A 72,089-nucleotide genomic window follows, 5' to 3' on the forward strand; every position below is an offset into this window, starting at 1 on the left:
CCTGGCGGGGGCCGTGGTGCAGACCGAGCATTATTTTTAGCACATGTCATGCACCATTCACTCATTGCTCGGCATAGTGCCGGCAGCCGACTGATGTAGTAGTGCTTCTTGAGAAGGACCTGTAATGCAGTTTTTCCCAGATGAGTGAGTTGGTGGTATTCCTTGACTAGATGTCCTCCAGTTGCTGTTGGAACAAAGATGTGCCCATCTGGCATCATCCACCATCCCTTTTCAGTCAGGGTGGCTCCCTCAGCCATGGCCCATTCCTTCTCCTTTTTAGTGTAACTGGGTGGAGGGACTTCTTCCAGGGGTGTTAGGGCCATGGTGAGGGGAAGGGGCTCTGTCCATGTCCTCACCCCACCGCTGCGGTCTTGGCTGCCTCATCTGCCAGATGATTTCTCCACGCTATGGGGTCATCTCCTTTCTGGTGTCCCTTACAGTGCAGGATTGCTACTTCCTTTGGAAGCCAGATGGCTTCAAGGAGTCTCAGTATCTCCTCCTTATTCTTGATAACTTTTCCTGCTGCGGTTAGGAGGTCCCTTTCCTTGTAGAAGGCGCCACGTATATGTACTTAGTCAGTATAGACATTGACTCGTTTGTCTTCACCAAGGGCGAGGGCTCGGACTAAGGCATATAATTCAGCCCATTGAGCTGACCATCCAGCTGGTAATGCCTTAGCTTCTAGGACTTCATTGGTTGTGGTTACTGCATAACCCGCTTTCTGGGCACCCTCTTGTTGGTAACTGCTGCCATCACTTAACAGCATGAACTCTGGATTCTTTATGGCTTGATCCTGCAGATCTGGACGGCTTGCGTACACTTCATCAGTCACCTCGGAGGAGTCATGGTCTGGTTTCCCCTCTTCCGTGGGGAGAAGAGTTGCTGGATTTAATGTCCTTACTGTTTTGAGGATGACCTGCGGGTTTCCGCAGAGGAGCCCTTGGTATTGTGCTAGCCAAGAGTTGGAAAGCAAGCTCTGTCCCTGTGCGTTCATGAGGGACACAGCTGCATGAGGGACCTTGACATTAAGTTCTTGCCCCAGGGTAAGTTTGTCCACCTCCTTGATGAGTAGGACTGTGGCTGCCAGCGCCCTGAGGCACGGCAGCCATCCTGCTGCCACGGGGTCCAGCTTCTTTGACAGGTAAGCAACTGGCCATTGCCAGGGTCCAACAGTCTGGGTGAGTACCCGAGCACTATTTTTTCCTTTTCATGCACAAAGAGATTAAGGGTTTTTCTACATCTGGTAGGCCCAGGGCTGGTGCCGCCCCAGGATAATCTTTATCTCTGTGAAAGCAGCTTCTGCTTCCTCAGTCCAGGCAGGGGGTTCTTGATCTGGTCCCCCTAAGAGATCATAAAGGGGTCTTGCTATTGCCGAGAACCCAGGGATCCAGATGTGGCAGAATCCTGCAGCCCCCAGGAATTCTCGTAGGCCCCTTTTTGTCTGGGGCTGTGGCAGAGATGATGACCCTTTTCCTCTCTGGCCCTAGTTCTCTTTTCCCTTCGGTGAGGAGGAAACCAAGGTATCAGACCTGTTGTTGGCAGATTTGTGCCTTCTTCCATGAGGTTCGGTATCCCGAGTCTGACAGGAGCTGTAGGAGGGCCTTTGTGCCTTTTGTGTAGTCTTCTTGTGTGTCACTGGCGAGGAGGAGGTCATCCACATACTGAGGAGGGTGCATTATGTAGCCTCTCTTGGGAAGCTGGCGAGGTCTGCAGCCAGCACTTCCCCAAAGAGGGTTGGTGAGTTTTTAAACCCCTGTGGGAGGCGCGTCCAAGTCAGTTGTATCTGGCGCCCTGTATCAGGATTAGTCCATTCAAAGGCAGACAGTGGCTGGCTCTGGGGAGCTAAGCAGAGGCAGAAGAAGGCATCCTTCAAATCTAGGCAAGTGAACAATCTGGCCAACCCTGGGATTTGGCCAAGGAAGGTGTATGGATTCGGGATCACTGGGTGCAGAGAGATGGTCACCTTGTTGATGGTCCGCAGGTCTTGAACTGGTCGGTATCCCCCTCCTGGCTTCTTCTTCTTTTTTTTTTTATACTTATGTTAATCCCCATACATTACATCATTAGTTTTAGATGAAGTGTTCCATGATTCATTGTTTGTGCACAACACCCAGTGCTCCATGCAGAATGTGCCCTCCTCAATACCCACCACCAGGCTAACCCATCCTCTCACCCCCCCCCCCCAGAACCCTGTTTGTTTTTCAGAGTCCATCGTCTCTCATGGTTCGTCTACCCCTCCGATTTCCCCCGCTTCATTCTTCCCCTCCCGCTACCTTCTTCTTCTTCTTCTTCTTTTTTTTTTTTCTTAACATATATTGCATTACTTGTTTCAGAGGTACAGATCTGAGATTCAACAGTCTTGCACAATTCACAGCGCTGACCAGAGCACATACCCTCCCCAGTGTCTATCACCCAGTCACCCCATCCCTCCCACCCCACCTCCCACTCCAACAACACTCAGTTTGTTTCCTGCGATTAAGAATTCCTCATATCAGTGAGATCATATGATACACGTCTTTTTCTTTTTGACTTATTTCACTCAACATATTACCCTCCAGTTCCATCTACGTCGTTGCAAATGGCAAGATCTCATTCCTTTTGATGGCTGCATAATATTCCATTGTATATATATACCACCTCTTCTTTATCCATTCATCTGTCGATGGACATCTTGGCTCTTTCCACAGTTTGGCTATTGTGGACATTGCTGCTATAAACATTGGGGTGCACGTACCCCTTCGGATCCCTACTTTTGTATCTTTGGGGTAAATACCCAGTAGTGCAATTGCTGGATCATATGGTAGCTCTATTTTCAACTTTTTGAGGAACCTCCATACAGTTTTCCAGAGTGGCTGCACCAGCTTGCATTCCCACCAACAGTGTAGGAGGGTTCCTCTTTCTCCGCATCCCCGCCAACATCTGTCGTTTCCTGACTTGTTAATTTTAGCCATTCTGACTGGTGTGAGGTGGTATCTCATTGAGCTTTTGATTTGGATTTCCCTGATACTGAGCAATATTGAGCACTTTTTCATGTGTCTGTTGGCCATTTGGATGTCTTCTTTGGAAAAATGTCTGTTCATGTCTTCTGCCCATTTCTTGATTGGATTCTTTGTTCTTTGGGTGTTGAGTTTGATGAGTTCTTTATAGATTTTGGATACTAGCCCTTTATCTGATATGTCATTTGCAAATATCTTCTCCCAATCTGTCGGTTGTCTTTTGGTTTTGTTGACTGTTTCCTTTGCTTTGCAAAAGCTTTTTATCTTGATGAAGTCCCAATAGTTCATTTTTGCCCTTGCTTCCCTTGTCTTTGGCGATGTTTCTAGGAAGAAGTTGCTTCGGCTGAGGTCAAAGAGGTTGCTGCCTGTGTTCTCCTTTAGGATTTGGATGGACTCCTGTCTCACATTGAGGTCTTTCAACCATTTGGAGTCTATTTTTGTGTGTGGTGTAAGGAAATGGTCCAGTTTCATTCTTCTGCATGTGGCTATCCAATTTTCCCAGCACCATTTGTTGAAGAGAGTGTCTTTGTTCCACTGGACATTCTTTCCTGCTTTGTCGAAGATTAGTTGACCATAGAGTTGAGGGTCCATTTCTGGGCTCTCTATTCTGTTCCATTGATCTATGTGTCTGTTTTTGTGCCAGTACCATGCTGTCTTGATGATGACAGCTTTGTAATAGAGCTTGAAGTCCGGAATTGTGATGCCGCTGGCTTTGCTTTTCTTTTTCAATATTCCTCTGGCTATGCGGGGTCTTTTCTGGTTCCATACAAATTTTAGGATTATTTGTTCCATTTCTTTGAAAAAAGTGGATGGTATTTTGATGGGGATTGCATTGAATGTGTAGATTGCTCTAGGTAGCATTGACATCTTCACAATATTTGTTCTTCCAATCCATGAGCATGGAACGTTTTTCCATTTCTTTGTGTCTTCCTCAATTTCTTTCATGAGTATTTTAGAGTTTTCTGAGTACAGATCCTTTCTCTCTTTGGTTAGATTTATTCCTAGGTATCTTATGGTTTTGGGTGCAATTGTAAATGGGATCGACTCCTTAATGTCTCTTTCTTCTGTCTTGTTGTTGGTGTATAGGAATGCCACTGACTTCTGTGCATTGATTTTATATCCTGCCACTTACTGAATTCCTGTATGAGTTCTAGCAGTTTTGGGGTGGAGTCTTTTGGGTTTTCCACATAAAGTATCATATCATCTGCAAAGAGTGAGAGTTCGACTTCTTCTTTGCCAATTTGGATGCCTTTGATTTCTTTTTGTTGTCTGATTGCTGTGGCAAGAACTTCCAATACTATGTTGAATAGCAGTGGTGATAGTGGACATCCCTGCCACGTTCCTGACCTTAGGGGGAAAGCTCTCAGTTTTTCCCCGTTGAGAATGATATTCGCTGTAGGTTTTTCATAGATGGCTTTTATGATATTGAGGTATGTACCCTCTATGCCTATACTCTGAAGAGTTTTGATCAAGAAAGGATGCTGTACTTTGTCAAAAGCTTTTTCTGCATCTATTGAGAGAATCATATGATTCTTGTTCTTTCTTTTGTTAATGTATTGTATCACATTGATTGATTTGCAGATGTTGAACCAACCTTGCAGCCCAGGGATAAATCCCACTTGGTCATGGTGAATAATCCTTTTAATGTACTGTTGGATCCTATTGGCTAGTATTTTGGTGAGAATTTTTGCATCCATGTTCATCAGGGATAGTGGTCTTTAATTCTCCTTTTTGATGGGGTCTTTGTCTGGTTTTGGGATCAAGGTAATGCTGGCCTCATAAAACGAGTTTGGAAGTTTTCCTTCCGTTTCTATTTTTTGGAACAGTTTCAGAAGAATAGGTATTAATTCTTCTTGAAATGTTTGGTAGAATTCCCCTGGGAAGCCATCTGGCCCTGGGCTTTTGTTTTTTGGGAGATTTTTGATGACTGCTTCAATTTCCTTAGTGGTTATAGGTCTGTTCAGGTTTTCTATTTCATCCTGGTTCAGTTTTGGTAGTTGATACATCTCTAGGAATGCATCCATCTCTTCCAGGTTATCTAATTTGGTGGCATAGAGTTGCTCATAATATGTTCTTATAATTGTTTGTATTTCTTTGGTGTTGGTTGTGATCTCTCCTCTTTCATTCATGATTTTGTTGATTTGGGTCATTTCTCTTCTCTTTTTGATAAGTCTGGCCAGGGGTTTATCAATCTTGTTAATTCTTTCAAAGAACCAGCTCCTAGTTTCGTTGATCTGTTCTACTGTTCTTTTAGTTTCTATTTCATTGATTTCTGCTCTGATCTTTATTATTTCTCTTCTCCTGCTGGGTTTAGGCTTTATTTGCTGTTCTTTCTCCAGCTCCTTTAGGTGTAGGGTTAGGTTGTGTACTTGAGACCTCTCTTGTTTCTTGAGAAAGGCTTGTATTGCTATATACTTTCCTCTTAGGACTGCCTTTGCTGCATCCCAAAGATTTTGAACAGTTGTGTTTTCATTTTCATTGGTTTCCATGTATTTTTTTAATTCTTCTTTAATTTCCTGGTTGACCCATTCATTCTTCAGTAGGATGCTCTTTAGCCTCCATGTACTTGAGTTCTTTCCGACTTTCCTCTTGTGATTGAGTTCTAGTTTCAAAGCATTGTGGTCTGAAAATAGGCAGGGAATGATCCCAATCTTTTGGTACCGGTTGAGACCTGATTTATGACCTAGGATGTGATCTATTCTGGAGAATGTTCCATGGGCACTAGAGAAGAATGTGTACTCCGTTGCTTTGGGGTGGAATGTTCTGAATATATCTGTGAAGTCCATTTGGTCCAGTGTGTCATTTAAAGTCTTTATTTCCTTGTTGATCTTTTGCTTAGATGATCTGTCCATTTCAGTGAGTGGGGTGTTAAAGTCCCCCACTATTATTGTATTGTTGTCGATGTGTTTCTTTGCTTTTGTTATTAATTGCCTTATATAATTGGCTGCTCCCATGTTAGGGGCATAGATATTTACAATTGTTAGATCTTCTTGTTGGATAGATCCTTTAAGTAGGATATAGTGTCCTTCCTCATCTCTTATTACAGTCTTTGGTTTAAAATCTAATTTGTCTGATATAAGGATTGCCACCCCAGCTTTCTTTTGGTGCCCATTAGCATGGTAAATGTTTTTCCACCCCCTCACTTTCAACCTGGGGGTGTCTTTGGTTCTAAAATGAGTCTCTTGCAGACAGCATATCGATGGGTCTTGTTTTTTAATCCAGTCTGTTAGCCTGTGTCTTTTGATTGGGGCTTTCAGCCCATTTACATTCAGGGTAACTATTGAAAGATATGAATTTAGTGCCATTGTATTGCCTGTAAGGTGACTGTTACCGTATATTGTCTGTGTTCCTTTCTGGTCTATGTTGCTTTTAGGGTCTCTCTTTGCTTAGAGGACCCCTTTCAAGATTTCCGGTAGGGCTGGTTTTGTGTTTGCAAATTCCTTTAGTTTTTGTTTGTCCTGGAAGCTTTTTATCTCTCCTTCAATTTTCAATGACAGCCTAGCTGGATAGAGTATTCTTGGCTGCATATTTTTCTCATTTAGTGCTCTGAATATATCCTGCCAGTCCTTTCTGGCCTGCCAGGTCTCTGTGGATAGGTCTGTTGCCAATCTAATGTTTCTACCCTTGTAGGTTACATATCTCTTCTCCCGAGCTGCTTTCAGGATTTTCTCTTTGTCTATGAGACTCGTAAGTTTTACTATTAGATGTCGGGGAGTTGACCTATTTTTATTGATTTTGAGAGGGGTTCTCTGTGCTTCCTGGATTTTCATGCCTGTTTCTTTCCCCAAATTAGGGACGTTCTCTGCTATAATTTGCTCCATTATACCTTCTGGCCCTCTCTCTCTTTCTTCTTCTTCTGGGATCCCAATTATTCTAATGTTGTTTCGTCTTATGGTATCGCTTATCTCTCGAATTCTGCCCTCGTGATCCAGTAGTTGTTTATCTCTCTTTTTCTCAGCTTCTTTATTTTCCATCATTTCATCTTCTATATTACTGATTCTCTCTTCTGCCTCATTTATTCTAGCAGTTAGCGCCCCCATTTTTGATTGCACCTCATTAATAGCCTTTTTGATTTCTACTTGGTTGGATTTTAGCTCTTACTTCTCCAGAAAGGGTTTCTCTAATAACTTCCATATTTTTTTCAAGCCCAGCTAGTATCTTTAAAGTGATGATTCTGAACTCTAGATCTGACATCGTACTAATGTCCATATTGAGTAGGTCCCTGGCAGTCGGTACTACCTCTTGTTCTTTTAGTTGAGGTGATTTTTTCCGTCTTGTCATTTTGTGCAGAGGAGAATAGATTAATGAGAGAACAAAATGCTAGCAGAGTAACCACGTCTCCAGAAAATATACTCTAAACAAATCAGAAAAGACCTGAAGCAGTGGGATAAGAAAGGAAAAGAGAGAAAAAAGAAAAAGAAAAAAAAAGAAAAAGATAAAGATAAAAACAAAAACAAACAAAACAAAACAACAACAACAAAAGAAAACCAGAATGTGATCAAATATGATCTATATGGTATATAGATCAGTGCCACACTGATGGCACTGATGCCCCACTAGATGTGGGGTGTATTTTGGTCTTTTAGAAGAAAATGCTTCCCAAAATTTTAAAGAAAGAAAAACTTATATATGTACAAAAATAAGGGTTGATATGATGAAGAGATGGAATATGACTGTAAAAATGGAAATTATAAAAAATTTTATAAAAGGAATTGATAAGAAGTTGTTTGAAAAAAGAAAGAGGATTTAAAAAAAGAAAAAAGAAAAAGAAGGAAAAAAAAAGGGAGAGGATGTGATCAGGCAGGGGAATAGAAAACACCATATACTAGAGATTTAGGGTATATTTTAATCTGTTAGAAGAAACTATCTCAAAAATTTAAAGAGAGAACAACTTATATATATAAGCCCAAAATATGGGTAACTACTATGAAGGGATAGAATATGACTCTAAAAATGAAAAATAAAAATGTTTTTTTTTTAACAAAAGGGATAAGATGTTGGTTGAAAAAGGGAAAAAGAAAAATTCAAAAAGAAATAAAAAGACAAAAAGACAGTTAAAAACAATTAACTTTAAAAGACTAAAGAATCATGGTAAAAAAAGCCGTGAATTCTATGTGCAGTAGTCCCCTGGCGCTGGAGTTCTGCCGTTCTCATTGATCGGTAAACTTGGTCTTGGCCGGCTGTTCTCGCTGATCTTCTGGGGAGGGGCCTGTTGCCGTGGTTTCCAAATGTCTCTGCCGGAGGCGGAAGTGCCCCGCCCTTGCCCCCTCCCGGCTGAGTCATCTGCTCGGGTTTGCTCTCCGGGGCTTTTGTTCCCTGCGAGCTTTCCGTACAGCTTTGGAGGCGGAGAGTGAAAATGGCAGCCTCCCTATCTCCGCCCCGGAGGAGCCGAGAACTCGGGGCCCCGCTCCTCAGGGAGCCCCCAGAGAAAAGCCGCCAGTCACTCCCGTCTCCCCGGTCTCCGGCCGCACTCCGTGCTCGCCCGGCCTGTGACCGCGCGTTTCTATCTCTGGCACTGACCCCGGGTGGAGTCTCCAAACCCAGCAGATCCCTGCGCAACTCCCGCGTGGCTCCTCCCGGGGAAGAAGGTGAGTCTCCCCGGATCTGCCGCTTGTTGGGTCCCTGCTAGAGGAGCAGGGGCCCGACTGGGCTGCGGATCACGGTCAATGGCAACCCCGAGCTGAGAGCCCGCGCCTGGGCTCCGCCTCTGCAGCCGGCTTCCCTGCTCCATTACCTGGGAGCTCTGCCGCCCTCAGGCACCCCCGGTCTTTCTGTGACCCCGAGGGTCCTGAGACCACACTGTCCCGGAGGTTTCCACCCCACGCTGAGCCACCAGAGTGACGTCCCTCGGCGGAGCAGACTTTTAAAAGTTCCGATTTTGTGCTCCGCGGCTCTATCACTTGCCAGAAGCGCCGATGGAGGCCACTCCCCCGCCATCTATCCTCCCGAATATCGCCTCGGATTCACTTCTCCGCACGTCCTACCTTCCAGAAAGTGGTCGCTTTTCTGTTCAGAGAGTTGTTGCTATTCCTTTCTTCGATCTCCTGATGGGTTTGTCGGTGTTCAGAATGGTTTGATCCCTATCCAGCTGGATTCCTGAGAGGAGACGATATCCAGGCCTCCTACTCCTCCGCCATCTTGCTCCGCCCCCCTCCCCCTCCCAGCTTCTTGACTGGCAGGAGTGGGGTATTCCAGGCTGACTGGCACTTGACTAGAATACCTGCTTCTTTGAGTTTGGTCAGATGTTCTTGGATGCCAATCTTAGCTTCTTGTAGAAGGGAGTATTGCCTTTGCCTCTGAGGTTGGGCTCCTGGGATCAGTTCAACAATGTTAGGGGCCCGATTCTGGGCTAGTCCAGATGGGTTGTTCTCAGCCCATACTGAAGGTAAGGCGAGTCTGAACTCCGGCGGGCTGCTCGGTTAGGCCTGGGCACAGAATAGCCTCCATTCTTCTTCCCTTGGTGTGGTAATTGCTAGTCTCCTCTTGCCTTGGGTTCAATCAGAGGCTAGTGTGTCCTGTGGGCTCAATGGTTATTTGAGTCCCAAGCTTGGAGAGTATGTCTTGGCCCAGGAGAGAGCTGGAGCAATCAGGCAGATAAAGGAATTCACGTTGGACCTTGTGGCCCCCGAGTTCGCACTGGCGAGCCTGGCAAAAGGGCTGTTTTATCACCCGCATCCCGGTGGCCCCAAGGATGGTCGCAGTCCTTTTGCTGAAAGGTGCCACTGGGGAGGTGACAAGAGTTTTCGGCCCCAGTATCAACCATAAAAGTCACTGGTTGGCCCCCTACCTTCATTTTGACTGTGGGCTTATGGGGGCAAAGGAGGAAAGAGCCCAGTCCCCCTCAGTCTGAGTCCATTCCCTCAAGGCCTATGAGGTCCTCCTCTCAGGGTTCTTCCTTATAATGTCTGAGCTTTTGAGTCTTTCCCCGGTTGGGACATTCATTTTTCCAATGCCCTTTCTCTTTACAGTAGGCACATTGATCCCTTGCCAAGGGGGTCCTGGGCTTCCCCACTTTCGGTGGTTGGGGTCTCCCCATCTTTGTGTTGTCTTTTTCTTTCAGGGCGGCGGCGAGGAGGCTGACTTTCTTTTTCATCTTTTTGTCAGCTTCCCATTCGGCTGTGACCTCCTTGTTCATGTAGACCTTATTGGCAATCTCTATTTGGGTGATGTTCATTCCGGCAAAACCCTCTAGTTTCTGAAGTTTTTTTCTGATGTCTGGGGTGGCCTGAGCCATGAAGGAGGTGTTTACCATCTGTTGGCTTTCCTGTGCCTCAGAGTCAAATTGAGTGTATATCCTGTAGGTTTCACATAGCCTTTCGTAGTAGTCCCTGGGGGATTCCCCTGGTTGTTGAGTGACTGAGTATATCTTAGTCATGTTCATGGGTTTCTAAGCTCCTGCCCAGATTTCCCAGAAGAAGACCTCCTGGAATTGGCGGATGTGGGCCTGTCCCTTGGTTGTGGTGAAGTCCCATGCTGGGCACTCCTCAGGTGCAGCTGTGTTAGCCCAGGGTCGATGACTCCCGCTTGTGCATGCTCTTCTAGGTACTGCCGTGCTCCCCTCAGTATTCTCCTCTCTTCTGTGTTAAAAAGGGTGTGGAATAACTGTTGGCAGTCTTCCCAGGTCGGCCAGTGAGTCTGGAAGAGGAATTCCATGAGGGCTACCATAACTTGTGTTTTCTCAGAGTAGGAAGGAGTGCTGGGTTTCCAGTTGAGGAGGTCCGTGGTGGAGAAAGGTTGATAATACATCATGGAATGACCTGGTTGCACTCTCCCATCTTCACTGCATCTCTTGGGTTCCCGTGTCTCTCGTACCAGCATTTGGAGGACACTTGCGTCTGGCCTGGGGCACAGCCTGGCTGCTGGTCCTGGAAAGAGTGGATCCACTGATGGCGGTGGAGTGTTTGGAACTGGGGGTGCAGAACTTTAAGGTGTGTATGGTGGAGAAGGGCTGATAATACATCATGGAACAGCCACATTGGACTGTCCCATCTTCATCATGACTCTGGGGTTCCTGCGTCTCTCATACCGGCATTTGGATGGTGCTTGCACCCGGCCTGCGGTACAGCCTGGTTGCTGGTCCTGGAGATAGTGGATCTTTTGGGCCTGGGGGTGCTGGTGGATCCTCTGGGCCTGGGGGCACCAGTGGATCTTCTGGGCCTGGGGGTACCAGTGAAACCGATGGTGGCAGAGTGTCTGGAGCTGAAGGGCCAGGTGTAGATGGTCTTGGGGGTACGTACAGTGGGGTCAGGGTTGGTTCATCCTTGGGATATCCGGCTAGGATTTGTGGATACTGGGGTTTTTGCTGATTTTCTTTAGGTTGCTTGGATGAGGTGATTAAGACTCAAGTGAATCACACCCAGTGAGGAAGGGTCTGAACAACTCCTAGCCAGGAGTTCTGGCCAGGAGTCAATGAATGGAAACTGGTCAGGGTGTCCTGGTTCTGCTGTTACAACTCGCCATACTTGACAAATCGTTGGGGCATCCAGTGTCCCCTCTGAAGGCCACCCGACATCAAAAGCGGGCCACTCCAGTTCATATAGGGTTCTCAACTTGCCGGGGTTCATCCTGACTCCATAGTCTCCCAAAAACCCCTTCTTGAAATTTCTGATCATGGTCTCTAGGACCATAAGTTTACTCTGCCCTGACCCCATGGTGATGTCCCCATGTGCGGTGGCAGAGACAGACAAAGGGGGGGTGCCTCCTGAGGTGAGGAGACCAATCAGATGCCCATCTGGCCGTGTCCCGAAAGAGCTTAGGTGAGGCTTAGCTGTAGCAGTCTCAGTGTTGTGACTTACGATCAGAAACTATTCAGATGCCACCATAGACTGTATGCCTTTCACCACGGAATCACAGATGGGCCCACATAGACTCTGTAGGCTTCTGGGGACCTTAAGGGTGCCTGCCCGTGGAGTCACAGAATCAATCTGCTGAGCAAGCCAGGTCAGACTGCACATTCACTCACACATTCATACTCCAGAAGTTATTACATTCCCTCCCTGGGAATCCCTACCTGTGAGAGCTCTAAGAGGTCTCTGGGAGGTGATCAGGCTCCCCTTCCACTGCAGTGGGGGTGGGCCTGTCTGGGTCCTGGGGCCCATGGCCTTACCGGAATCTGACATTGAGACCCGGTCCTCACCTGCCAAGTCTCCTCAAGTCCGGCGGGAAGAATGGAGCGGGGTTGTCCTGAGGCGACCGGGGCGGGAAACTGCCAAAAATTAGGCAGGGCGCACCTTCTCCATTTCAATCCCTCATTCAGTCACCGTCCCGCCATTGCCCCCAAACTGGTGGCAACAATGGGCCAGCGTTGTTGGGTTTCCCGGTCAGGGAACCAAATGTTACGGAACCTGGACTGGATCGCCCGACGGAAGAACCAAGCAGCACCCGGAGATCTCGGAGGATAGGAGGATTATTGAACGCTGGCGGGCTCAGAGGAGAGTGGTCTCCAAAGGTCTGAGCCCCGAGCATAACCAAAGGGGACAATTTATACACTTCTACTTCTGCCTACTTGGCACTTTTGGCAGAGCAAGGAGAAGAACCTGGAAGAGCCCCGGGGCAAGGACTGGGACTCTCTCGCTGGCTCGGTCGGCCATCTTAGGACACAGATTTTCCTTATCACTGAGGCCTCTCTTCCAGCTTGCAGGTAGCCACCTTCTCATTGTGCCCTCTTGTGGTCTTCATCTGTGTGTGCACATCCTTGGTCTCTGGGTATGTTAAAATCTCCTCTTTTTAGAAAAGCACCAGTCACATTGGATTAATGCCCCTCCCTTATGACATCATCTTAACTTACCTCCTTAAAGGCCCGATCTCCAACCAAATACAGTAGTCACAGTGGGGGCTGGGGCTTCAACATATGAATTCAACATATGTTGGGGTAACACAGTTCAGCCTATACCCTCCCTTTCTGCTTCTTTCTCTGAGACACAAACTTTATCACTAAGCCATTCTCCATGGGCCCAGTGTGGATTTGAGAAGGCCTGATCATGGTTTCCTGATGTGATTTTCTTTTACTTACTTCTGCTTCTCTCCTTAGATTCCCTCTGCTATCTCCTAGACTGATGGCTTAGTGTGCAAGTTGACACTTTTTTTTCTATAAAGAGCCATATAGTGAAACTTTAGGCTCTGTGGCTAGTCAGCTCCACAGTTGCATCATGAAGACAGACATAGACAATGCATAAGTAAATGAGCATATCTGTGTTCCAATAAAACTTTATTCACAAAAACAGAGAGTGTATTAGCTTTGGCCCACAGGACATTAATCGAGTGGGGACTTTTCCTGAGGATTTTGACTATGTGAATTAATACTTCAGATAATAAAGAGTCATGTAAGTGTATCCATTTTTCTCTGTATCAAGAGTTCTTGTATGTTCTACTAGTGAGTTTTTTGCATGACAGCATAAATAACCAATTGTTTGGCTACTGCCTGTAAGTTAGGAAAATGCACATTTTTTTTTTAGCATTCTGTTGTTTCATCTATTATAATTCCAACTGTACTGAATGAATTATGGAACATTGCTCTGAATTGTCCTTACTGATGACAGTTATCTGCTTGTTGTGTGCTGGAGTCACAAGGACATTATTCCACATGAACTGTTGATGAGAAAAGGAGCAGGAAAATATCCTGATATGGTCATTCCCCCCATGTGTCCTCTATCCTCTGATCTCTGGGATGGGGCCCTCTCTGACCTCCCTAATGTCCCTCTCCACCCATTACCTTAAGACCAGCTCCCTGCATCATAAAAACCTATAGCCTTAAAAAGAAGGAGGGAACACCCACAGGTATTTGTGGAGATCCCGCCAGATCCCTTTCACCTTCCCATGACTTTCCTCATGCTTTGGTGGAGTTTTCAGATGCTCCCACATCTAGACTTCAGCTATCCATTCCACTACTATAGTCTGGATTAAAATAATCAGCTTTCTTCTCTTTAGATGACCTCGGATCATCCACCAACACCAGCTATCCTTTGGGATCCTTTTCCAGCCCTGGCTTCATCCTACTTGCAGATCAGCTGGTGGGTTTCAACCATCATGTCAGCTGCTTGATGCCATTTATTTGACATGTCATGGTTTATGGTACTCTGGAATGCATCCACTGTCCTTCACAGAAAAAAACATCACAGAACAAAAGGGGATCAAGCCCCTCTCAGTCCAGAGGTTCAGTGTTCTTCCAGAAATTACAAAAGCTTATGCTGCCATGATATGAGCTTACTACCCACCTGTGTTTTTTCCATGAATAATGCAGAAAATGTGAGTGATCATTAATTTTATCAGTGAGGTAAAGTAGCCTAGACATAGTTGAGAGGGTAACTTCCTTGCTATATCTCTGAGGAAGGATTCACATATTCGTAATGACCTACTTCTGTCAAGCTCCAGGTGTGTCGATTATTAACTGGATGAATGCTTCAGGCACTATTTAAACCAAGAGTGATTTCATAGCTGACCTACCCTCTTCCTGGAGGTACAGTCAAGTATTAGTAGAGAGAGATGCCTCTTCTAACATCTCCTCCTACCACTCTGAGAACAGGAAATGAGGGATAAGCAGCCTGGTGACTCATCTTAACTTTTCTTACATTTGAGTGTCATTTACGGGAATATAGGTTTCTAATGACCCATATGTAAGTCTGCTGGAGTTCTAATGTTGGAACTCCTTCCATCTACTGACATTTGTAACAAAAACTCAATTATACTTTTGCTAAAATCTAAGTACTTACAGGAAGGAAACTGTTTATTTTCTCTGACTAATGAAATCGAAAGTTAAGAGCATCGGAGGGAGGTGTCTCAAAATTGTGTTGCAACTTCTCTCTCCAGGGGACAGCGCAGTTTGAGGAAACCAGCACCAGTGAAGTTTTCAGTGACTCTAAGCAGTGCCATCTGTGCTTGTTATCTTTCAAAATACTTCTTTTTCCTCTGCCCTTCAGGAGATTATCATATCCTGCAGTTCAGTCTCTGGAGCTTTGTTGATTTATCTTCCTCCTCAAGCAAAGTAAGCAGTGATTCCTGCATTTCTGAAGAAGACCTCAGGATCCGGACTCCTGGAGATTTTCAGCAAGGTGAGGCCCTGTGGGCTTTCTGTAGACAGCTGTGGGCCCTGGTTGGCTAAGCACAAAACAACCAGGGGGCTTCGGGTATGAAGAATTGGATGGGGCGGGGTTGGGGGGGAGGGGGGCTGGTATCAACTATAGTCAGAGACATGAAAACATTAGTAGCTTGATTCTAATCCTTTAATACTTAGACAAGGAACAGACATGTTTATCCCACCACACCTGACACCTGAACGAAGGGAGATGCATTTTGACTATAGAAGACATGAAAATTTATTATATTATCACTAAGCCATTCTCCATGGGCCCAGTGTGGATTTGAGAAGGCCTAATCATGGTTTATTGGTTATATTTAGAAAAAGCATTTGGTTTTCTTCCCTAGGTGGTGTCCAGGAAACTCTTGGTGGCCTTGGTAGAGTTCTGGGCAGAAGTCAAGTTAGGGGCATGAGGAAAGTATCAGAACATAATATTAAGTAAAAAATACATCTGGGTTTAAGGCTGCATTGTATGGTCTTATCCTGATTTTAGAAAACACTCACACACACATACATGCACAGAGTAGAAAAAGTTTCACTTCCCCAGACAGTTATGCAAAAACATGACTTCTTTACCTCTCTTAAGACAGTTTAAGTTTTTTTTTAAGATTTTATTTATTTTTTGACAGAGAGAGACAGCAAAAGTGGGAACACAAGCAGGGGGAGTGGGAGAGGGAGAAGCAGGCTTCCTGCTGATCAGGGAGCCCGATACGGGGCTTGACCCCAGGACCCTGGGATCATGACCTGAGCCGAAGGTAGACGCTTAACGACTGAGCCATCCAGGTGCCCCATGACAGTTTAATTTTTATATTATACTTCAGACTATACCGCCAGAGCTTTTATTTCAGTTCCTTTTAACATACTGTCTGCCTTCCTGAAAATTACTGATTTTTTTTTTCTAGTGGCAAAGTATAGGGGAGGGGAAGGGAGAATCAGTTACAAATAGACTTTCAGAATTGTTGAGCGATTTTCTGTATGGTCTGTATAATAATATTCTGTATGTGCTTGATTAGAGTATGAGATTTTTAATGCTGATTTCAGAGTTTTATGTATGTTACATAAACCTTGTTAATTATGTTTATTAATGTTAGTCCTATTTCCTAAATCTCTGCTGAATTTTTTTACCTTGTTTATTTAGTAATTAAGAGATATGCTAAAATCTCCTACCATAAAATTGTGAGGTTTTTGTCCTGTAGTTCTCTCAAATTTATATATACAATAATATAATATATATTATATATGTAATTATGTATATATGTACACATGTATATAAAATGTGTTTGGGTGTGTGAAGAGAAACATGCTACATAATACTACAAATATAATTTTTATATTATAATATGTAAATCATGTTATAAAATATAATATGTAATAGTATAGCATTATAAAGGAATACAAAGTAACAATAATATATATTTACTATTAGCAGGTAAATACATAATTACAACTGTTTTATTTCCCTAGGAGGTCAGCCTTTGTCATTGTGTTGCATTCTGGTGATACCTTTTATCTTCAGGTCTATTTCTTTCTTTTTTTTTTTTCTTCAGGTCTATTTCAAGCTACACTAGTACAGATAACTGGTTTTCTTTTAGTTACTCTTTGCATGATAAAATATTTTTCTTTCATTTTCCCACCTTTAAGTAATATTTTCTTAACAACTCTATTGGCAGATTTCATAAATGCAGTTTTTTTTTTTTTCCGTAAATGCAATTTGACTAAATTTGTCACTTAACTGGTTAGGCCATTTAAGTATATGTTGATGATTAACATGTATGGTTTTGTTTCTGCTATCCTCAATTACATTTATGACATTTCTATATTCTCCTTTCTTGTACTTCTGTTTTTGCTTATTTCTTTATCTTACCCTTGAAGACAAATACTTTAGTGAACTGCCTGCCCTGTTCACTGTCCTCCCTCCCTCCACCATGTTGTTGTGCTTCCTGTCTCTCGTCTTCAGTCAGAGCTGTATTTATGTGGAAGACATAGGCACACCTCATCAAGCTCAGTTCTTGCTCTTACTTACCTTTGGGCTTGCAGTATTTCTTGGCTCTATATGTTATTTTTAGTATCGAATATTTCCTCCAATAGATGTTTACATATAGGTCTTTGTCTTACAAACTACCAAGGCCTTGAATATCAGGGAATAGTTTTTGAGGCCCTCACATTTAAATATCATCTTGGCTAGATTAAAATTCACCTCTTAAAATCATTTTGCCCTCAAGATAGGGAGACAGTACCTCTTCTGATAGCCCTGGGGCTACATATGTTTTGAAATTCAGAATTGGGGCATTTTAGAAAGGCTATTTAATATGCCTACTTTAAATACTCTAATACTGGACACCGTAGTGGGATCTGGATCATTACTTTAAAATCAAACACACTAATATTTTAGCAATAAAACATATGAATGTTCACATTTGAGTGGAATGAATAAAGATTATATATAGCCTCCTGTCACCTTATATCTGGTTTTATTTTGCAAATAAATTATGTTGTCACACACACAAAACACAAAAATTTCATTTTAGAAATTATTTGGTTTTCAAATCAGTATGGAATTTGGACAAGTACTGTATGAAAATCACCCTATTTCCTGTGGTGGGCAGCTTTGCTGTTGAACATCAGTTTCAATCTGATCCTTGAATCTTTACAGGTGATCTACTCTTTATCTCTGGAAGCTTTCAGAGTTTTTACTTTGTTTTTAATAATCTTCAATTCCCCTACAATATATCTTGAGGATTTATCCTTCACCCTATGGACCTTATCAATCTGGGAGTGTTCACATTTTCTCAAGAAAGAATAATTCACAGCCCTGGGAATTTGAACATGCTAATTATACAAAAAGTACACAAACACACGGACCCTAAATGAACAGAAAATTGGAATTCCTACCATGTACTGAGTGCCATCAAGGAAGTACATAAGGTGCTAAAGAGGCCCAGAGGAGTGACACCCAGTCCCAGATTCTGGGGGCTTTCAGAAGACAAAACCTCAGTGGAGTCTTGAAGGCTATAAGGAGGTAGTTGGGGGAAGAAAAGTGAGACTCGCCCTTTAGGAAGCAGAGAGGGAATTAGCCAAGTCATGAAACATGGAAAAGCAAGGTGTGTTATATATTTCTGGAGCATATGACATACAAAATGCAAAAGTTACAGATGTAAAAAAGATGCAGAGTATTCAAGGCTTTCCAAGCTAGGCTAAGGAGCAAGACATTTTTCAAAACCAAAATGAGGAACTATTGGAGGATGTCATGTGGGATAGAAACGTGGCTCCATAGAAGGATATCTGGCTCTCCAAAAAGAACTGATCAGAGGAATTCAGCCTAGAAGAGTAAAATCAAGCAACTATTGAAATAATTCCAGACAATAAATGCTGGGTTCCTGCTTTAGCAAGAAAGTAGAACTCCAGCAAAAGGACTACTAAATAGTGCTGGCCAATCAGGGCTGTGATTCTGCACAAGAGAGCAAGGGGAGCAGGGCACAGAGGACACGGAGAACATGGTCCAAGCCCCAGGGAGAGAGGATGCAAGAAGGGCTGACTAGGGAAGGGTCAGGTGTGCTGGGCAGGTACCCAGCGGGGAAGACAGTCACCAGGGGTGAGAAGCTGCAGCCCACTCTGCATATGGGCTCCTTCAGGCAGAGTGGGTGGCAGAGTCCGGAGCCAGCAAGCAGACATCCAGGGAGAGACTGCAGCCCCAACACAGGATGGGAGGAGGGAGCGAACGAGTGGGGATTCTGACGCCCTATAGCCCACACTCCACATAAGGCAGCAGCAAGGCCTCTTTCCAGATCTCCTGCCATCATACCCACCCCCAACCCAAGTCAACTATCATTATTAGAAGGAAAGAATTTCTTAAAAGTCCTGAATACAACAGTTCTCAACTCACAGTGACACACCTGGAAATTAAGTTCCTCTTTGTCACACACACTCAAGGACAACACCATGACATGGGCCACTCACTCACATAGACACAACCAGACTTTTAAATCATCTGGAGAAAGGTATAACACTGTATGGTATTTTTCTCTTGCAGGCTCAGCCACACCTGAAGAGATGGGGAGTGAGTATAAGAGAATTATTCTGCTGAAAGGATTACAGCCCATAGACAACTACCAGTTTAGCATGGTTAAATCCCTACTGGCCTGTGATTTGAGACTGACTACAAAAATGCAAGAAGAATATAACAAGGTCAAGATTGCTGACCTAATGGAAAAGAAGTTCCGGGGGCCTCTCTGTGTGGACAAGCTAATAGATCTATTCAAGGACATGGAAGGACTTGGAGACATTGTTAAAACTCTTAAAAATGAGAAGAAAAAAGGTAATGGACAGGAGCCCTAACTGTCAGGGTCTGAGCCCCCACATCCAGCAGAGCCCTGGTGTTGGCACACCTGAGAGATCCGTTTCTCAATTTCCAACTGGGTAGCTGAGAATGAGATGGCCCTTCAGAACACCAACAAGTTTACAACTTAGACAATTCCTTTCCTACAAAGACGTCCACTATATTTTACAGGGTGTATTTTGGGGGTACCAGTAAAGAAAAAAGCAGAAAGAGTTGACAAGAAAGGCAGAGACTTCTACATATTATGAAGGTTGATCAAGGACAAAAAAATTAGGAAAAATTGTGAGATTTAAAAATACTTCATTCAGTTCATATGCTGCTCTCTTACAATATTTACTCCGTCATTACTATATTCTTTAGCAACAAATATGAGGCAATGCTTAAAGAAAAAGCCAACTCTCAGGGATGTGAAGAATTTGCCTCTTCTAAAATCACTGGATCCTAAAAACTTTGTTATTGTTGTTTTGTTTTGGATCCTAAAAACTTTTTAAAACATCAAGTCCAGTATCACCAATTTGTCACATCACCAATTAGATCAGATTTTCTTTCTCTGGTTTCTGTAATTCAAACAGACCTTCCACAGGAGTTAACCCACCAATTGCATCATGAAAACTGCAAATCCTTTTTTTTAAAGATTTTATTTATTTATTTGATAGAGAGAGAGAGGGAGAAAAGCGGGGGGGAGGGGCAGAGGGAGAAGCAGACTCCCCACTGAGCAGGGAGCTCCATGTGGGGCTCAATCCCAAGACCCTGAGATCATGACCTGAGCCAAAGGCAGACACATAACAGACTGAGCCATTGAGGTGCCCCAAAACTGCAGATTCTTGAAAAGAACATATAGGATAAGTGGGTTGGAAAAGGGTTTGACTGAGGTACCTGGGAGTCCAGCAGATGGAGGGCTGTGCTTATGTCCCCAGGGGAGCAAGGAAACTGGCAGTGTGAGTCAGCTCCTGTCACCTGGCTGGTGGGCTGATGAAGGAGGGGAGCACACCAGCATTCCCAGACCCCCAAGCAGGAGCTGAGAGGACACAGCACTGGAAATGCTACAGCTGCCCTAGACCAGCTCCTTTGGATTTATCGTGTTCTTTTTAACTGCTTCAGTTATGAGGCAATGCAGAGTAAAAGGAAAAGTGCCCATGAAGACAAGAAAGCAGGATGCCTCCAGTACTGACGAATCCACATCTACCATGAATGAAGATTTGGTATCAGTCCATGACATACCCATGTCCAAGGTAGGATGCTGAAGGTTCCGCTGAAGAAGCTTCTTCTATGCTCTACCACTTATTACCTTCTTATGTACACTGAGTGCTTTATTCATTTTTCAACCTGCAAATAGAAGAATGGAGAAAAGGGATTCCAGGGGCAGAATGAAAATGAGGTTCAGTGTCAGCAAACTCTTAGTTATTAATCACACATGATGTTTCAGAACTGTATGCACATAACATGTGCGTATAACTCCACATAAAGGAGATGTGGAGTCATAACCCCTCTTGAGATGTGCACAAAATTGGAAGTCACACTAGGAGAGCAGCTTGCCAAAGGCTACTTAAAGACACAAAATTCAAATGTAGATTTTATAAATTCCAGCACAGCATTCTTGCCACAGGGATGAGGGAATTTCCAGGCTCTTGTGTGCATCAATCATGTGTGTGGGTTGCCTGCTTTCCAGTCACCTCCTGAGAGGATGGAGTCCATGTACCTCCTGGAATTTGTGAGCACAGAAATTTTAGCACAATTAGAAACTAGTAATAAAAAGTTGATTTGCTCGCTAGTAATGATGTGTTTCATCTAATATTGAAAACCATTAACCAGGGGCAAAAATTTCTTTCAGAAAAAGAAAATCAAAACCATACAGAATGATGAATCCAAGAGGACCCAGCCAACCCAGGGACAGAGTCAGCTTCCAGGATCTTCTGTAACCAGTACACAGTCAACATGCAGCAACCCTCAGACTCCTCAGATGCCTCCACCAACCCCAGGCAGCAGTTCTTCAACCAAGGTACCATCTTCCTCTTCCCATTAATTGTACCCTTCCACAACATGCTATTGGACTTGTCATGACCTTGAGAGAGCTTCTTAGTAATTCGCTATGATGTGTAAATACTCTAATTACCAAAAACCACCCATTATTTTATCAAATGCAGATACTGAGATTTTGGTATTAGAAGGCCTTTGCTATTTGCAAGCTATGCATTTTGACATAATTCCTGATCTCAAGAGGGTTACCGGCTTGGTCCAGGAGTAGGGGTGGGAAGTGGCCAGATAATTAGAGATGAACGTAAGAGGATATTTATCCCCTATGTTCTCCATTCATCCATTTCTCCTTGACTTACTGACCATTCTTTTGGATTCATGTCCAGCATTCTGTGCTTGCTCCCACATCTGCTGTGTAAACATATGCTAATTCTGTGATTTGGAATACATTGTTCCTATCTTTTCACTGGCCCAGAGACACCCCCTTCAGACCCCAGGTTGACTCATTTCCTCTGACAAGTCCTCCTCAATGCCCGACCACAGTACATCACATCTTCCCACTGCTCCCTTTCATGGATCCCTTTATTTTTCCTGCCCAGCTTTTGCAACCATTATAATGAGACTAAGTTCTCCTTTCTTCCCGGACAATAACCTCAGATGATAGGGAAAGACAGGACAAGGGTAGACAGGTGAGTGCCTACAAACGTGCATCAACTTTTTCCTAGCCTGCCTTTGTACTGCCCTGACGTGGCCCCAGGGGCTGCCAGCACTCGGGAGTACAATGTCCATTCTGTGGTGAATACACAGGCAACCTGAGGGATGGGCAAGGCAGCATTTTAATCACTGACTTCTAGTATACTTTATTACCTGACCCTAAGCTGCCCCCTGACCCAGGCTGGACCCTGCCCCCAAAACACACATAGAGTTGAGGGCAGACTCCTTATGGACAAGGTTCCTCAAGTTCTGTCTCCTTCTTCTTCCTGATGTCAGCCCCCATAACTGATAATTCCTCCACAGTCTCTCCAGGACATACTTATTGGATGGAGCTAGCAACCTCTGCCTGTTTGCCTCCAGACCAGGCAGCCATGGCTGCGACCTTATCTGGTCATTGGAACTTCAGTCCCCCTGTCTCTTTCCCATGACAATGACATAGTGCCCATCTCAAGATAACTCTACTTTTGTCATGCATACTGGCTTGGAAGTGACAGTTTCTACATCCCCATCTGCCTGTACATGTGACATGGTCATTTCTTCTCACTTAAGAATCCTTCTGCTGCCCTGAAACTTCCTGGGAGCACAGGGACCCCAGGGAGGCTCCTCTGCCCCCTCAGCCTCTTACACCTACCCACCCCATGCTCTCATTCTTCCTCTGGAGTCTGGCCACCTGCACGAGAGACCTACAAAAAGTGTGTCCAACCGTTCACTCTATGCTTCATTAGGTGAGCAGGAAAGCCTTGTTCTGACTCATCTCAGGGTCTCCCAAGGATTTTCTCTAATGTGTGGGTTCTGTTTGTTCTGTTGCCTCAAAACCAGACACAGACCAGTATTATCCTTGAGATCTGCTGTGTCTCCCCTGAAGCAAACAGCTCAGACCATCCTGTGTGCTGAACGGGGCAGGGAGATGAAGGAATTAATCTCCAGGGAAATAATCTGTTATGATTTTTAAATTTTCCCAATCAGAAAGTATATTTTCAGCATATGAATCCTGTTATTCAATTAGAAGCTTTCAGTTTAACTGAATTTGAGAGAAGCTCACAATGTTCTTGTCAATGTGTTTAAATTACTACATGTGGCAGAAGTGAATAAAGTTTTTTATTTAAATTCAATTAGCCAACATACCATACATCATTAGTTTCATATGTACAGTTCAACAATTCATCAGTTACACATAACACCCAGTGCTCATCACCTCCGGTGCCCTCGTTAATGTCCATCACCCCATGACCCCATTCCCCCCACACACCTCCACTCCAGCAACACTCAGTTTGTTTCCTATAATTAACAGTCTCTCATGGTTTGTTTCCCTCTCTGATTTCTTTCCATTCCATTTTCCCTCCCTTCCCTGATGATCCTCTGCACTGTTTCTTATATTCCACATATGAGTGAAACCATATGATACTTGTCTTCCTCTGATTGACTTCTTTCACTTACAGTAATACCCTCCTGTTCCACCCATTTCGATGTAAATGGTAAGTATTCATCCTTTGTGATGGCTGAGTAATATTCCATTTCATATATATGTCACATCTTCTCTATCCATTAATCTGTTGATGAACATCTTGGCTCTTTCCATAGTTTGGCTATTGTGGATATTGTTGCTATAAACATTGGGGTGCATGTGCCCCTTTGGATCACTACATTTGTATCTTTGGGGTAAATACCTAGTAGTGCAATTGCTGGGTTGTAGGGTAGCACTATTTTTAATGTCTTGAGGAACATCCATACTGTTTTCCAAAGTGGATGCACCAGCTTGCATTCCCATCAACAGTGTAGGAGGGTTCCACTTTCTCTGCATCCTTGCCAAAATTTGTTGTTTCCTGGCATGGTAAATTTAGCCATTCTGACTGGTGTGAGGTGCTCTCTCTTTGGGGGTTTTATTTGTATTAAGAAACCATTTCTCGAGTCTCAAGAGGAGGAGCAAGGTGGTGGAGGAGTAAATTTCATCTGGTCCCAGGAATTCAGCTAGATAGGTATGAAACCATTCTGAACACCTAGAAACTCAACAGGAGATTGAAGGAAAGAATAGCAGCAACTCTTTGAATAGAAAAGCGACCACTTTCTGGAAGGTAGGATGTGCAGAGAAGTGAATCTGAGGTGATATTTGGGAAGAGAGACCACAGGGGGAGGGAGCCAGCTACTGTCAAGTGATAGAGCACTGGAGCAAAAAATTTGAACTTTTAGAAGTCCGCTTCACTGAGGGATGTCACTCCAGGGGCTAAGTGGGGCGGGGGGAGTAGGGAGGGTGGAACCCTCACTGGGACAGTGTGGTCTCAGGACCCTCGGGGTAACAGAAAGACCGGGGGTGCCTGAGTGTGGCAGAGCTCCCAGGGATCGGAGTGGGGAAGCTGGCTGCAGAGATGGAGCCAAGGCGCAGGCTCTCAGCTCGGGGTTGCCATAAACCATGATCCGTGGCACAATCGAGCCACTGCTCCTCCAGCAGGGACCCAACAAGCGGCAGATCCAGGGAGACACCCCTTCCTCCCCCAGGAGGAGCAGCGCAGGAGCTCACCTCAGGGATCTGCTGGGTTTGGAGACTCCACACGGGGTTGTGTGCCAGAGATAGAAATGCTCAGTCACAGGCCAGGTGAGCACAGAGTGTGGCCAGAGAATGGGGAGACAGGAGTAATTGACTGCTTTTCTCTGGAGGCACACAGAGGAGTGGGCCCTGAGTTCTTGGCTCCTCTGGGGCGGAGATTGGGAGGCCGCCATGTCACTCTTATCCTCCAAAGCTGTACCAAAAGCTTGCAGGGAACAAAGGCTCTCGAGAACAAACCCGAGCAGATTACTTAGCCCGGCCACTGGCGAGGGTGGGACAATTCTCTCCAGCAAAGACATTTGAGAATCACGGCAACAGGCCCATCCCCCAGAAGATCCACAAGAACCGCCAGCCAAGACCAAGTTTACCAATCAATGAGAACGACAGAACGCCAGCACTAGGGGAATACTGCACATAAAATTCATGGCTTTTTCCCCATGATTCTTTAGTCTTTCAAAGTTAATTTTTTTAAATTTTCTTTTTTTCTTTTTCTATTTTTTTGGATTTTTCTTTTTCCTTTTTTCAATCAACATCTTATCAATCCCTTTTTTAAAATCTTTTTTATTTTTCATTTTTAAAGTCATATTCTATCCCTTCATTGTAGTAAACCTTATTTTTTGTATATATATAAGTTGTTCTCTCTTCAAAATTTTGGGATACAGTTTATTCTAACAGACCAAAATGAGAGAATTAGTGATATAGAAGACCAAATGATGGAAAATAAAGAAGCTGAGAAAAAGAGAGATAAACAACTAATGGATCACAAGGGCAGAATTTGAGAGATAAGTGATAGCGTAAGACAAAACAATATTAGAGTAATTGGGATCCAGGAAGAAGAAGAAACAGAGAGAAGGGCAGAAGTTATATTGTAGCAAATTATAGCAGAGAACTTCCCTAATCTGGGGAAGGAAACAGGCATCAAAATCCAGGAGGCACAGAGAACCCTTATCAAAATCAATAAAAATAGATCAACACCCCGACATCTAATAGTAAAACTTATGAGTCTCAGAGATAAAGAGAAAATCCTGAAAGCAGCTCAGGAGAAGAGATATGTAACCTACAGTGGGAGAAACATTAGATTGGCAACAGACCTATCCACAGAGGCCTGGCAGGTCAGAAAGGACTGGTGTGATATATTCAGAGTACTAAATGAGAAAAATATGCAGCCAAGAACACTATATCCAGCTAGGCTGTCATTCAAAATAGAAAGAGAGATAAAAATCTTCCAGGACAAACAAAAACTAAAAGAATTTGCAAACACCAAACCAGCCCTACAAGAAATATTAAAAGGGGTCCTCTAAGCAAAGAGAGAGCCTAAAAGTAACATAGACCAGAAAGGAATAGAGACAATATACAGTAACAGTCACCTTACAGGCGATACAATGGCACTAAATTCATATCTTTCAATAGTTACCCTGAATGTAAATGAGCTAAATGCCCAAATCAAAAGACACAGGCTATCAGATTAGATTAAAAAACAAGACCCATCAATATGCTGTCTGCAAGAGACTCATTTTAGCTCCAAAGACGCCTCCAGATTGAAAGTGTGGGGGAGGAAAACCATCTACCATGCTAATGGACATCAAAAGAGAGCTGAGGTGGTAATCCTTATATCAGACAAATTAGATTTTAAACCAAAGACTGTAATAAGAGATGAGGAAGGACACTATATCCTACTTAAAGAGTCTATCCAACAAGAAGATCTAACAATTATAAATATCTAGGCCCCTAACATGGGAGCAGCCAATTATATAAGCCAATTAATAAAAAAATCAAAGAAACACATCGACAACAATACAATAATAGTAAGGGAATTTAACACCCCCCCTCACTGAAATGGACAGATCATCTAAGCAAAAGATCAACAAGGAAATAGACTTTAAATGACACACTGGACCAAATGGACTTCACAGATATATTCAGAACATTCCACCCCAAAGCAACAGAATACACATTCTTCTCTAGTGCCCATGGAACATTCTCCAGAATAGATCACATCTTAGGTCACAAATCAGGTCTCAACCAGTACCAAAAGATTGAGATCATTTCCTTCATATTTTTGGACCACAATGTTTGAAACTAGAACTCAATCACAAGAGGAAAGTTGGAAAGAACTCAAATACATGGAGGCTAAAGAGCATCCTACTAAAGAATGAATGGGTCAACCAGGAAATTAAAGAAGAATTAAAAAAACTCATGGAAACAAATGAAAATGAAAACACAGCTATTCAAAATCTTTGAGATGCAGCAAAGGCAGTCCTAAGAGGAAAGTATATAGCACTACAAGCCTTTCTCAAGAAACAAGAAAGGTCTCCAATACACAACCTAATCTTAAACCTGAAGGAGCTGGAGAAAGAATAGCAAATAAAGCTAAATGCAGCATGAGAAAAGACATAATAAAGATCGAGCAGAAATCAATGAAATAGAAACCAAAAGAACAGTAGAACAGATCAACAAAACTAAGAGCTGGTTCTTTGAAAGAATTAACAAGATTGATAAACCCCTGGCCAGACTTATCAAAAAGAAAAGAGAAAAGACCCAAATAAATAAAATCATGAGTGAAAGAGGAGAGATCACAACCAACACCAAAAATACAAACAATTATAAGAACATATTATGAGCAACTATATGCCAGCAAATTAGATAATCTGGAAGAAATGGATGCATTCATAGAGATGTATAAACTACCAAAACTGAACCAGGAAGAAATAGAAAACCTGAACAGAACCATAAACCACTAAGGAAATTGAAGCAGTCATCAAAAATCTCCCAACAAACAAGAGCCCAGGGCCAGATGGCTTCCCAGGGGAATTCTACCAAACATTTAAAGAATTAATATCTATTCTTCTGAAGCTGTTCCAAAAAATAGAAATGGAAGGAAAACTTCCAAACTCGTTTTATGAGGCCAGCATTACCTTGATCCCAAAACCAGACAAAGACCCCATCAAAAAGGAGAATTACAGACCAATATCCCTGATGAACATGGATGCAAAAATTCTCACCAAAATACTAGCCAATAGGATCCAACAGTACATTAAAAGGATTATTCACCACAATCAAGTGGGATTTATTCCTGGGCTGCAAGGGTGGTTTAACATCTGAAAACCAATCAATGTGATACAATACATAATAAAAGAAAGAACAAGAACCATATGATCCTCTCAATAGATGCAGAAAAAGCGTTTGACAAAGTACAACATCCTTTCTTGATTAAACCCCTTCAGAGTGTAGGGATACAGTGTATATACCTCCATATTATAAAAGCCATCTATGAAAAATCCACAGTAAATATCATTCTCAATGGCGAAAAGCTGAGACCTTTTCCCCTAAGGTCAGGAACACGACAGGGGTGTCCACTATCACCACTGCTATTCAACATAGTACTAGAAGTCCTAGACTCAGCAATCAGACAACAAAAAGAAATAAAATGCATCTAAATTGTCAAAGAAGAAGTCAAACTCTCACTTTCTGCAGATGATATGATACTTTATGTGGAAAACCCAGAAGACTCCACCCCAAAACTGCTAGAACTCATACAGGAATTCAATAAGTGGCAGGATATAGAATCAATGCACAGAAAGCAGTTGCATTTCTATACACCAACAACAAGACAGAAGAAAGAGAAATTAACCAGTCGATCCCATTTACAGTTGCACCCCAAACCATAAGATACCTGGGAATAAATCTAACCAAAGAGGCAAAGAATCTGTACTCAGAAAACTATAAAATACTCATGAAAGAAATTGAGGAAGACACAAAGAAATGGAAAAACATTCCATGCTCATGGATTGGAAGAATAAATATGAAAATGTCTATGCTACCTAGAGCAATGTACACATTTAATGCAATCCCTATCAAAATACCATTCACTTTTTTCAAAGAAATGAAACAAATAATCCTAAAATTTGTATGGAACCAGAAAAGACTCCAAATAGCCAGAGGAATGTTGAAAAAAAAAAAAGAAAAGAAAAGCTGGTGGCATCACAATTCCAGACTTCCAGCTCTATTACAAAGCTGTAAACATCAAGACAGTATGGTTCTGGCACAAAAACAGACACATAGACCAATGGAACAGAATAGAGAACCCAGAAATGTACCCTCAACTCTATGGTCAACTAATCTTTGACAAAGCAGGAAAGAACGTCCAATGGAAAAAAGACAGTCTCTTCAACAAATGGTGTTGGGAAAATTGGACAGCCTCATGCAGAAGAATGAAACTAGACCACTTCCTTACACCACACACAAAAATAGACTCAAAATGGATGAAGGACCTAAATGTGAGACAGGAATCCATCAAAATCCTAGAGAAGAACACAGGCAACAACCTCTTCGACCTCAGTTGCAGCAACTTCTTCCCAGAAACATTGCCAAAGGCAAGGGAAGCAAGGGCAAAAATGAGCTATTGGGACTTCAACAAGATAAAAAGCTTCTGCACAGCAAAGGAAACAGTCAACAAAACCAAAAGACAACCAACAGAATGGGAGAAGATATTTGCAAATGGCATATCAGATAAAGGGCTAGTATCCAAAATCTATAAAGAACTTATCAAACTGAACACCCAAAGAACAAAGAATCCAATCAAGAAATGGGCAGAAGACATGAACAGACATTTTTCCAAAGAAGACATCCAAATGGCCAACAGACACATGAAAAAGTGCTCAACATCACTTGGCAACAGGGAAATCAAAATGAAAACCTCAATGAGATACCACTCACACCAATCAGAATAGCTAAAATTAGAAGCCAGGAAACAGCAGATGTTGGCGAGGATGCAGAGAAAGGGGAACCCTCCTACACTGTTGGTGGGAATGCAAGCTGGAACAGCCACTCTGGAAAACAGTATGGAGGTTCCTCAGAAAGTTGAAAACAGCTACCTCATGACCCTGCATTTTCGCTACTGGGTGTTTACCCCAAAGATACAAATGTAGTGATCCGAAGGGGTACATGCACCCCAATGTTTATAGCAGCAATGTCCACAATAGCCAAACTAAGGAAAGAGCCAAGATGTCCATCAACAGATGAATGGATAAAGAAGATGTGATATACACACACACAATGGAATATTATGCAGCCATCAAAAAAATGATATCTTGCCACTTGCAATGACGTGGATGGAACTAGAGTGTATTATGCTAAGCAAAATTAGTCAATCAGAGAAAGACAAGTATCATATGATCTCACTGATAGGAAGAATTCTTAATCTCAGGAAACAAACTGAGGGTTGCTGGAGTGGTGGGGGGTGGGAGGGATGGGGTAGCTGGGTGATAGATATTCGGGAGGGTATGTGCTATGGTGAGTGCTGTGAATTGTGTATGACTGATGAATCACAGATCTGTACCTCTGAAACAAATAATACATTCTATGTTAAAAAAAGAAAAGAACATAGTAGGAAGGGAAAAATGAAGGGGGGCAAATCAGAGGGGGAGACGAACAGTGAGAGACTATGGACTCTGAGAAACAAACTGAGGGTTTTAGAGGGGAGGGGAGTGGGGGGATGGGTTTGCCCAGTGATGGGTATTAAGGAGGGCATGTATTGAATGGAGCACTGGGTGTTATACACAAACAATGAATCATGGGGAACACTACATCAAAAACTAATGATGTAATGTATGGTGATTAGCATAACATAATATAGAAAAAAACTAATGATGGAATGAATGGTGACTAACATAACATAATAAAATTAAATTAAAAAAAAAAGAAACCATTTCTCATGGCATCATGTGGGTCACATATACAGCATGAAGAATCTGAACATCACAGTGGAAATACAAGCTCCCTGCATAGACATGAAATGCTAATGACAATCTTGACATTTCTGTGTACTGAACATTTACTGACTGGATTCTAAAATCTGTGTGATTCCGGGTGTGATCTCATTCTTCCTTATAAGGCCTTTTATTATGAGTCATTCGGATGCTATTGTTAGTCCATTTCACTGATGAGAAAAGTGAGATTTGTAGAGGTTAACAGCATTCCACAAGGCTCAGCCAGACAGTGAAAGTCATTAACTCTACAATTTGAGCACTTACTGGGCACTTCTGAGTCCATGGTAGGTATGCAGATGTTCCAATATTTATTAATTTATTTCTTAAAATTGATGAATAAACAGGGTCATGTCTGGACTTTGTTTCGACAGCCCAGGCTCTGAACACACTTTCTAATGAGGAATGAGGTTCGGCGGGGGGAGGGGGGGCGGATTCGAAGTCACTCTAATCAGGAAGCTGCGCACCAGAGGCAGCTATTTCCAGGAGCTCCCTCATCCACAGCTTTAACAAGTGACACTTTACCTATTAGACAAACAAATCCCAAAAATGGTGGAACTGTGGCAAATTTATATTGGATGGAGAATGGTACAAAAGGGCTTTCATTAGTAAAAGTAATGGTAGTCAAGAGCAAAGATTTTACTGACACTCCCTGCCCTTGCTTAACAATTATGAAAATCCAGGTACTTGGAATGGCCTGGGGCAATTCCTGCAGGAGCCTGTGTGTTGTTGAGATCTCTGAAGGATTTGGTTGCTTGGTCAGAATCCTGCCTCTAGAATTATGAGTCCGAGGGAATCTCTCTGGGATGATAAATAAAGCATCCAAATGGATGTAGATGGGGTTTTCTAGACCCAAAGAATAGGTGATGGACACCAGTATGCCTATTTGTGCAAGGTGCAAGGAGATGAAGACGTGGTTAAAAAAACATTTTAAACCCAGCTGATATTCTTCTGAGACCTGCTCTTCTTAGAGCCTGGTAGGATTTTCTATCAGTCCATAAATCCAGTGTTCTCCTGGAGAAGAGACATAGGCCAGTCTGCAGCAGAAGTGGAAGAGAATTCCACAACAGAGCAATGAAATTAGAATTATCTGAGTTGTTAAAATTTGCAGAGCGGCATTTGTAATCCTGGTTGGTGTCCGAGCTGGGGAGATGTTGGAGGTATCTAAATATGTGCCGTAATTCCAGAGTGAAGATCCTGGTGTGTGTTAGGGGGAGAAAAAGAAAGCAAGAGAAAGAGAGACAGAGAGAGAAGGGAAAGTGAGGGAGGGATATAAAGGAAGAGAGAGAGAGACAGATGTTCTGCTTTATCTGATATTGAAAACCATTAACCATGGGGAAAATACTACTTTCAGAAAAAGAAAATCAAAACCATACAGAATGATGAATCCAAGAGGACCCAGACAACCCAAGAACAGAGTCAGCTTCCAGGACCTTCTGTAATCAGAACACAGTCAACGTGCAGCAACCCTCAGACTCCTCAGATGCCTCCACCAACCCCAGGCAGCAGTTCCTCAACCAAGGTACCATCTTCCTCTTCCCACTAATTGTACCTCTCCACAACATGCTATAGGGCTTGTGATGACCTTGAGAGAGCTTCTCAGTAATTCCTTATGATTTATAAATACTCTAATTACCAAAACCACGCATTAGTTTATCAAATACAGATACTGAGATTTTGGTGTATTGGAAAGCCTTTGCTTTTGCATGGTATGCATTTTGACATAATTCTTGATCTCAAGAGGGTTACTGGCTTGGTCCAGGAGTAGGAGTGGGAAGAGGACAGACAATTAGAAATGAACATAAGAGGATTTTCCCCCTACACTTCCCTCTCCATTTACCCTTTTCCTCTAGCTTACTGACCATTCTTTTGGATTCATGTCCAGCATTCAGTGCTTGCTCCTACATCAGCTGTGTGAACCTATGTTATTTCTATGATTTGGAAATCATTGCTCCTATCTTTTCACTGGCCCAGAGACACCCCCTTCAGACCCCAGCCTGACTCATTTCCTCTGACAAGTCCTCCCCGATGCTCAGACCACAATACATCGCATCTTCCCACTGCTCCCTTCATGGGTCCCTTTATTTTTCCTGTCCTGCCCTTTCAACCACTATAATGAGCCTATATTCTCCTTTCTTCCTGAACAAAAACCTCAGATTGGTTATATAAGAGATGATAGGGAAAGACAGGTGGAGATGTGAGTGCATTAACTCCTTCCTAACCTGCCTCTGTGCCACCCTGACGTGGCCCCAGTAGCTGCCAGCACTTGGGGGTACAATGTCCATCTGTGGCAAATACACAGGAAACCTGAGGGATGGGCAAATCAGCATTTTATTCACTGAGGTCTAGTATAATTTGTTACCAGACTCCAGGCTGCCCCCTGACCCAGGCTGGACCCTCCTCCCCCCACACAGACATAGCAGTTGAGGACAGACTCCCTATGGACAAGGTTTCTCAACTTCTGACTTCTTTTCCTTATTTTTTTTAAAGATTTTATTTACTTATTTGAGAGAGAGAGAAAGAGCATAAACAGGGGAGCAGCAGAGGGAAAGGGAGAGAGAGAGAGGCTCCCTGCTGAATAGGGAACCCAATGGGAGCTCATTCCCAGCACCCTGGGATCATGACCTGAGCTGAAGGCAAGCACTTAACCATCTGAGGCACACAGGTGCCTCTCAAGTTCTGTGTTCTTATTCTTCCTGATGTCAGCCCCCATAACCGATAATTCCTCCACAGTCTCTCCAGGACATACTTATTGGATGGAGCTAGCAGCCTGTGCCTGTTTCCCTCCAGGCCAGGCAGCCATGGTCATGAGCTTATCTAGTCATTGGAACTTCGTCCCCCATCTTTCTGCTATGACAATGACATAGATACCCATCTCAAGACACCTCTACTTTTGCCATGCATAGTGCTTGGACGTGATACTTTCTAAGTCCTGTCTACCTATACAGGTGACAAGGTCATTTCTCCTCACACAAAAATCCTTCTGCAGCTCTGAAATGTCCTTGGAGCACAGGGACTCCAGGGAGGCTCCTCTACCCACTGTACACCTACAGTGTAAGAGATGAGGAGGAACATGATATCATAATTAAAGGGTCTATCCAACAAGAAGATCTAACAATTGTAAATATTTATGTCCCTAACATGGGAGCAGCCAAATATATAAGCCAATTAATAACAAAATCAAAGAAACACATCGACAGCAATACAATAATAGTAGGGGACTTTAACACCTCCCTTAACTACAATGGACAGATCATCTAAGCAGAACATCAATAAGGAAATGAGGGCTTTGAATGACACACTGGATCAGATGGACTTCACAGATCTATTCAGAACATGCCATCCCAAAGCAACACAATACACATTCTTCTCTAATGCACATGGAACATTCTCCAAAATAGATCACATCCTAGGTCACAAATCAGGTCTCAACCGGTACCAAAAGATTGGGATCAGTCCCTGCATATTTTTTGACCACAATGCTTTGAAACTGACTCAATCACAAGAGGAAATTTGGAAAGAACTCAAATACATGGAGGCTAAAGAGCATCCTACTAAAGAATGAATTGGTCAACCAGGAAATTAAGGAATTAAAAATTCATGAAAACAACTAAAAATGAAAACACAACTGTTCAAAATCTTTGAGATGCAGCAAAGGCAGTCCTAGGGGGAAGTATATAGCAATACAAGCCTTTCTCAAGAAACAAGAAAGGTCTCAAATACACAACCTAACCTTACACCTAAAGGAGCTGGAGAAAAAACAGCAAATAGAGCCTAAACCCAGCAAGATAAGAGAAATAATAAAGATTAGAGCAGAAATCAATGAAATAGAAACTAAAATAACAGTAGACCACATCAACGAAACTAGGAGCAGGGTCTTTGAAAGAATTAATAAGATTGATAAACCCCTGGCAAGACTTAACAAAAAGAAAAGAGAAAGACCCAAATAAATAAAATCATGAATGAAAGAAGAGAGATCACAACCAACACCAAAGAAATACAAATAATTTTAAGAACATATTATGAGAACTATATGCCAACAAATGAGGCAATCTGGAAGAAGTGGAAGCATTCCTAGAGATGTATAAACTACCAAAATTGAACCAGGAAGAAATAAAAAACCTGAACACACCCATAACCAGCAAGGAAATTGAAACAGTAATCAAAAATTTCCCAACAAACAAGAGCCCAGGGCCAGATGGCTTCCCAGGGGAGTTCTACCAAACATTTAAAGAAGAAATAATACCTATTCTTCTGAAGCTGTTTCAAAAAATAGAAATGGAAGGAAAACTTCCAAACTCATTTTATGACACCAGAATTACCTTGATCCCAACCAGACAAAGACCCCATCAAAAAGGAGAATTGCAGACCAATATCCCTGATGAACATGGATGCAAAAATTCTCACCAAAATACTAGCCAATAGGATCCAACAGTACATTAAAAGGATTATTCACCACAACCAAGTGGGATTTATTCCTGGGCTGCAAGGTGGTTCAACATCCACAAATCAATCAATGCAATACACTACATTAATAAAAGAGAGGACAAGAACCATATTCCTCTCAATAGATGCAGAAAAAGCATTTGACAAAGTACAGCATTCTTTCTTGATAGAAACTCTTCACAGTGTAGGGATAGAGTGTACATACCTCCATATCATAAAAGCCATCTATAAAGAGCCCACAGAGAATATCATTCTCAATGGGGAAGAACTGAGAGCTTTTCCTCTAAGGTCAGGAACACGGCAGGGATGTCTACTATCCCCACTGCTATTCAACATAGTACTGGAAGTCCTAGACTCAAAAATCAGACAACAGAAAGAAATAAAATGCATCCAATTCATCAAAGAAAAAGTCAAACTCTCACTCTTTGCAGATAACATGATACTCCATGTGGAAAATCCAAAGACTCCACCCCAAAATTGCTAGAACTCATACAAGAATTCATTGAAGTGCAGGATATAAAATCAATGCACAGAAATCAGTGGCATTTCTATACACTAACAATGAGACAGAAGAAAGAGAAATTAAGGAGTTGATCCCATTCACAATTGCACCCAAAACCATAAGATACCTAGGAATAAATCTAACTAAAGAGGCAAAGGATCTGTACTCAGAAAACTATAGGACACTCATGAAAGAAGTTGAGAAAGACACAAAGAGATGGGAAAATGTCCCATGCTCATGGACTGGAAGAATAAATAAACAAATATTGTTAAAATGTCTATGCTACCTAGAGCAGTCTACACATTCAATGGAATCCCTATCAAAATACCATCAACTTTTTTCACAGAGCTGGAACAAAGTGTCCTAAACTTTGTATGGAACCAGAAAAGACCCCGAATAACCAAAGAAATGTTGAAAAAGAAAAACAAAGCTTGTGACATCACAATTCTGGACTTCAAGCTCTATTACAAAGCTGTAATCATCAAGACAGTATGGTACTGGCACAAAAACAGACACATAGATCAATGGAACAGAATAGAAAACCAAAAAAGGGACTCTCAACTCTATGGTCAATTAATCTTCAACAAAACAGAAAGAATGTGCAATGGAAAAAAGACAGTCTCTTCAACAAATGGTGTTGGGAAAATTGGACAGCCACATGCAGAAGAATGAAACTGGACCACTTTTTTACATCACACACAAAAATAGACTCAAAATGGTTGAAAGACATAAATGTGAGACAGGAATCCATCAAAATCCTAGAGAAGAACACAGGCAACAACCTCTTCGACCTCAGCTGCAGCAACTTCTTGCAAGACATGTCGCCAAAGGCAAGGGAAACAAAGGCAAAAATGAACTATGAGGACTTCATCAAGATAAAAAGCTTTTGCACAACAAAGGAAACAGTTGACAAAACCAAAAGACAACCAACAGAATGGGAGAAGATATTTGCAAATGACATATCAAATAAAGGGCTAGTATCCAAGATCTATAAAGAACTTATCAAACTGAACACCCAAAGAACAAAGAATCCAATCAAGAAATGGGCAGAAGACATGAACAGACATTTTTCCAAACAAGACATCCAAATGGCCAACAGACACATGAAAAAATGTTCAACATCACTTGGCATCAGGGAAATCCAAATCAAAACCACAAGGTGATATCATCTCACACCAGTCAGAATGGCTAAAATTAACAAGCCAGGAAATGACAGATGTTGGTGAGGATGCAGAGAAAGGGGAATCCTCCTACACCATTGGTGGGAATGCAAGCTGGTGCAGCCACTCTGGAGAACAGTATGGAGGTTCCCTAAAAAGTTGAAAATAGAGGTACCTTACGATCCTGCAATTTCACTACTGGGTATTTACCACAAAGATGAAAATGTAGTGATCTGAAAGGACACCTGCACCCCAAAGTTTATAGCAGCAATGTCCACAATAGCCAAACCATGCAAAGAGCCCAGATGTCCATCGACAGATGAATGGGTAGGAAGATGTGGTATATATATATATATATATATATATATATATATATATATATATATATATATATACAATGGAATAATATGCAGCCATTAAAAAAATGAAATCCTGCCATTTGCAACGACGTGGTTGAACTAGAGGGTATTATGCTAAGCAAAATAAGTCAATCAGAGAAAGACAATTATCATATGATCTCACTGATATGTGGAATTTAGAAACAAAACAGAGGATCACAGGGGAAGGGAGGGAAAAATAAAACAAAACAAAACCAGAGAGGGAGACAAACCATAAGAGACACTTTTTTTTTAAGATTTTATTTATTTATTTGAAAGAGAGAGAGAGCACAAACGGGGGCGGGGCGGGCAGCAGGCAGAAAGAGAGGGAGAAGCAGATTCTCCATTGAGCAGGGAGCCCAAAGTGGGGCTCCATCCCAGGACCCTGGGATCATGACCCGAGCCGAGGACAGCCACTTAACCAATTGAGCCACCCAGGTGCCCCCATAAGAGACTCTTAATCATAGGAAACAAGCTGAGGGTTGCAGGAGGGGAGGTGGGTGGGGGGAATGGGGTAACTGGGTGATGGGTATTAAGGAGGGCATGTGATGTAAAGAGCACTGGGTATTATATAAGACTGATGAATCACAGGCCTGTACCTCTAAAACCAATAATACATTATATGTTAATTAATTGATTTAAATAGAAAACTGTTTCGGGGCACCTGAGTGGCTCAGTCGTTAAATAAAAAACTGTTTAATAAAAAAAAACTGCTCATCAAGATACATCTCCAAAAGCTAGTGAAACAAAAGCAAAAATGAACTTTTGGGACAAGATAAAAAGCTTCTGCACAGCAAAGGAAACAGTCAACAAAACAAAGAGGCAACCCACAGAATGGGAGAAGATATTTACAAATGACACTACAGATAAAGGGCTGGTATCCAAGATCTATAAAGAACTTCTCAAACTCAACACCCAAAAAACAAATAATCAAGTCAAAAAGTGGGCAGAAGATATGAAAAGACACTTTTCTGAAGAAGACATACAAATGGCTAACAGACACATGAAAAAATGTTCATCATCATTAGCCATCAGGGAAATCCAAATCAAAACCGCACTGAGATACCACCTTACACCAGTTAGAATGGCCAAAATGGACAGGGAAAGAAACAACAAATGTTGGAGAGGTTGTGGAGAAAGGGGAACCCTCTTACACTGTTGGTGGGAATGTAAGTTGGTACAGCCACTTTGGAAAACAGTGTGGAGGTTCCTCAAAAATTTAAAAATAGAGCTACCCTATGACCCAGCAATTGCACTACTGGGTATTTACCCCAAAGACAGAGATGTAGTGAAAAGAAGGGCCATATGCACCCCAATATTCATAGCAGCAATGTCCGCAATAGCCAAACTGTGGAAAGAGCCGAGATGCCCTTCAACAGATGAATGGATAAAGAAGATGTGGTCCATATATACAATGGAATATTACTCAGCCATCAGAAAAGATGAATACCCAACTTTTACATCAACATGGATGGGACTGGAGGAGATTATGCTAAGTGAAATAAGTCAAGCAGGGAAAGTCAATTATCATATGGTTTCACTTATTTGTGGAACATAAGGAATAACATGGAGGACATTAGGAGAAGGAAGGGGAAAATGGTGGGGGGGAATTGGAGGGAGAGATGAACTATGAGAGACTATGGACCTGAGAAACAAACAGGGTTTTAGAGGGGAGGGGGGAGGGGGGATTGGTTAGCCCAGTGATGGGTATTAAGGAGGGCACATACTGCATGGAGCACTGGGTGTTATATGAAAACAATGGATCGTGGATCACTACATCAAAAACTAATAATGTATTGTATGGTGACTAACATAACATAATAAAATTAAAAAAAAAACAAAACTGCTCAGAACATCCTGTGTGCTGAAGGCAGAGAGATGAGGGAAATAACCTCTGGGAAAATGATCAGTTATTATTTTTTAAACATTATCCATTCAGAAAGTATATTTTCAGCATATGAATCCTGTTATTCAGATAGAAGCTTTCAGCTTAAATGAATTTGAGAGAAGCTCACAATGTTCTTGTCAATGTGTTTAAATTACTACATGTGGCAGAAGTAGAGAAGCTTCTTTTTTTTATTTAAATTCAATTAGCCAACATACCATACATCATTAGTTTCATATGTACAGTTCAACAATTCATCAGTTACACATAACACCCAGTGCTCATCACCTCTGGTGCCCTTGTTAATGCCCATCACCCCGTGACCCCATCCCCCCACACACCTCCACTCCAGCAACCCTCAGTTTGTTTCCTATAATTAACAGTCTCTCATGGTTTGTTTCCCTCTCTGATTTCTTTCCATTCCATTTTCCCTCCCTTCCCCGATGATCCTCTACACTGTTTCTTATATTCCACATAAGAGTGAAACTTTATATGATACTTGTCTTTCTCTGATTGACTTATTTAGCTCAGCAAAATACCCTCCAGTTCCACCCATTTCGATGTAAATGGCAAGAATCCATCCTTTTTGATGGCTGAGTAATATTCCTGTGTGTGTGTGTGTGTGTGTATGCCGCATCTTCTTTATCCATTCATCTGTCGATGGACATCTTGGCCCTTTCCCCAGTTAGGATACTTTGGATATTGCTGGTATAAACATTGGGGTGCAGGTGTCCCTTTGGATCATTACATTTGTATCTTTGGGGTAAATACCTAGTAGTGCAATTGCTGGGTCATAGGGTAGCTCTATTTTCAACTTTTTCAGGAATCTCCATACTGTTTTCCAGACTGGCTGCACCACCTTACATCATCCACAGTGTAAGAGGGTTCCCCTTTCTCTCCATCCTTGACAAAATTTGTTTCCTGACAAGTTAATTTTAAGCATTCTGACTGGTGTGAGGTGCTATCTGTTTGGGGTTTTGATTTCTTTTAGGAAAGCTTTCTCATGCCATCAAGAGGGTCACACATATAGCATGAAATATCTGCACATCAGAATGGAAATACATGCTCCCTGCATCGACATGAAATACTAATGACATTCTTGACATTTCTCTGTATTGAATATTTAGTGACTAGATTCTAATATATATGTGCTTTGTGTGAGTGATTTCGTCCTTCCTTATAAGACCATTTATTATTTATCACTCAGATGGTATTGTTAGTCCCATTTCACTGATGAGAAAAATGAGGTTTGTAGAGGTTAACAGTCTTCTAAAAGGGTCAGCCAGATGGTGGAAAGTCACTAACTCTACACTTGAACTCTTACTGGGCACTACTGAGTACATGGCAGGGGTGTGGATGTTACAATAGTTATTAATTTATTTTTTTTAATTGATGACTAGACAGGGTCATGTCTGGACTTTGTTTCCACTGCCCAGGCTCTGAAAATCTTCTAATGACAATGAGGGGCAGGGGGTGGTCCGATATGGCTCTAATCAGGAAGCTGCACACCAGAGCAGCTATTTTCAGGAGCTCCCTCATCCACAGCTTTATCAACTAGTGACACTTTATTTATCAGACAAATGAGTCCCCAAAGTGGTAGAACTGTGGCAAATTTATATTAGATGTAGAATGGCACAAATGGGCTTTCACTCGTAACAGTAATAGTAGTCAAGAACATAGATTTTACTGACACTTCCTGCCCTTGCTTAACAAGTATGAAAATCCAGGTACTTGGAATGGCCTGGGGCAATTCCTGCAGGAGCCTGTGTGTTGTTGAGATCTCTGAAGGATTTGGTTGCTTGGTCAGAATCCTGCCTCTAGAATTATGAGTCCGAGGGAATCTCTCTGGGATGATAAACAAATGGATGAGGATGGGGTTTTCTAGACCCGAAGAACAGGGGATGGATACCAGTATGCTTGTTTGCTTAAGGTGCAAGGAGATAAAGACCTGGTTAATAAAACATCCTTAAACCCAGCCGATATTCTTCTGAGACCTGCTCTTCTTAGACCCTGGTAGGATTTTCTATCAGTCCATAAATCCAGTGTTCTCCTGGAGAAGAGACATAGGCCAGTCTGCAGCAGAAGTAGAAGAGGATTCCACAACAGAGCAATGAAATTGGAATTATCTGAGTTGTTAAAATTTGCAGAGCGGCATTTGTAATCCTCGTTGGTGTCTGAGCTGGGGAGATGTTGGAGGTATCTAAATACGTGCCGTAATTCCAGAGTGAAGATCCTGGTGTGTGTTAGGGGAAGAAAAAGAAAGCAAGAGAAAGAGAGACAGAGAGAGAAGAAGGGAAAGTGAGGGAAGGATATAAAGGAAGAGAGAGAGAGACAGAGAGAAGGGGGGAAAGTGAGGGAGGGAGACACGGGAAGAGAGATAGAGATGTCCTGGTTTATCTAACATTGAACACCATTAACCAAGGGGGGAAAACTACTTTCAGAAAAAGAAAATCAAAACCATACAAAATGATGAATCCAAGAGGACCCAGCCAACCCAGGGACAGACTCAGCTTCCAGGACCTTCTGTAACCAGTACACAGTCAACGTGCAGCAACCCTCAGACTCCTCAGATGCCTCCACCAACCCCAGGCAGCAGTTCCTCAACCAAGGTACCATCTTCCTCTTCCCATTAATTGTACCCTTCCACAACATGCTATAGGACTTGTGATGACCTTGAGAGAGCTTCTCAGTAATTCCCTACGATGTATAAATATTCTAATTACCAAAAAACACCCATTATTTTATCAAATGCAGATACTGAGATTTTGTTGCATTAGATGTTCTTTGCTACCTGCAAGGTATGCATTTTGACATAATTCCTGATCTCAAGAGGGTTACTGGCTTGGTCCAGGAGTAGGGGTGGGGAGTGGCCAGACAACTAGAGATGAACATAAGAGGATGTTTATCCCCTATGTTCTCCATTCATCCATTTCTCCTTGATTTGCTGACCAATTTCTGGATTCATGTCCAGCATTCAGTGCTTGCTCCCACGTCAGCTGTGTGAACATATTCCATTTCTTTGATTTGGAATTCACTGCTTCTATCTTTTCGCTGGCCCAGAGGCATCCCTTCAGACACCAGCGTGACTCCTTTCCTCTGGCAAGTCCTTCCTGATGCTCAGACCACAATGCATCCCATCTTCCCACTGCTCCCTTTCATGGATCCCTTTATTTTTCCTGCCCAGCTTTTGCAACCATTATAATGAGTCTAAGTTCTCCTTTCTTCCCGGACAATAACCTCAGATGATAGGGAAAGACAGGACAAGGGTAGACAGGTGAGTGCCTACAAACGTGCATCAACTTTTTCCTAGCCTGCCTTTGTACTGCCCTGACGTAGCCCCAGGGGCTACCAACACTCGGGGGTACAATGTCCATTCTGTGGTGAATACACAGGCAACCTGAGGGTTGGGCAAGGCAGCATTTTAATCACTGACGTCTAGTATAGTTTGTTACCCCATCCAAGCTACCCCTGACCCAGGCTGGACCCAACCCTCAACACACACACATAGCAGTTGAGGGCAGACTCCCTATGGACAAGGTTTCTCACATTCTCTCTTCTTATTCTTGCTGTTGTCAGCCCCCATAACTCATACTCCCTCCACAGTCTCTCCAGGATATGCTTATGAGATGGAGCTACCAACCTGTGCCTGTTTGCCTCAGGCCAGGTGGCCATGGCTGTGACCTCATCTGGTCATTGGAACTTCAACCCCCATCTTTCTGCCATCAAATGACATAGGGCCCATCTCAGGACAACTCTACTTTGGCCGTGCATACTGACTTGGAACTCACACTTTCTACATCCCCATCTGCCTGTACATGTGACATGGTCATTTCTTCTCACATAAGAATCCTTCTGCTGCCCTGAAACTTCCTGGGAGCACAGGGAACCCGGGGGGGCTCCTCTACCCCTCAGCTTCTTAAATGTAGATACCCCAAGCTCTCATTCCTCCTCTGGGGTCTGGCCACCTGTGAGGGAGGTCTGCAAAAAAATGTGTCTGACTGTTCACCCTATGCTTCATGAGGTGAGCAGGAAAGCTTTGTTCTGACTCACCTCGGGTGCTCCCAAGGATTTTCTCTAAGGTGTGGGTTCTGTTTGTTCTGTTGCCTCAAACCGGACACAGAACAATATTATCCTTGAGACCTGCTGCTGTCTCCTTCCTGAAGCAAACAGCTCAGACCATCCTGTGTGCTGAACGGGGCAGGAAGATGAAGAAATCATCTCTGGGAAAATAATCAGCGAGATATTTAAACGTCATCCAATCAGAAAGTGTATTTTCAGCATCTAAATCCTGTTATTCAGTAGATGCTTTCAGTTTAACTGATTTTGACAGAACCTCACAAAGTTCTTGTCAATGACTTTAAATTACTGCATGTGGCAGAGGTGAATAGAGAAGCGTCTTTAGTCCCCATGCCATGGAGAGGGTCACACATACAGTCTGAAGCATCTGTGGATCAGAGGGGAAATACAAGATCCCTCTATAGACATGAAATACTAAGGACAATCTTGACATATCTTTGTATTGAACATTTAATGACCTGGACTCTAAAATCTGTGTGCTTAACGTGCTTTTTATGTGTGATCTTGTTCTTCCTTATAAGACCATTTATTATTTATCACTCAGATGGTATTGTTAGTCCCATATCACCGAACAGAAAAGTGAGGTTCGTAGAAGTTAACAGTCTTCTAAAAGGGTCAGCCAGACGGTGAAAGTCACTAACTCTACACTTGAACTCTTACTGGGCACTACTGAGTACATGGCAGGGGTGTGGATGTTACAATAGTTATTAATTTATTTTTTTTAATTGATGACTAGACAGGGTCATGTCTGGACTTTGTTTCCACTGCCCAGGCTCTGAAAACCTTCTAATGACAATGAGGGGCAGGGGGTGGTCCGATGTGGCTCTAATCAGGAAGCTGCACACCAGAGCAGCTATTTTCAGGAGCTCCCTCATCCACAGCTTTATCAACTAGTGACACTTTATTTATCAGACAAATGAGTCCCCAAAGTGGTAGAACTGTGGCAAATTTATATTAGATGTAGAATGGCACAAATGGGCTTTCACTCGTAACAGTAATAGTAGTCAAGAACATAGATTTTACTGACACTTCCTGCCCTTGCTTAACAAGTATGAAAATCCAGGTACTTGGAATGGCCTGGGGCAATTCCTGCAGGAGCCTGTATGTTGTTGAGATCTCTGAAGGATTTGGTTGCTTGTCCAGAATCCTGCCTCTAGAATTATGAGTCCAAGGGAATCTCTCTGGGATGATAAACAAAGCATCCAAATGGATGAGGATGGGGTTTTCTAGACCCGAAGAACAGGGGATGGATACCAGTATGCTTGTTTGCTTAAGGTGCAAGGAGATAAAGACCTGGTTAATAAAACATCCTTAAACCCAGCCGATATTCTTCTGAGACCTGCTCTTCTTAGACCCTGGTAGGATTTTCTATCAGTCCATAAATCCAGTGTTCTCCTGGAGAAGAGACATAGGCCAGTCTGCAGCAGAAGTAGAAGAGGATTCCACAACAGAGCAATGAAATTGGAATTATCTGAGTTGTTAAAATTTGCAGAGCGACATTTGTAATCCTGGTTGGTATCTGAGCTGGGGAGATGTTGGAGGTATCTAAATACATGCCATAATTCCAGAGTGAAGATCCTGGTGTGTGTTAGGGGAAGAAGGGGAGAGAGAGACAGAGAGAGAGAGAGAGAGAGAAAGAGGGAAAGTGAGGGAGGGAGACATGGGAAGAGAGATAGAGATGTCCTGGTTTATCTAACATTGAACACCAGTAACCAAGGGGGGAAAACTACTTTCAGAAAAAGAAAATCAAAACCATACAAAATGATGAATCCAAGAGGACCCAGCCAACCCAGGGACAGACACAGCTTCCAGGACCTTCTGTAACCAGTACACAGTCAACGTGCAGCAACCCTCAGACTCCTCAGATGCCTCCACCAACCCCAGGCAGCAGTTCCTCAACCAAGGTACCATCTTCCTCTTCCCATTAATTGTACCCTTCCACAACATGCTATAGGACTTGTGATGACCTTGAGAGAGCTTCTCAGTAATTCCCTACGATGTATAAATATTCTAATTACCAAAAAACACCCATTATTTTATCAAATGCAGATACTGAGATTTTGTTGCATTAGATGTTCTTTGCTACCTGCAAGGTATGCATTTTGACATAATTCTTGATCTCAAGAGGATTACTGGCTTGGTCCAGGAGTAGGGGTGGGGAGTGGCCAGACAACTAGAGATGAACATAAGAGGATGTTTATCCCCTATGTTCTCCATTCATCCATTTCTCCTTGATTTGCTGACCAATTTCTGGATTCATGTCCAGCATTCAGTGCTTCCTCCCACGTCAGCTGTGTGAACATATTCCGTTTCTTTGATTTGGAATTCATTGCTCCTATCTTTTCACTGGCCCAGAGACACCCCCTTCAGACCCCAGCCTGACTCATTTCCTCTGACAAGTCCTCCCCGATGCTCAGACCACAATGCATCCCATCTTCCCACTGCTCCCTTTCATGGATCCCTTTATTTTTCCTGCCCAGCTTTTGCAACCATTATAATGAGACTAAGTTCTCCTTTCTTCCCGGACAATAACCTCAGATGATAGGGAAAGACAGGACAAGGGTAGACAGGTGAGTGCCTACAAACGTGCATCAACTTTTTCCTAGCCTGCCTTTGTACTGCCCTGATGTGGCCCCAGGGGCTGCCAGCACTCGGGGGTACAATGTCCATTCTGTGGTGAATACACAGGCAACCTGAGGGATGGGCAAGGCAGCATTTTAATCACTGACTTCTAGTATACTTTATTACCTGACCCTAAGCTGCCCCCTGACCCAGGCTGGACCCTGCCCCCAAAACACACATAGAGTTGAGGGCAGACTCCTTATGGACAAGTTCCTCAAGTTCTGTCTCCTTCTTCTTCCTGATGTCAGCCCCCATAACTGATAATTCCTCCACAGTCTCTCCAGGACATACTTATTGGACGGAGCTAGCAACCTCTGCCTGTTTGCCTCCAGACCAGGCAGCCATGGCTGCGACCTTATCTGGTCATTGGAACTTCAGTCCTCCTGTCTCTTTGCCATGACAATGACATAGTGCCCATCTCAAGATAACTCTACTTTTGCCATGCATACTGGCTTGGAAGTGACAGTTTCTACATCCCCATCTGCCTATACATGTGACATGGTCATTTCTTCTCACTAAGAATCCTTCTGCTGCCCTGAAACTTCCTGGGAGCACAGGGACCCCAGGGAGGCTCCTCTGCCCCCTCACTCTCTTACACCTATGTGTCCTGTGGTATCATTCCTCCTCTGGGGTCTGGCCACATGTGCAGGACCCCTGCCAAAAGGGTTTCTAACCATTCAGTCTGTGCTTCATTACGTGAGTAGGAAAGCCTTGCTCTGACTCATCTCAGGGTCTCCCAAGGATTTTCTCTAAGATGTGTGCTTTGTTTGCTTTTTTGGATCCAAAGCCATGAACAGCTCACTCTCACCTTTGATTTCTGCTTTATATGTCCTTGAAACAAACAGCATAGAATGGCATGATTCATGAACCAGGTGGGAGGTGGAGGATATACTCTTAGAGAAAATGACCTGCTTATGCATTCTAACTATTATCCAAATGAAGATTATATTTTCATCATCTAAGTCCTATTACTGTGATTCCAGTTTATGATCACTGAATTTTAAAAAGTAATAGCTCAAGATGGTCCTGTCAATAAGATGACTAAGTGTATGTGGCTGATATGAATGGAGAGACTACTTTTATAAGGTTACTTATAACAGAGTTGCCGTCAACAGGGTCATCATAAACCATGAAATACTGTTTATCAGAGCAGAGTACAAACTTCTAAAAATCCATGGGAAAACAATGATGAAGACATTTCTGTGCACTGGGCATTTACTTGGTACTGGATTCAAATCCAGACTTTGAAATCTAAAGTTTAACATTTAGTTAGCATATCCCAAATCTAGAGTAGATATGCTGACGTTAAAATGTCTACAATTCATTTTTATACATTTAAGCAGTTAGTGTTAGGTTTGGGGTTGTTTCCATATGCCAGGTGCCCAGGGTGGCCAGAGGTTGTGTAATCAAGAAGCTGCTCTACAGAGGCAGCTCTGTAATATGCCTTTCAACAATTGGCACTTTAAAAATTAGATTACTGAATGTCAGAAGTGCTAAAAACTGTGGCTAATTAACTAATGTGATGAATATTTAATAGCTTTCATTAAGCAATGAAAGGCAGTAAAGGCCCATGATTACCACAATATTTCCCAAACTTACTGAGAAAATGTACAGCCAGTGGCCATGGTTTGGGTGGGATATTGAATATACCGAATACAGCTCAGAATGCTGAAAGTTTCAGGTTGTCTGGCCCACTCTGTAAAGATAGCAGAATCCGTGGCTGAGAAATCACATGTTGAGAGAACATCTCCGTCAGGGTTAGGATTAGAGCTCCTACTGGGTGGAGGGCTGGATCTTCTAAATGCTAAAGAGCGGATGATAGAAACTGATGTACTTGATGAGAAAGGCTGAGTTAATAAGTGCCCATAAATGTGGCCAACCTTGTGTGAGACATGCTATCCTTACAACAGAAAGATAGCTTTGAGAGTTATACCTCATCAGTTGATTTGGACCAGTTCTGCAGGAAATGTAGAGCCACCATATTCTATCTCAGACCAATGAAATTTCAGTCATCTGAACTTTTAAGATTTGCAGAGTGAGATGTCTAATCCTGGTTGAGATGAGAGAAAGGTAAGGGTAGGATGTCTACATATTCACTCCTATTCCCCCTGCAACAGGATCTAATTAGTAGAGTTAAGGTCCTGTTTTACAGAGTAAGAATGAAATGAAAGCATATTATATTTCATCTAATTTCGGAAACAACCACAACTAAGAACAAAAGTCTATTTTTCTACAGAGAAGAGATGATATAACCACCAAAATTGATGACACCATAAGGATGCAGCTATTCCAGGAATAGAGTCAGTTTCTAGAACTTTCAGCAACCAGCACATGCCCAAATGCAAGTCCTCCCTGCATTCTGCAGACGCTGCCAAAAATCCCATCCAGCAGTTCCTTAACCAAGGTACAGAGTGCCTGTTTCCAGTATTTCCCTTCCTTGTTAGCTGTTGACAAGGATCAAAAGAACCCTGGAAGGGCTTCTTAGTAATCCCCAACTGCATACAATTATTTCTTTATTTAAATCACTCATTTATTTACTGAGTATATATTTTAATATCCCACCTAAATTCAAATTCCAGCTCTAATTATATCCCCCTCTGCATTAAAATAACCTAAGAGCCACTGGACAGATAATCATCCTTATTCCACATGGGATTTAATTGGTCATTTATTTGTTTGATTTTATTTTTGTGTTTTCCTCAATGCACAACAGAGACCACTTATGTGGAAGAGGGTGTAGAAATACAGAGTCAACCAGAGCACTATCACCCATTCTTCCTCTCCCATTTTTTATTATATAAATAATATTATCTTAGGAAATTTAGGAAATGGAGATACACAGACAAAAATAGGTAAAATTTTACTGTGTGATCTCTCTTACATCAAACATGACATTTTGAAAATAGTCTTTCTGATTTTACCCTTTGTTATGTATGTACAAAGAATATCATTTTGTCACATGACATATATTTTTCTATAATCCAGTTTGAGGGGTTTTTTGTCACTTAATATGCCTTAAAGTGCTATTTAAGTCAACCAATGTAGATTTAAATTCTTATTTTAATGTATAAGGGAAATTACACAGTTATTCCATAAATTAGAAAAATAATTCTGTATTATTTGACTTTAGGTTATTTCCAGTATTCCTCAGACCTGCAATGAGCAAAAGAAGAACATGTGTCCATTAGATATGCTTCCATGAGCCTCAGGGTAGATCCATAATAGTTTTCCAAGTCAGATCACAAGAAGCATTGCTAGTCTCCGTGACAGCCAACTTGTGGCCTCATACTTGACCCTGGGACCCACCTTTCTCCTTGCCTTCATACTTCCTTTACTTCCTTTTACATATCAATACTTCCCTCCAATTCCAAGTGCTCTCCTGAAACTCTTATGTGATTCAGGCCACTGGGGAGACAGGATGTCAGAGAAATTCCCCTGACACTTGGCTTCTCCACTGACATGCTTCTCCTCAGGGTCCTGCCATTATTCCAACAGAGAAGTGTGGTAAAGGGGGAAATTATTCTTCTCCTTTACCCTTCTAAGTTCTTGGCTGAGACCCCTATAATAAGAGACAGATTAATAAGAGAAAAACAAGCAGAAGTTTGTTATAATATATATACTTCATATATACCTGGGAGAAACCAGGGAAAAATTAGTAACTCCCTGAGGTGGACTAAACCACTGGCTAAAATATCATCTTCAGCTAAAGACAAGAGAAAGGAAGGTGTGGAGGCCACTTATGAAGATTACCAGGAAAAGTGGATAAACAAGGGTGTTTGTTATGCAGATTTCAGTCAGGTCATTTTTCATCATAAGATTTTCTTGTGATTTAGAGTTGTCCTTCTCTTCCTGGTGGAGAGAGAGACACTCTTACAAATGCATGTTCCTTACAAAAGGGCAATTTCTATTCTCTTTGTAGAGCTTTTCCTATATCTGCTATTTTTTTAAATAATCAGCTCAAAATAATTCTATGCCAAGGAAGCATATTTTCAGATGGCTCATTCTGCTACTCTTCAAGAGCCTGGAGCCAGGGCACTTCCAAATTAGTGAAGTTCATGAGATTCTCCAGTGCTTGTTTAATCTCTTTTTAGCACAGTACTTCTTGGAAAAGGGCTAGTGATTTCCGTCTTTCATTTGTGACTTCTACTGGGATTGATTCCAGATGAAATCAGTGGTTTCTGACTGGAGCCTTTCCCACTGTCAGTGCTGTTAGGATGATTTATTTCCTTCCCTATTTATATCTTACTTTGCTCACTAAAATGAATTGATTGGTAAATTAAGATGATATATTCATCTTCATCTCTACTGGGAATCCCTTCATGACAACATGGCTATTGCCCACTTCCTCTATGCTTGACAGAGCTCTCCTAGGAGAAATACTTTTTATCTTGGGTTAATCACATTTAAAGAAAAAATATTATTCCTCCCAAACTCATAAAATAATGAAGAAAATAAATAAAATTATGTTTAACTCTTCTCCATGTCTTTCACAGGCTACATTATACCAGGTCAGCCATTTCTGCCCAGCTCATTTTTTTCCAAACCTATCCAATCAGGTATTTCTGGAGGCTCAACATTGACCCTAGGTGAGTCGCACTAGAAAGTGACTGTGTATTCCCTTTCTTAACTGTGTCTCTTTTTGATGTGTACTTCCAAGTAGAAACCAAGATTGAAGGCTGTACCTAGAGAAGCTTCCATGGAAGAGGGTTTCCAGAAGGGCCCCAAGGAAGTGATGGTGCTGAAAGCAACAGAACCATTTGCATATGATCTCATGGAAGCAGAGAGAAAGATGTTCCATGCCACTGTGGCTACTGAGAGCCAATTCTTCCAAGTGAAGGTTTTTCATGTCAGCCTGAAGGAGAAGTTCATCCCAAAGAAAGTCATCGCCATATCAGATTACTATGGTCGCAATGGGTTCCTGGAGGTGTATGATGCCACTTGTGTGTCTGATGTCAATGCTGACCGAAAGATGGAAATCTCGAGCAGACTGATCCAAAATGCAAATGCAACTCCTAAAATCAATAATCTTTACTCACAGGAGCCAGGAACATTTGTGAGTGGGATATATCAGGTGCATAAGGTAAGCCCAACACCATTGTTTTGTACTATTTCTTCTGCAACCCCAGAATTTGAAGGTCTGACTTGCCAAGTAGAGTTCGGTTAACTTCTGAATCACGGGAACTCAAGGCCCCAGTGACCAGAGTAGTTGGGTAGAAGCTTCCCACTTCAGGATATGGGATAGAAAAACTCGTCATATTCTGCTTCCCAAGGTAATGCCATGCAAATTCTACAGAAAGAGATTTCCCAGAATCCTTGGCACTTATCAGATATGATGATCCACTCACAGGTATTCTGGTCCAGTACAGTGCAGACTTTCTATTAGTATACATATCCTTATGATTTTGTTTGAGTTTTGTTTCATCCATTTCAGTGACAGCTTAAGTTAACTGTGAATAGTTACCCTCCCAAACTTGGATGCTAGTTTTGACAACCAGAGTAAAAAATAAAAAGATGACTCTGCCCTAAAATGCAGCTGTTTCCAACAGTTAGCTAAGATTCTGATCATCTGAATCCTAAAGTGCTCTTCTCTTCACATTCACTCATCAAAATATTGTAGGGCAACTGACTTTGGCATTATTTAATAGGAAATATAGATATTGAAAAGACTAGAGAAATCATGTTGTTTAATACTCAATTTATGGGGTACCTGGGTGGCTCAGTCAGTTAAGCGTCCAACTCTTGATTTCAGCTCAGGTCATGATTTCAGGGTTCTGAGATTGAGCCCCACATTGGTCTCCATGCTGGGTGTGGAGTCTGCTTAAGATTCTCTCTCTCCATCTCCAATGACCCCTCCCCCCAAAAAATTTTTTAAAAATACTCAATTTATTAATATGGTCAATAAAATGCAGAATTTGGGTTAATTCTTAGAATTAGTGAAGGTATTTCTGTCCCAACTCATCATGGAAATACTAAGCTGAGCCAACCTTACTTTTCTATGGGAAGTTTTGTTCCATATTCCATTAAAGGTGTCTTCTAGGGTGGCTCTTTCCTTCTACCCCTGTTGTTTCCTGTGCCCTCTGTGTAAGTGGCTGTGCACACAGGTGCATATGCAGAATTAGTGAGTAGTGAGTGAGAAGGAACCTAGAACAATGGGACTAGATGATCTAGATTCAGGATTCAGGCAGAATGGGAGGAGTGAATAAATAGACAATGGAGAAGAATTACAGAAATGACATAATCTACTTAACGATGATTAGTGGCAATCCTCAGACTCATAAGAATTCTCTGAACAAAATATTTTAAGCTATTTTCCACCCCTCGTTCTGAACCTCCAGCTCATATTAACCTGTCAAAGACAAAAGTTTACACCCACACCCTGTGTTTCTCATAGATGTGGAAACCTGATCCAGTTCTCAGGAGAAGGGTGTTGATTTTCTTTTGCAGAAAAAAGTGTTGAATGAACACATCATTTTGTATGAAATACAAGATAATACAGGGAAGATGGAGGTCTTGGTGTATGGACGACTTACCAAAGTCAACTGTGAGGAAGGTGATAAACTCAAACTCATCTGCTTTGAACTAAGTGCGGATCCGAGACAGCTGAGATCTGTAATTCACAGTTTCATCAAGGTGGGAACTTCTGGGGAACATCATTTTTCCAACATAGAAGACTTAAAGAAAACTAGACTGACTGTCCTTTCCATCATTCTTTCTTTTTTTAAAGAAAGAGATTTTTATCATGTTGAAGAGAGAAACCCTAGAGAGGCCTTCCAAGTATATAAAATTAGCTAAGTATTGTAGAATTGGTTGAATGTATCAAAGAAGGAAGATTATTTAGTAAATTTGGGCTTCATTAAGGCAGATTTGCTTCAATCCTGGCTCTGTGATTTCCTAACTGGCTAGTGGACTTAAATACCAGGAACCTCAGGTCCTTCATCTAAAATATGGGGGAAATGTCATCTATCCCAGAGGATGTTAAAGAGAGCTCATACCAGACCTAAATGATCAACAGTGCCCCTGAATATCTCAAAACACAAAGTGAGCTGCCTTTAATGAGATATACAGACTGGTCTACACAGACAGATGGGGTTGGTACTAAAGGACTAAGTCCATGTTCTTTGTCACACACATCCATGAGGGATTGTGGGAAGACCATCAAAGGCTAATACCAGAGTGAAACAGATCAATACAAAGGTTGATGCATTCAGACACACAGCAGTCCCCCACTCTTAGGTCTCTCCAGTTCTGAGGCCCTCAAACTTTCCAGCCTTTCCCTCACAGCCTCACACTCTCCTCCCACCTGTCTTCCCAGTGAGAACCTTCCCCCTCAGCTCTTTGCATTGAGTACACCTGCTCTTTCCTCTCTCCTGCCTGTCCACATGTACTCATGCTGTGTGTGAGTGACTATCTCATTTCAGGATCTCAATCAAGGTCAGGGGGTGAATCAAAGGACAGGAGTTCACTGAAGGGGAGAGGTGAGAGTGAGAGCTTTACAGGGAGAAGAGAGAAGGGGATGTAGTCAGTGGCTGGGAGAAAGAGTCAGTGCAGGGAGAAAGAATCAGCCGCATCTCAACTGCTCTGTCTTCATCTCTTTCTTCTTCAAGGTCATCAAGTCCAGGAAAAACAAGAAACAACCACTTAATCCTGATTCACATATGGAAAACCTCACTATAACATCCTTCTAAAAACCTGGATGCCATTAACAATGATGTCTGTGGAGGTAAAATCTAATTATAGAAAAAAAAATACAGGGCGCCTGGGTGGCTCAGTTGGTTAAGCGACTGCCTTCAGCTCAGGTCATGATTCTGGAGTCCCTGGATCGAGTCCCGCATCGGGCTCCCTGCTCAGCGGGGAGTCTGCTTCTCCCTCTGACCCTCCCCCCTCTCATGTGCTCTCTCTCATTCTCTCTCTCTCAAATAAATAAATAAAATCTTAAAAAAAAAAATACATATATATGAGACAAATTCAGTGATAGATATACCAGCTATTGCTGCTAGGGAATAGAGTGCTAATGGGTACTTTTTATTTCCTTTTCTATACTTTTCTATGCCATCCTATGGCCATATTTTGCATGTATAATTTTTATAATTTGGAAAAAATAATAAACTTTTTTTTTCTAAAGGAGTGCTATAACAGGAGTCTAACTCATTGGCATGTTGCTTAAAAGCAAATCGTCTGTGGCCCGCAGACCAGGGTGGGGCACCCAGGTCCCAAGCAGTATTTGCATTTATACTTTGGGTGTGATCTTGACAAGGTAAGGCTGGGGTCAAGAACAGGCACGTTGATGGGGCGCCTGGGTGGCTCAGTCATTAAGCGTCTGCCTTCGGCTCAGGTCGATCCCAGGGTCCTGGGATCGAGCCCCGCATCGGGCTCCCAGCTCAGCGGGGAGCCTGCTTCTCCCTCTCCCACTCCCCCTGCTTGTGTTCCCTCTCTCGCTGTGTCTCTCTCTGTCAAATAAATAAATAAAATCTTTAAAAAAAAAAAAAAAAGAACAGGCACGTTGAATGGGCTGTGCCCTGCTCAGAGAAAGCCAGCTGAGGGCACATGTTAGCACAGAAACCCTCTGTGCTTCAGTTGCCAAGCCCTGTGTCCCAGGGAAGAATTGCTTTAGCTCAGAACAATCTATTCAGAATTGGTGTCCCTGAGGGGGCATAATGGCTCATTGGTCTGTCAAATGAGGCACCTTCTGGTGGTTTGCATGAAGGCGCTTCTCTGTTTCACGTGATTCTAGCCCTGTGTGACATCAGGCGCCAACAGCTCAGTAGCTGTGCAACCATATTTCCTGGTTCTCATGCTGCACAAAGGTGGATTCCATCCGGAAGTTGCCCCAGGCAAAGATCTGCATGAGGCAAGCACTGAAGAATCATTAATTTCCTATAGAGTACAATGGCAGAAAGTGGGTATCCCCAAACTGACATTTACAGTCTATTTCTTGATCCCATATTTACTACCTGGTGTTTTGCAATTACTTTGTGTCACTTAGTCTCCAGCCTAGCCGTAGATGGTTGATAGTTTTCTCCTCTTTATTCTCCTCCTATGAGAAAAGCAAGGAACAGGAAGGTGAAATCACTTTCTCCTAATGATACTCAGATTCAATCCCAGTCCTCAGTTGAGAATCAGGCTGTGGTCCTGGTTTGTGGTAGGTGTGTGAGGGGGAGGGAAGGAGGATGAGGTGGAAGCTATGAAGGATGGAATGGGATGTCTCCCTCTGGGAAGGTCCCAGGCTGTTTATGTGCAACTAATCTAAGGAAAAGAGGCATTACAGATCTGCCTTCATGGTTTGGGGCCAAGGTCCGTGGAAAAAGAATGAGTTGTTCCCGCTTGAACTGCCTCCTTTCTGATGGTGGGTCTTGTATTCTGGAGGCTTAGATGCCAAGAGTAAAATATATACCTGTTTTTATCTCCTTGAGTGATACCATTTTAATAACATATAGAAATAATAATATGCATTAATATATTAATAATATATTAATAATATATATTATTAAGATAGATACATGATATATATTAAACATGGTATATACATAGTATTTATAGTATAGATATACATTCAAGGTAATTTTGGTCATTTTGGGAAACCAGACAGTGAAGGAACATAGAAGTACTGAGTCCAGCTTCTTCATCTGCAATGAAAAAAGCGAAGTTTAGAGAGATTGAGGGAAGTCGTCAAGATCATAGCGTCCCTCAGCTAGTTCGGGAATGGATTTGGTGCTCAGATGTCACCGACTGCTAAGACTTCCTCCAAATCAGACTTGATTTATGGACCTTCAGGATTAAGAAGGCTTCACACAGAAATGATTTGTATCCTGAGCTACATACTCATAGTCTTTATGTTCTTACTCTTATTGCTTCAGATTTGTATTACTTTATACAAACTTTCTGTAATTGACTATTCTATAGGATGCAGATAACGGTGATTAAGAGTTAAAGAATGAGCTCTTGCAGTGACCTGTCCAATCGTGTTCTGACTCTCCTTACTGATGTAATGATTCCCTCTGGAACTTACTGCTTCCAAGCATACTGTGTCTCTAAAGGAGATAAACAGGATATGGCCCCCCACCCAAAAGAATTGGGGTCTTTGATTTTGTGTTCACCTAAATAGCTTCATCCTCTAATGCCATGGACCTGCTCTATCTTCTATTTTTGCACTTTGCCCCCTTTGGAGTTTCTCCTCTACCCCAGCATGAAGTAGGTGAGAAGCTAGAAGTTCCCCTAGATTTGAAGTGTGGGATCCAAGAGAAATTCACAGCTCAGAGATGCTATCTACCATCACAAACTCCTCATTGCTATAGTTGTACCAAGTGGTCTTAAGGTATTTAGGAGGCAGAGAAATATCTCCAAGTATCTCGAAGTATCACCGTATGGCTCTGATGAGAAGATGTACATCCAAACTAAATGCCTCGTTTTCTTCATTTGTAAAAATAGAGCTAATAATGGTGAAAACATAATAGTTATTATCTGTGGTGGCCATTAAACAAGGCATCTCTACAAAGCACTTAACAATTAGCTAGCCTGTAATATTTAGTAAAGAAAGCTATTACACTGCTGTTTGTAACTTGCATTTCCTATTTAACGGTATGTGTTATAAATCTTTATGTGTCAGAACATAGTCATAAACTGTAGTCATATTCAATAACAAATTTATCATGACTATTTTAACTCATTGTTTACTTCAATTATTTTGAATTATTCTTTATTTAAAACAGTATTTATGTAATGCCCATAAGCCAACATATTTCTAGGTTAAATACCTATAAGTGGGGTTTTTGGATCAAGGAATATGAATATATGTGTTAATAATATTGCCAAATTGATGTGCCAATTAATACTTCTGAGAACACTGTTCTTAATAATTATATCATTATCACATTCATAAACTGCATATTATTAATCTAACAAATAAGATTTTAAAATCCTTGATCTGAGGGCATCTGGCTGGCTCAGTCATGTGACTTCTTGATCTTGGGGCTATGAGTTCAAGCCCCACGTTGGGCATAGAGATCATTAAATAATAATAATAATAATAAAATCCTTGATCCAGTTTTTGTGAGTCTTTAAAAAAATAGCTTCATCTTATTTATTATAAAAGCAATGGGTACTTATTCTAGAGAGATCAAAAACACAATCAAAAGGGTATTAAAAACATACACAATTTTATCTTCCTATGTGCTACATATTTTCCATTTTTTAAATTAAGGTATAATATGCATACAGTAAAATTCACTGTTATTAGTGCAAAATTCTTTGAGGTTCTTTTTAAAGATTTTATTTATTTATTTATAGAGTGTGCATGAGCAGGGGGAGGGGTAAAGGGACAGGGAGAAAGAGAAAGAATGTTTGTTGTTTTTTTTTAAGATTTTATTTATTTATTTATTTGACAGAGAGAAAGCAAGAAAGGGAACACAAGCAGGGGGAGTGGGAGAGGTAGAAGCAGGCTTCCCACTGAGCAGGGAGCCCGATGTGGTACTCAATCCCAGGACCCTGGGATCATGACCCGAGCTGAAGGCAGACACTTAACGACTGAGCCACCCAGGTGCCCCAAAGAGAAAGAATCTCAAGCCTACTCCACACTGAGTGAGGAGCCCAACACCGGGCTTAATCTCATGACCCTGAGATCATGACCTGAGCCAAAATCAAGAGCCACCAGGCACCCAAAGTTCTTTGAGTTTTTACAAGTGCCTGCAGTTTAACCACCACAAAATCAAGATCTAGAACAATTCAACTGTAGCCAAAATTTCCTTCATGCTACTTTATTATTTACTCTTCCCCCGATTCCAGGCTCCTGACAACCACTGATATAGTTTCTTTTTTTTTTTAAGTTAAATCTACTATTAAAGTATAATCGATGTATAATGTTATATTAGTTTTAGGTGTACAACATATTGATTCAGCAATTCTGTACATCATTCAATACCCACCATAAGTGTGGTCCACCTCTGTCACCATACATGATTACAATATTATCGACTATATTCCCTATGCTGTACTTTTCATCTCCATGACTTATTTATTTTATACTTTTGCCTGTTCCAGAATTTCACAAAGTGGAATTAAAAATGTATATATGGGGCACCTGAGTGGCACTGTTGGTTAAGCGTCCAACTCTTGATTTTGGCTCAGGTCATGATCTCAGCATCATGAGATCAAGCCTGGCCACAGGCTCCCCTCTGGTCATGAAGCCTGTTTGAGATTCCCTCACTCTCTCTCTCTCTGCCCCAGCCTTCGCTTGGAGCACTCGCTCTCTCTAAAAAAATAAAATAAAATAAAAATGTGTATAGAGTTCTGAGTCTGGCTTCTTTCACTTGTATGATGCGTTTATGATTCATCCATGTAGTTGTGTGTATCTGTAGTTTATTCTTTTTTTGTTGTGTGGAATTCAATTGTGTGGATCTACCAAAGTCTGTTTATCCATTCCCCAGGTGAGGAACAATTGAGTGGTGTACATTTTTGCCTAATTACACATCAAACTTCTAGAAATATTGACATACAGATGTTTGTGTGGCCACAGGTTATCATTTCACATGGAAAACCTTGGATCAAGATGCCGGTTCAAGGGCGCCTGGGTGGCTCAGTTGGTTAAGCAACTGCCTTCGGCTCAGGTCATGATCCTGGAGTCCCTGGATCGAGTCCCGCATTGGGCTCCCTGCTCCACGGGGGGTCTGCTTCTCCCTCTGACCCTCTTCCCTCTTGTGCTGTCTCTCATTCTCGCTCTCAAATAAATAAAATCTTTAAAAAAAAAAAAAAAGATGCTGGTTCAATACAAGCGTATGCTTAAATTTACAAGACATTTCCAAACTGCTTTCTAAAGTGACTGTAACATTGCTCATTCCCATCTGCAGTGTGTGAACATTTCATTGGCTCTGTGTCCTCCACGGGCTCAGCCTTGCACGTAGGTGTTAACTTTTTAAAAAGCCTGCCGAACTCTTTGCTAAGTGGTTGTGTCATTCGACGCTCCTACGGTTCTGGTTCCTTCCTGACCCCATCAGTACTTGGCGTGGCCAGTCTTTTTCAATTTCAGCCCATCGAGTTGGTGCATAGTTGCATCCCATAGCAGCTTTAATGTGAATTTCCCCTAAAGACGAATTATTTTGAGCAGCTTGTTAGGTGCTCATTTGCCACCTGTGTATCTTTTTTTTTTTTTCCTTTTTAAAAATTCAGTTGTTCTTATGGAGTTTTAAGAGTTCATTATAAATTCTGGGAACAGGATCTTTAGCAGCTATGTGACTATCAAATACTAAGTCTCAAATTATGATATACTTTTCTATGCCTTAAATGTACCTTTCCAAGAGAATTTTTTTATGTTGATAAAGTTAAATTATCAAAAAAATGTGTCCTGTGTGCTTTTGGAGTTATATTTAAGAAATCTTTGCCTAAACCAACATCACAGATTTTCTCTTGTATTTCTTCTAGTTTTATAGTTTTAGGTTCTGCATTTAAGTCAAGGATCCATTTGAGTTAATTTTTATGCAGAGAGCAAGGTATGGATCAGGTTCATTTTTTTAAATATGAATATTCCATTCTGGTATTATTTGTTCAAAAATGATCCTTTCTCCATCAAATTGTGGTTGTAATTTTGTAGAAAATCAACAGATTGTATATGTGTGGGCCTATTTCTGAACTGTTACTTCCATTAGGTCTGAATGCCAATCCTTTTTCCAATATGACAAGCTATCTTATTATATATGTCTCTTTTAAAAATATTTTTTAGCCTATGCCTTAGAGCTTACAACACATGTCTTCAATCAGAAAGTATCTTCAAATATCATCATGCTACTTGGCATGTTGTGTAAGGATCTTCCAGTAGCATATTCCTAATTCCTCCCTCTCCTATTTTGTGCTATTGATGCCAAATATTTTACTTTTTTAAAATATTTAATTTATTTATTTGACAGAGAGAGACAAAGCAAGAGAGGGAACAAAGCAGGGGGAGTGGGAGAGGGAGAAGCAGGCTTCCCGCCCAACAGAGAGCCCGATGCAGGGCTCGATCCCAGGACCCTGGGATCATGACCTGAGCTGAAGGCAGATGCTTAACGACTGAGACACCAGGCGTCCCAGCCAAATATTTTACTTTTATTTATTCTACAAGCACATAATACTTTGCTAATATTTTTGCTTCAGACTAGGAATTGGCAAACAGTGGCCCATAGGCTTCGTCCAGCCCATTGACTGTTTTTGTCAATATGCTACCTGTTTTTGTACAGCCCACAAGTAAAGAATGGTCTTTACCTGTTTTTGACATTTGGGTGGAAAAAATCAAAAGAATATTGTATGACACATGAAAATTATAAAAAATTCCAATTTCAGCACCCATAATACAGTTTTACTGGAACATAAGCATGCTCATTCATTCATGAATTTTCCAAGAATACTGTTGTAGCCAGTTCAGAGGTCAGCAGCTATAACAGAGACTGTAGGGAATGTATAGTTCAGAGTAAATGTTTGGCCCTTTACAGAACATTTTGCCAACCCCGCCTTTTGAATATCCGTTATCTTTTAGAGTACTTAAAAATAAGAAAAACAAATTTTATAATACCTTTAGTGTACTTTTCTTTGTATAGATTTAAATTTCCATAGGGCTTTAAATTCCTTTGCCTGGGGCTCCTGGATGGTGCAGTTGGTTGAGTGTCCGACTCTTGGTTTCAGCTCAGGTCGTGATCTCGGGGTTGTGGGATTGAGCCCCAGGATGGGCTCCACACTTAGCACTGAATCTGCTTGAAACTCTCCCTCTCCTTCTATCTCCCCCCCACAATCCCTCTCTCTCAAATAAAGAAATAAATCTTTTAATAAATAAATTCCTGGGGCGCCTGGGTGGCTCAGTTGGTTAAGCGTCTGCCTTCAGCTCAGGTCATGATCCCAGGGTCCTGGGATCGAGTCCCACATCGGACTCCCGGCTCAGCGGGGAGTCTGTTTCTCCCTCTACCCCTCCCCCCTGCTCATGCTCTCTCTCACTCTCTCACCCATGCTCTCTTTCTCTCTCTCATAAATAAATCTTTAAAATAATGATAAATAAATTCCTTTGCTTAACATTTCTTAACATTTTCTTTAATTCAGTCCCACTGAGTAAATTACCTCAGTTTTGTGGGTCTGAAAATGTCTATTTCTCCTCCATGTTTGAATATTTTTTACTAGTTTGGAATTCTGCTTTGACAGTTGTCTTTATCTTTCAGAACATTAAAGATGTCAGTACATGGTCTTCTGACTTCAATAGTTTCTGACGAGAAATCTGCTGTCATTCTTCTGTCTGTGTCTATGCGTCTCCCCCTTGCCCATGCTGCCTTCAGGATTTTTGCTTTGTCTTTTAGCAGTTTGAATATGGTATACCTAAGTGTGTGTGGTTCATTACTAACATTTCATTATTATTATTTATTCTGCCTGGTGTTCTCTGAGATTCTTGGATCTGTGGTGATTTTTCTGTAATTAGTTTTTAAAAATTCTTTACCTTCATCTCTTTTCACATATTCCTTATGTCTCAATCTCTGTTCTCTTTATGGGATTCTAATTGCTGGTATTTTAAACTGCTTGCTATTGTCCCACATTTCTTAGATACTCTAATCTTTTCATTCTTTTCATTTTTTTCTTTTTAATGTTTCCATGTGAGTATTATTTATCCATCCCTAGGATCTTGACTCTTTCCTGTACTGTGTCAAGTCTACTGATGATTCTGTCATAGGCTTTCCTCATCCCTATAACTGTGTTTTTCATTTCTAGTATTTCCAATTCATTCTTTTTCTTAGTTTCCATTTTTCTACTGAAATTGTCCATCCAATGATGCATGTTTTCCATCTATTTGAAATACCCTAACTGATCGTTTGAACATCTGAATCCTATCTGACTTTGTTTTGGTTGATTTGTATCCTTTTTTTTTTTTTTAAGATTTTATTTACTTATATGGGACAAAGAGAGAGGGACAAAGAGAGAGAGAGCATGAGCAGGTGGAAGGGCAGAGGAGAGGGAGAAGCAGATTTCCCACTGAGCAGGGAGCCTGACACGGGGGGCCCAATCCCAAGACCCTGAGATCATGACCTCAGCTGAAATCAGAGACTTAGCCAACAGAGCCACCCAGGCACCCCAAGATTGATTTGTCTCTTGACATATCTTTTTTCTTCTACTTCTTTGTGTGCCTCACAAATTTTATCAAAAGCTATCCATGATGGTAGAAATTGAGGTAGACAGTATTTCTACCTGGAAATGAGCACAGATTATCTTTTGCTATGACTTTACCATAGTAACTGAATTAATCTGGTCAGGAGCAGAGCTGGCTTTGAGATTTACTGGTGTTATTCACTCTCAGGGCACCACATGTTTAAACTTCTTCTAGTGCTACACCATTAGCTTTAGGTCTTCCCTTCACACCCAAACCTAAGAAGATATATCTTTTACATGCTCTTGATCATCCCTTAGCAACTGACTTGTTATTTGGTGCTTCTTTAGCCTGGCAGTCAGCAGCAGGTTGTGGAGTGATGGGGGAGTTCCTCACTCAGCATCGGCCTTTGGAAGGCATTGTATCCTAAGTCTTATGGGTGAGATTTTCACCCCTATCTTGTCCCTCCCTCGGATGTAAGAGAACCCTTTATATTCTGCTCCCAGAACCTATTTCTACCCTTTTTGCAGGAGTAGAACAACTTTTTTTCCCTCTGTTTTAATAGGTCTTCATCCATGTCCTGAAGATGGCAGAATTTTGCTTCAATTTTATTCATTCAATGGGTGTTTATTGAACAATGACAGTCTCCCTAAATGTCCACATAGAGCAGAGCCCTATCCTTACCCCAAACTAAACCTGACACAGGGCTGGAGTGAATGAGAAATAAACCTTTACTGTCACAATATGTTGTGATTTTGGAGTTGTTCATCCAACAGTGACCCCCTCCTGGCTAATCTGGGAGGGGGAGAACCCTGCCCGCTGCTGTTCTCGGACAGCTCAGTCTGGTTGAAGGGGGTATATCAGGTATTCTCCAATTAAATGCTAGACCAGTTGATCTGAATTGATCCTTTCATTTCAATTTTTGGGCTTAATAACCTGCATGGATAAAAAATACATATAGTCTGAGAAGTAGTTGATCAGTTACCCCTTCTCTGCTTGCAGTGACTCCATCCTCGTAAAGTATACCTTTCTTTTCTTCTTATAAAATTATCTCCTTCCCTTCCTTCTAGTACATTTTTTTCACTCTTGAGTCTCTCTCCTTAAGTTATGTCTGGCCTGAGATATACAGTCCTGCTTAACAAGAGCATGGCACTGTCCCCTGTCTGCACTCCCACTCTTACAAAGACAGGAGCCAGTGGAAACAATGTTGCGGCATGGGGAAGAGGGCCAATTGGTGGCAGCAGCATGCACCAGTGTGAAGGACAGACAAAGGACAGGAGGAGGGAGGCGGCTCATCCTGACTCAGTTGCCCTGGAGTATGATCAGTGCAGGGATGTCTGGATTGACTCTGAGAAATGTGTCCTTAAGATGTTGGGGACTGTGCCTACTTTTATATACATCTCTCAAAATAATTTGCCCAACTTTGGGCAAACTGTCTGCATTAGACTTACAGTGTCACCGATGAACTCTGTGGGACTGTGTGGGCACCTTCATGTATGTCTCTGCCTTGTGAAACCCATGTCCTCTTGACTGTGTGGGTAGGATATGTGTTTCAGAAAAGGGAGGTTCCTAAGTTCTGTGAGATGCAGGTATACTGAATATCATGGAATTTCACACCATATCCTGTTCTAGAGCACCTGTCCAGCTTTCTGAAAGTAAATACAAAATATCATCCCCTTGAAGGAGAGACTTTCCTCCATGCAACTCCCACCTTAATGAAACTGTGAGCCCCAGATTTCAACTATACTTTTTCTCCAGTTTTCGACAGCCTGAAGAATGTAAGTCAAAGTATATCCCCTTCCTCACATTGACTTTGTTCTTTTTTCCAAGCACCAATGCCTCCATGCTCCCTGTGTTGTCATTTAGGTCAAATAATATATGATTCTTCTGTTTTCTGCAAAAAAATCAACACCCAACCTTTGATAGTCTAATTAAGAAATCAGTCAGATACTAGAAGTGCCGGCAACAGCCTCCAGAAGGAAATACAGATCTTCCTCCACTTATGATGGGGTTATATCCCGATAAACCCATCATAAGTTGAAAACATCATACGTTGAAAATGGCATTTAATACAACTAACTTACTGAACATCACAGTTTAGCCACACTTACCTTAATCGTGCTCAGAACACTTATACATGAACCTACAGTTGGGCAAAATCATCGAACATAAAGCCTATTTGATAGTAAAGTGTTGCATATCTCATGTAACTTATTGAATCCCATACTGAAAGTGAAAAATGGAATGGTTATATGGGGCAGAATGGTTGTGTGTCAATTGTTGACCCTGGTGATCACGTGGCTGCCTGGGAGCCACGGCTGCTGCCCAGCATCCTGAGAGGGTACGGTCCACACATCACTAACCCAGGAAAAGATCCAAATTCAAAACTCGAGGTACAGTTTCTACTGAATGCATATCACTTTTGCACCATTGCAAAGTCTAAAAATGGTAAGTTGAACAGTTCAAATTCAGATTTGAAAGAGGCAGGTACATAAGTAATATGTGTTAGCAAATTCAGGTAGACGTAACTGTCTTACTTAGGACAATTGCCTCCTGTGTCCATCTTTCCAGTCCAAAGCTCCCCTCCTTTGGGAGGCCAGGATGGCCTGAGCCAATAACTGGCAGATGGAAAATATGGGGTTTTTCCAGGGCCAGTAGCCAGAGCAGGCAGTGGAAAGAAGATCCCAGAGTTGGAGGACAGTCACTTAAAACAACCAATCCAGGAGAGACATGAGCAAATGATGCAAAACCTAGTAAAGAGTCTAAGTAAGAGTTAGGAATGAGGGAAATAGAAATATTTACCCTAAAATGTGCCATTTGGCATGCAGATTGTTTTTAGCTGAAGGCAATTAAGACCCACAAGACTCAGGAAAAGTTTTTTTGCCTCTCCTTTAACTGTATAAAAAATATTTAGATGGGGGCCCTATACCAGGAAAAAAGCTATTACCCAAGATAACTGTTTATATAAGACAGACTTAGTGGTGTGGCAGGGCAAACATCTGTGTACCAAACATCGGATCTTCTCATTTTCCTGTGAACTGCCTTGCTCCTCTGAAGCCCCAGACCCCCGCCCCCTTCTCTTTAGCTCGGGACACAATATAAGCCTGACTGCCTGACAATCTCTGAGTCTCATATTTTTTATGGGGCCCCAGTTCATACAAAATTAAGTTTTTCTCCTAAATTTCTGTCTTATGTCAATTTAATTATTAGATCAGTCAAAGAACCTAAAAGGGAAGAAGGGGAAAGTTTGCCACTCTTACAGCAAATGACAAGAAATAACCACAATCAAGTACAAGTCAAAAGGGAGCAGGGTATTGATCAGTTACATGAAAGATCGATAGTATGTTAGGTTTAATTTAATGGGCTAAATGAGTACATGTTTGTGGGTGGTTGCCATATTAAAGGCTCAGAACTGGGATGGAGAATATGGACGTCTTATCCAAGGTCATTTTTGGCTTGAATTTTCCAGGAGGACAGATTTGCCCTATCGGTTCCTTTGCAACTAACCCCAAACAGTAGGGCTCATCTAAGGCTCCTGGAGGCAGAGCAAGTGGAGTCCCTCCCTGTAGTCCTTCAGGTCTGACCCCAGTCCAGGGAAGTAGTCACAGCCAGTCCCTCTGAGGCTCCGAGGCAAATACGTGATTAGTCCCCACTTCTAGTACCTCTCCTCAAACCAACTCTTTTCCTCCTCCTCCACTTTTCCTTCTCCTCCTCCTCTTCTCCTTCTTTCTTCTCCTTCTCCTTCTTCTTTTCTTCTCTTCTTCTTCTTCTTCTTCTTCTTCTTCTTCTTCTTCTTCTTCTTCTTCTTCTTCTTCTTCTTCTTCTTCGTTCTTCTTCTTTCTTCTCCTTCTCCTCCTCCTCCTCACTCTTTAGCCTGTTCTACTTATTGGTCTTCCCAGTCAATTAATCTGGCTTATCACTCTACTACAGTGATTGTATATTCACAAAAATAGTAACCTAAAATACAGTTCCTATGTATAAAGTGCAAAAATCACCCAGAGGGCAAACGCTGTTCGTGTATGAAGTAATCCCTCTTTCAGAAGCTACAAGGATGAAAGGAAGTTGAAACAGGATTGTGACAGCTTCTTGAGAATAAAACACTTTTAATGTATTTTGGTTTTAGCGTATTCACTCTGCAGCTCTTTACTTTTGGGGGAGAGGTTATTACTTTTGGCTCTATTCCGTATAGAGACTTTGAAATGAATAATTTCTAAATCCTCTTCAAGCTCCTAGTGGAGAATAAGCTAATCTTAGTAAGCAATATAAAATCATATATAGAAACATACCTTCAGGACTGCAAACAGCCTGTTCACAATTATTCCAAGGGGCTGAGTTTGAAGCTCATCGATCTTTGGGGTTTCATTAGCGTTTCTGATAATGCGCTTTGGGACACTGATCTGCATCAAACACAAATGAGGCACCATTCACTTCCAGGAAATGACTGTGCCAATATTTGATATTATAATTATTTTTTTGGAGTGAATTTATCTTTTAGCTCTTATGAAAACTTTCACAAAGGAGAACTGACTGTCTGTAGCCACTGTGGAATGGGTACATTTCACCCTGGCAAACTGAATTGTTTGAATGAAACCAAAGCATCTTCCCTGACAGTACTGCTCATTAGCCTTCCACTCCCAATCTGTCACAAATCCTAAGCCTTCTTACCAAATCTCTTTCAGTTCAGTGTATTTTCCTCCGTTTCCATGTTATGACCTAATCAAAGCTACTACTTACTCTTCCTGACTTGTAGTTGTTCTTCCCACAGTCAAACTGGCTCATCACATTTTCCCCCAACAATATCCAGAAGGATCGCTTCAAAATGCAAATCTGGTATCATTCCCCTGCTTAAATCCTTTTGATCACTTCTGATTTCTCTTCAAACAAAGAGAATTCTAATCATGCTCCACCCAGCCAGACCTTGGGTATCTCTCAAAGGGCATCTCGTCATTCTCTGTGCTCCAGCCATCCTGGTTTTCTCTCAAGTCCTTAAGTAAGCCAATGATGTCTGCACAAGGCTTTGTCACACCATGTTCCCTGAGACTGAAGGCACTGTCCACTCCTATCCCTTTCTCAGAGCTGAGCTCAAGGGTCGCCTGCCTCGAGAAGCCTCATCTGACACCTCCACCTCTCACTCCTGCCTTTTGTTAGGTTCCCTTGACACCTGCTCTCGAAGGACTATCTCCTTCATTCAGAGCCTGTATCTCAGCTTATTAATTCATTAATCTTCATTAATCAGAATTATATCTACTTCCTTCATTAGAGTGTAAGTTCTCCAAAACTTGGATTTGTTTTCAACTCCCTATTTTATCACCAGGACCTAAAGGAGTTCCTGTTGCCTATTAGATGCTCAATGCATATTTACTGAAAGGACACATGGATGGATGGGTGGATGACATGCAGGCTCCTCACCATGACTACCATAATGCAGCTGTATAATCTGGCTTCGTGCCCCGGGCCGATGGCCAAGTTATATTTCATCATGAAAAGCCAAATTCCAGTCATGGTCAATTATTTGAGATACTCTTGGGCAGAAGAAGGGGTAAAAAGTTATTGGATGTTGTTTCTGATAGAAATGAGTAGTTCTGGGCTAGAAATAACAAGACAAGCTATGACTTTAAACTTTGAGTTTACTAGAGAGAAGAATGATTTAATCATTAGAGCTGTTTAAGAGCAATGAGCTGTCTTAAGAGGCAGTGGGTTCTCTGTCACTACCTCTCACTGTAGAAAGAGGCCGGCTCTCTATCAGGGGAATGCGGAGAGGTCTCTGCCCTCCGAAGAAGAGAACCTAGCCCTCCACAGGTAAGTTAGTTCCATGAAACGGGTGTCTCAGGAGGTATGCAGATCAAGTCTCCCTTCCGTGTTGATAGCATGGGAGAGACACAGACTCCAGAGAGACACAGACTCCAGAGAGATAGCATGGGAGAGACACAGACTCCAGAGAGATGGAGGGCATCACCACATCGTGTCCCCCAGCATGGCAACCGTTGTATCTCACACACAGTGGTACCAAGGAAGCATTGGTGGTACCAAGGATCTCACTTTCCTTAACAATCAGGAGCACATTTCTTTTTTGTTTTTTGTTTTTATTTTTATTTTATTTTATTTTATTTTTAATTTTATTATGTTATGTTAGTCCCCATACAATACATCATTAGCTTTTGATGTGGTGATCCACGATCCATTGTTTTCGTATAACACCCAGTGCTCCGTGCAGTACGTGCCCTCCTTAATACCCATCACTGGCCTAACCAATCCCCCCTCCCCCCTCCCCTCTAAAACCCTGTTTGTTTCTCAGGTCCATAGTCTCTCATGGTTCATCTCTCCCTCCAATTCCCCCCCCCATTTTTCCCTTCCTTCTCCTAATGTCCTCCATGTTATTCCTTATGTTCCACAAATAAGTGAAACCATATGATAATTGACTTTCTCTGCTTGACTTATTTCACTTAGCATAATCTCCTCCAGTCCCATCCATGTTGATGTAAAAGTTGGGTATTCATCCTTTCTGATGGCTGAGTAATATTCCATTGTATATATGGACCACATCTTCTTTATCCATTTGTCTGTTGTAGGGCATCTCTACTCCTTCCACGGTTTGGCTATTGCGGACATTGCTGCTATGAACATTGGGGTGCATATGGCCCTTCTTTTCACTACATCTATGTCTTTGGGGTAAATACCCAGTAGTCAGGAGCACATTTCTATGTATTATCTCATTTATAATTTTCAACCTTCTGCTTTAATCTTACAGAGCTTTCACAGACCCTGATCACATCTCCTGTGAGCTCTACGTCCTCACGTTCTTCATCTCTCTGCCTGTAGCAGTCTGTCCCAGCTACTGATTATTGACTGTCTCCACTCATGGTTTGTCCTGGTCTCCTCTACCTTCCATGAGGTGAGGTCATGGGGCAGAACAGCACACAGCACTCTGAGTGTGGACATGCAGAGAGAACATTCCACAAAGGAACGTGATCACATCTCTAAGCAGAGAGAACATTCCACAGAGGAAAAGTGAAACCCACAGGAAACAGAACAAAACCTGGTTTCCTACCAGAATAGTTCAGGGCAGCATGGATAAACGTTCCCATCCAAAGTTGGCCTAAGAATGACCTAGAAAGGAATTTTAGAGTTACAAAAGAGGAACTTAGCTGACTTCTTCTATGGGCTACAGAGCTACCAGTCATTCCTGTTTCCCACGTGGTCCCAAATTGGATCACTTTTACCTAGTCGGGGTTATAAAATCCTAGGATCATTATTATCACAGCAAAATTGAGACAGGCTGCAGGAGGGGAAATTGGGTGCTATCCCAGACAGAGAGAAGAATGAATTCTTGATTTAAGAGAAAAGCTGGAAGACATTTCTAAATGTTGTCAATCTATGTCCACCCAAACTTCTAGATTCCTCGCTCAGAATCAGAAAAGCCCTGCGCTCTCACTTCTGGGAGCAATTACGAGTAGTTACTGCCCTCTTGGGGCCAACTTCAAGAGCTACACTTCTAACCTCAAACGGCCAAGGAAAAGGACGTACATGTGTCCCTGGTGCCGCAGCATCTACCTGTGTAGCCACGTGTGCTTACATCATTTTACATCATTACCTACATTTACCGTTCACTCACTGGAGGATCATGTGTGGAGGCCGGGCTATTCATGTTGTACACACACAAATATTATATAAAAGCTGTTGTAAATTTTGCTATGGAAGTTGTATGTAGAATCCTAGAATTGCTGCATGTGGAGACTCTCACTGGGAGAGGTCCTTGGGTGAGAGGCTCCTTTGCTGGCTCTGGTCGTCATCCAGATATAAAGCCAGATGTGTCCATTGCTCTCAGGGAACAAAATCAGGAACGTAAAACAACTGTAGGTAAGGTACTTCAGACGGAGACATTTGTGATTTTGTGAATAATATAAAAAGACAGTCTTGGGGCACCTGGGTGGCTCAGTCGGTTAAGCGTCTGCCTTCGGCTCAGGTTATGATCACGGGGTCCTGGGAGCAAACCCCAAGTTAGGCTCCCTGCTCAGCGGGGAGTCTGCTTCTCCCGCTCCTTCTGTCCCTCCCCTCCTTGTGCTCTCTCGTTCTTGTGCTATCTTAAATAAATAAATAAAATCTTTAAAAAAAGAAAAAAGCAGTCTCTTGTGGGAAATTGATATTGTCATCTGTGGGAGGAGATAGAAGAAGGAACCCCTGAGTCAGAAGGGAAAGATCTGTGGCCGGACCACAGCAGGCTGGGGACTAGGAAGGGGGTGGGCAGGGCCTGTGGAGGGGAAACGGGTTTACATCGCAGGCTGCGGTGTTCGGTGCTATCATCTCGTTATGCTACCTCAGGCCTGGGGCGAAGGTTGAGAACACTACATACCTGCATAAATGGTACTTGAAGAACTCGTGGTGTCCTGTGTCCATGTCCAAGAAAGGGTTTCTCCAGAGGTTACCCAATGCCTCTGCAATTCTCAGAGAACAGCACACTTTCTACAGGTATTTTTAAAACAGATTCCACTCACTCGTTTTTGCACCTTTGCTGAAAATCAGTTGTCCGTGTATAAGTTGGTCCATTTCTGGAGTCTTTATTTTGTGCCATTGATATTTCCGTCCTGTTGCCAATACCCCCTTATAATAATTTTACTATCTATGTGGGATATCCAAAATATAAAATATTAAAAATAACAACTCAGCAATGTTTTTAGATATTAAGATGAACACACAAAAATTGCGTTTTTTTTTAATTTCAGGAAGACTCCAATAGAAAAAAAATCTTGAAAAAAAAAGTACAATTTCCAGTAACAAATAAACTACGACGTACCTAAGAGCATCTCACAAAAGATCAGTACTTTAAAGAGAAAATTTTAAAACTTTATTGAAAGATTTATAAGAAGATCTAAATAAATAAGAATATCTATGATAGGGCGCCTGGGTGGCTCAGTCGGTTAAGCGACTACCTTCGGCTCAGGTCATGATCCTGGAGTGCCGGGATCGAGTCCCGCGTCGGGCTCCCTGCTCGGCAGGGAGTCTGCTTCTCCCTCTGACCCTCCTCCCTCTCATTCTCTCTGTCTCAAATAAATAAATAAAATCTTTAAAAAAAAAAAAGAATATCTATGATACTTTTAATCAATAAAGATTCAATACAGTAAAATGGCCACTTGTCAAATTAACCTATAAACTCCATGCAGAGCCTCAAAGGGCTTTCTGGAGTGCTCTTCAGGATGAGCCTAAGACTTGCATAAAAAAGTAAAGACAAAAATACTCCAAGTTTAAGAGATTTGTTAGAAGGACCATCCCTTCTAGATATCAACACTTACTATGAATGCATGAGAACTGAAGCAATCTGATAGTGGCACAGAGAAAAATCAACGAATAAATAGAGAAGGTGAGAACAGGATCACGTGTCCTTGAACATGATCTATAACGAAGTGGCATTACCCATCACGAGGAAAGAATAGGCAGCTCTAAGTGTTGGGACAAATGGCAATCTGTGGGGACAGATGATATGGAAGGAAGCCTTATCTCACATCATACAAAATACATATATCAAATACCTAAATAGGAAGAGCATGCTGCCGAGGAACTCACAGCAGCGTCTCTCACTGAGGTGGGGGAGGGCTTCTCAAATGAGGTACAAAAGGACAAGCCAGAGAGAAAAATCTGGTCACATATAACTGCATGAAAGTTCTGAATCTTTTTGTGGGAAGAAACACACACACCAAAGTAAAAATACAAGCCCCAAATGGATAAAATATCTGCAATGTGTAGAACTAATAGAAGTTTTGAATTCAGAACATATGAAGAACCACCTATTAATAAGGAAAAAGATAACCAGTCTGTCTGAAAAGTGAGCAAAAGATATGAATAAGCAATTTATTCACATGTCTGATAAACATTAAAAAGAAGATGTCTGGCCTCATTAGTAGTTAGTTGAGGCTGCCAGACCAAGTCTATGGAGCGGACGACATAAGCCAAAGAACAAGAGAGAATGTTCATGGGCCGAGAATAACCCAGGGCGTGTGCAGGGAGCCCGAGTGCCCCCGTCAGTGGTCAGTCGACAGGCTCCAGTGACAGTGGTTTTTCCTGATGTTTTTCCTGCAGCCTGGTGACAACTGGAAAAACTACCTCCATGTGTAGCGTTCGTAAGTGAAAACTCAAACTATTATCAGAACCATTTTCAAATTAACAAATCCGTCTGAAATACTTGGAGTGATAAAGTCACCCAAGTGCCCCCATCCTGTGGATGAAAGGAGGAAGGGGAGCTGACTTTGGCTGAGTCTCTACAATATGTAAACAGTCAGGTTAGCATGTTTCCCCACTCGTAAGAATTCCATCTAGCCCCTTACATAATAACAATCGTGTTTTGATACATTTTACACACTGTATAAGAAAATAAAGGCTTGGCTGTTTCTCTGAAGATCTTCTTTTATCTTGTAAATGTAAAATTTGCATTTGACTCCAGAAGATCTGTTTACTTAAACTTTTGTTTATAAATATTTGTCATATGGTAACATGAAAGAAAACTCATTCGGATCTCTCTGGAAGCCCCGTGACTTCAGGGGTGCACAC

At 42.0% G+C, this 72,089-nt stretch overlaps 1 protein-coding gene and 1 pseudogene across 1 annotated transcript; one reads left to right on the plus strand and one right to left on the minus strand.

Annotated features, from left to right (window-relative positions):
• The first annotated feature begins 14,754 nt into the window (after positions 1-14,754).
• LOC123845834 (myeloid cell nuclear differentiation antigen-like) lies at positions 14,755-53,580 on the plus strand. The gene is made up of 10 exons (XM_064593761.1): positions 14,755-15,043; positions 19,100-19,384; positions 20,507-20,637; positions 21,237-21,404; positions 31,755-31,922; positions 41,212-41,379; positions 44,584-44,751; positions 50,130-50,549; positions 51,914-52,099; positions 53,074-53,580. Exons 2-10 carry the CDS (start codon positions 19,120-19,122, stop codon positions 53,152-53,154), a joined length of 1,755 nt encoding a protein of 584 aa, XP_064449831.1. The 5' UTR covers positions 14,755-15,043; positions 19,100-19,119; the 3' UTR covers positions 53,155-53,580.
• Positions 53,581-63,077: 9,497 nt separating this feature from the next.
• LOC123845628 (interferon-inducible protein AIM2-like) lies at positions 63,078-67,052 on the minus strand (annotated as a pseudogene).
• Positions 67,053-72,089: the final 5,037 nt, after the last annotated feature.

The sequence above is a fragment of the Mirounga angustirostris genome, unplaced genomic scaffold (assembly GCF_029215605.1).
Source record: "Mirounga angustirostris isolate CCGP_5_RB_7025 unplaced genomic scaffold, mMirAng1.0.hap1 SCAF_6, whole genome shotgun sequence".
NCBI classification, from domain to species: Eukaryota; Metazoa; Chordata; class Mammalia; order Carnivora; family Phocidae; genus Mirounga; species Mirounga angustirostris.

Excerpts from the sequence above, each read along its gene's own strand:
- LOC123845834 (XM_064593761.1), top strand. The coding sequence starts at position 19,120 with ATGGGGAGTGAGTATAAGAGAATTATTCTGCTGAAAGGATTACAGCCC. Across the intron at positions 31,923-41,211 it reads GCAGCAGTTCCTCAACCAAG|AAAAAGAAAATCAAAACCAT; the intron begins GTACCATCTTCC and ends AACTACTTTCAG. Across the intron at positions 44,752-50,129 it reads GCAGCAGTTCCTCAACCAAG|AAACCAAGATTGAAGGCTGT; the intron begins GTACCATCTTCC and ends ACTTCCAAGTAG.